Below are 56875 nucleotides of genomic sequence, written 5' to 3'. Positions count from 1 at the left end.
CGCGCACGGGGCGCAACCTAAGCAGCCGGAGGAAGCAGCAGGCAAGCGGGAGGGGTGGTGGATAAAGCTGTTCCCTTTAAAGCTGTATGAATCAGGCGAGCGGGAGGGGTGGTGGAGGATGCTGGGGGGGCCCTGCAAGCAAGTACCCGGCGTATAAGACGACCCCCGACTTTAACCCAGATTTTTCTGGGTTAAAAAGTCGTCTTATACGCCGGAAAATACGGTATATATCTATATATATATATTATGCTGGCACTGCTTTCTGGGGACAGTTAAGTAGTGATGGAGCGAAATGTTTCGGCAGGCATGGATTCGCGGCGAATTTCAGCATTTCGCCATTGGCGGATTGTTTCGCGAAACGGATGGAATTATTTGCAGCGAAAACATTTGTTGCAGGCGTCAAAAGAATAGTCACTCGTCAAAAGGATAGTCACGGGCGGCAAAAACATAGTCACGGGCGGCAAAAGAATAGTCATGCGGCAAAAGAATAGTCGTGGGCGACAAAAGAAAAGTTGCACATCGAAATAATAGCCGCGTGCATCAAAAGAATAGTTGCGGGTGACAAAAGAATTGTTGCGGACGTCAAAAGAATAGTTGTGCGACATTTTCACCGTTTCATAAATTTTAAGATTCACAAATTTTTCAGGGAAGCGAAACGGGACAGATTTGCTCATCACTACAGTTAAGAAGAAGTTGGCACTGCTTTTATTCTGCTGTGTGTTCTGGGGGCATTTTATACATATATACATAAATATATTAAGCTGGCACTACGTTTCTACTTGTAGGCACTCTAGGGACAGTAAACAAGAAAGTGGTACTGCATTTATTCTGCTATGTGTTCTGGTAGCATTAAATATGAAGTTGGCACTGCATGTGTACTGCTTTGTATTCTGGCGGCATTAAATTCGCTCTGTATTTATTTTGCTTTATGTTCTGGGGGCATTAAATAGGACAGTGGCGCTGCACTTCTACTGTTATGTTTTTGAGGGCATTAAGTGTGAATTTAGAACTTTAGGGTCAGATTTAATTTGACAAGAAAAGCTCATTGCCTAATTCAATTTCAGATTTTGCCAAAGCCAGATGCAATTCAATGAGAAAACCTTATTTCACATTTAATCACATGAAAATGCTATTGAATTCTATGGCAAAAACTGTGCTTAAATTAGAGGAAAAATAACATTCTCTAGAGATCTGGAGACATGAACTGGCATTTATTTTGCTTTGCATATTGGGGCCATTAATCGTGATGCTGGCACCTTGTTCATACTGCTTTCTTACCTTCTTGTGGCATTAAACCTGAAACCGATTCTGCATTTATTCTGTTATGTGTTCTGGGGGCATTTTATACATATATACATAAATATATTAAGCTGGCACTACGTTTCTACTTGTAGGCACTCTAGGGACAGCAAACAAGAAAGTGGTACTGCATTTATTCTGCTATGTGTTCTGGTAGCATTAAATATGAAGTTGGCACTGCATGTGTACTGCTTTGTATTCTGGCGGCATTAAATTCGCTCTGTATTTATTTTGCTTTATGTTCTGGGGGCATTAAATAGGACAGTGGCGCTGCACTTCTACTGTTATGTTTTTGAGGGCATTAAATGTGAATTTAGAACTTTAGGGTCAGATTTAATTTGACAAGAAAAGCTCATTGCCTAATTCAATTTCAGATTTTGCCAAAGCCAGATGCAATTCAATGAGAAAACCTTATTTCACATTTAATCACATGAAAATGCTAATGAATTCTATGGCAAAAACTGTGCTTAAATTAGAGGAAAAATACCATTCTCTAGAGATCTGGAGACATGCACTGGCATTTATTTTGCTTTGCATATTGGGGCCATTAATCGTGATGCTGGCACCTTGTTCATACTGCTTTCTTACCTTCTTGTGGCATTAAACCTGAAACCGATTCTGCATTTATTCTGTTATGTGTTCTGGGGGGTTGAAGCATGAAGGTTAGCACTGGATTTATATTGCTGTTTGGTTTGCAAACATTGGCTTTGACCTTCGGTCGGTTTAGTTCGGAAACGGACAAAAGAGTTGTGGCCTAATTCACTCTCAAAATCTGGACACGTTAAGCTGCATGAAAGATATAAGGAGTGTGTAGAGGATCAATAACTTTGTAAATGGCATCTAAGCAGGAACAGTTTTGTGTCTATTTTAGCACTTTGCACTTCAGTTTGCAAATGAGCCTTATTATTGCTTTTGTAATCATAAATTGAATCATTTTCACCCTTCTGTAAATTATAAGATTAGGGATGCACCCAATACAGGGTTCCGTTGGAGATTTGGATTTTTCAGCAGGATTCGGATTTGGCCGAATCCATGTTTCTGGCCAAACCGTTTCGGTACGGTATTTGACCAAATCTTTTGCAAAGGATTTGGGGTTCAGGTGGATCCTAAAATAGTGGATTTTGTGTATCTCCAAAGGAGATCACAGGAGCGTTCATGATCATACAAAGGCACAAGCCTCATGAGATTTTATGCAGTTAACGGAAGGGGTATATCATTTTGCAATAAGTAATGTGACCCAATTAACATCACTAAGCACCATATATATGAATATATTTTATATGCATACATGTATATATATTATGGCTATTGTGTATTATATTTGAATATTTCAACAGCTAGAAGTTTTTTTAAAAAATATCTTTGTGGTGTAATGTACTGCTATTATACAGGGCAAAAAGCAGAACTTATGTAGCAAAAGATAATCAGATAAGATTTAACAGAAAAAAGAAAGTTTCCCATGAGCAAGTGAATAAGTAATTGCCAATTTCATAATTTTTTTTTTTTTTTTACTAATTGTGGTGAGGTCTTTTCTTTTACTTTCCAGTCTGAAAACTGACTGAAGATGTTTATAGCAGCCAAAGCCAAAAACCATATCTATATATATATTAGGTCACTGTTCCATTCTGCTACTCTGTTTATCAGTCAATTTCATCTTAAAACATTTCTCTCAGTTCATGTCCTGGATTTCCCCATAGATTTCAAATTAGTTTTTATTAGATGAACCATGAGAAGGTTTTCTTGTGAAATTTATAGCCAGATTTTATTACACAATGGGGCAGATTTATCAATATGTGAGTTTAGAGTTTAATGCACAAAAACTCACCCATGTTCTATTCATTCCTATTGGCTTTTTAGTAGCGTATTTATCAATGGGTGAAAGTTAGAATTCTCCATTTGATAAATACACTTCTAAAAATCCCATAGAAATAAATAGAACATGGGGTAGTTTTTATGTATTAAACTCTATACTCACATTTTGATAAATATGCCCCAATAAGTACTTATCTTCTAAAAATTCCAAATTTCCCCCATAAACTTCAACTGAGTTTTCATGAGCTACATCATGAGGTTTTTCTCACTGAGTTGAATGTGACCATCTGCATAGTCCACATTTCTCAAATGATTCACTTTACTAGAAAGCCAACCCTGAGCCAAGTTTAATTTAATGCTGTTGACGTTAGGTTGAAAAAAGACATCTCCATCACGTTCAACCATAATGCAATCTATAACCTGCCTAACTGCTAGTTGATCCAGAGGAAGGCAAAAACCCCATCTGAAGCCTCTCTAATTTGCCGCAGAGGGGAAAAATTCCTTCCTGACTCCAACATGGCAATCGGAGCCGTCCCTGGATCAACTTGTACTGAGAGCTATCTCCCATACCCCTGTATTCCCTCACTTGTACTGAGAGCTATCCCCCCTACCCCTGTATTCCCTCACTTGTACTGAGAGCTATCCCCCCTACCCCTGTATTCCCTCACTTGTACTGAGAGCTATCTCCCATACCCCTGTATTCCCTCACTTGTACTGAGAGCTATCTCCCATAACCCTGTATTCCCTCACTTGTACTGAGAGCTATCTCCCCTACCCCTGTATTCCCTCACTTGTACTAAGAGCTATCTCCCATAACCCTGTATTCCCTCACTTGTACTGAGAGCTATCCCCCCTACCCCTGTATTCCTTCACTTGTACTGAGAGCTATCTCCCCTACCCCTGTATTCCCTCACTTGTACTGAGAGCTATCTCCCATACCCCTGTATTCCCTCACTTGTACTGAGAGCTATCTCCCCTACCCCTGTATTCCCTCACTTGTACTGAGAGCTATCTCCCCTACCCCTGTATTCCCTCACTTGTACTGAGAGCTATCCCCCCTACCCCTGTATTCCCTCACTTGTACTGAGAGCTATCCCCCCTACCCCTGTATTCCCTCACTTGTACTGAGAGCTATCTCCCCTACCCCTGTATTCCCTCACTTGTACTGAGAGCTATCTCCCCTACCCCTGTATTCCCTCACTTGTACTGAGAGCTATCTCCCATACCCCTGTATTCCCTCACTTGTACTGAGAGCTATCCCCCTACCCCTGTATTCCCTCACTTGTACTGAGAGCTATCCCCCCTACCCCTGTATTCCCTCACTTGTACTGAGAGCTATCTCCCATACCCCTGTATTCCCTCACTTGTACTGAGAGCTATCTCCCATAACCCTGTATTCCCTCACTTGTACTGAGAGCTATCTCCCCTACCCCTGTATTCCCTCACTTGTACTAAGAGCTATCTCCCATAACCCTGTATTCCCTCACTTGTACTGAGAGCTATCCCCCCTACCCCTGTATTCCTTCACTTGTACTGAGAGCTATCTCCCCTACCCCTGTATTCCCTCACTTGTACTGAGAGCTATCTCCCATACCCCTGTATTCCCTCACTTGTACTGAGAGCTATCTCCCCTACCCCTGTATTCCCTCACTTGTACTGAGAGCTATCTCCCCTACCCCTGTATTCCCTCACTTGTACTGAGAGCTATCCCCCCTACCCCTGTATTCCCTCACTTGTACTGAGAGCTATCCCCCCTACCCCTGTATTCCCTCACTTGTACTGAGAGCTATCTCCCCTACCCCTGTATTCCCTCACTTGTACTGAGAGCTATCTCCCCTACCCCTGTATTCCCTCACTTGTACTGAGAGCTATCTCCCATACCCCTGTATTCCCTCACTTGTACTGAGAGCTATCTCCCATACCCCTGTATTCCCTCACTTGTACTGAGAGCTATCTCCCATACCCCTGTATTCCCTCACTTGTACTGAGAGCTATCTCCCCTACCCCTGTATTCCCTCACTTGTACTGAGAGCTATCCCCCCTACCCCTGTATTCCCTCACTTGTACTGAGAGCTATCTCCCCTACCCCTGTATTCCCTCACTTGTACTGAGAGCTATCTCCCATACCCCTGTATTCCCTCACTTGTACTGAGAGCTATCTCCCATACCCCTGTATTCCCTCACTTGTACTGAGAGCTATCTCCCATACCCCTGTATTCCCTCACTTGTACTGAGAGCTATCTCCCCTACCCCTGTATTCCCTCACTTGTACTGAGAGCTATCCCCCCTACCCCTGTATTCCCTCACTTGTACTGAGAGCTATCTCCCATACCCCTGTATTCCCTCACTTGTACTGAAAGCTATCTCCCATAACCCTGTATTCCCTCACTTATGTATTCCCTCACAAGCACAAACACTTTCTCCTAATTCAATTCCAGATCATCCTTTAGACCTTGATAGACTTCTCACATGATACAGGAGATATGATTTTCCCATAGAACTGGTCCATAGTGGTAGCTTTTTCAAGTTTATATGAAGATAATGTATATTTAGTAGCTGCTAAAAACTCATTTACAATTTCAAAAGTCCTACATTATCAGAAAACAACAACCTTTTATACTGCCTCAAAAAGTAAACAGATTTTTTTTTTATTTTCCTGTATGTAGATCCTAAATGCTTGACATTAATTTTGACTTTTTCCATCCATAGGCTAACACACTGGCAAGTTTATTCAGCCGTTTGCTCGTAAATGCTCAAAACAATATGGGGGTTATGTAATAAAAGGCACTAAGTTTGCCCAGGAGGAGAAACCCAGAGCAACCAGTCAGCAGGTAGAATTTACTGGTCAGCTGTTTAAAAGCAAACATCTTATTGGTTGTTATATATACTGCTACTGGGCAAATGTAGTGCCTTCTATAACATATGAGGTAAGACGTTTTTTCAAGTGAAATCTAGACTAAGGGGCACATTTACTAATCCACGAACGTCCAAAAAGCGTCCAAATGCGTTTTTTCCGTAATGGTCGGTAATTTTGCGATTTTTTCGTCGCCAGCGCGTCTTTTTCCTGATGTGTCATGACTTTTTCGACGGCGCCGCGAAAAAATCAGATTGGTTTTTCCGCCGTTTACAATTGCTCAATACGAAAAAATTGTGACGGCGACGAAAAAGTCGCTCACAATACGATAAAGTCGTGACGGCGACGGAAAAATCTCGCAACATACGAAAAAAAACGCGATGGCAACAAAAAAAGTCGCAAAATTTTCTTTCCAATCCGATTTTTTTTTTTTTCCCATTCGGGATTCGGATTCGTGGATTAGTAAATGTGCCCCTAAGATTTATTTCTGGCACTGGACATTACTAATGTCAAGTGACCAATACTGTTTTGCAGTGCAACAATTGTCACGATCGCAACAATTTTCGAATTGGAATATAAAAACTGCCAGCTAAAAGATGTTCAGCTTAGAAGTAAAAGTCAATGTGATATGTATTATCAATATTCAACCTACTATAAAATTCCTGTTTTTGTTTTGTTTTTTTTAAACAAATCAAATGTTTGCATTTTTTTTTCAAAAATGATGAGTAGAATATTATTTCACTATGTCTGAGTTGTTTTTTTTCCCACATTTTTAAGCGGGTTTTGGAGATTCAAATAAGTGCACAATCAATATTTTTCACATTTGGAAAATTTCAATTGAAAATTTGAATTTTGATAAATCTGATGAAGTGGTAGAAAATTGCTTGCTTACATATATATATATATATATTCACATATGTCTGTTTTATTCCCTTGCCAAAACTGTTTGGTTTAAGCCCCCCCGTCAATTTTAATGTGTAGCGACTTAAGTGCCGCAGAGCATAAGGGATCACTGACAAAGGATACGTTGGCACTGGAGATGGCTGTAAAGCAACAATAAGCAACTCAGCTGAAACAGACTAAATGAACTCATAGGAATAACAGACAAAGGCAAATGCCAAACCATCGGCAGCCATGTTCAGAAGGAATCCAGAAAGTGCTGCTCTGACAACTCCCCGTTTGAAAATGGAGAGCCTGCTGCTCGAATGACTTTTCCATAGTAACCATACTTTTTATGCTGCATTTATTTTTGATTACTCGTTGCCTTTATAATATTGCACACATATAATATGACTTTATTTCATGTAAACTGTTTTGTATATCAGATAGACTATGAATGTAATAAACCACCGACTTGTGTCATACCCACCCTGGGTTACAACAATGTTTATAGGAGACTTTTTGTGTTGTTAGTCATAAACATGACTTTCATTTATATTTCATGTCTGCTTAGTGTTTTCTTTAATAAATGTCCAAGCTCTAAAGAAAGTCAGTCACTTTTAAAGGGACAGGGGCAGCGTTATCACATTTTCAACATTAGTTCAGTGAATGAGGCTAGTGCTGAACATTTGGCCTGTTGTTTAAATATAAAAAATGTGTATTTGTTTGAACTTTTTGCACCAAACAGGGCAAATTCTATAACTGAAAGCAAAATCCCATTCTTGCTTCTTGTTTGGACAAGACCAATCAAATCAAAACAAAACAGCAGTCCAATTCTATTTGAGCCACCCCAAATGCATCAGGACCCATTGGGTATGGATAAGGTCTATACCATGATTTGATTGAACATCAGATTTGTTCATGTATTTTATTCAGACAAGTTCCTTCTCTGTCAAGACCCTGAAGAATGCGGGACCCAATGGCTTCAAAATCCAGCACACATCTTCCTTGTTCCCATTAGTCTGGGAACACCATCAGAGCGTGCTACAGTGATGGTGAATGGTGTTAGATGGTGAAGGCAACCAAGTCCATTCAGTATCCTGATTTACAAGAGCCTTATCAGCTAGTACTGCCTGGGCCCCCTCTTACCTGTAATTTCATTTGCTCCAACACCATGAAATAAGGATTCAGACTGGTATTCGGCCTAATCTTTCGCAAAAGGATTTGGGGTTCACCCCAAAATAGTGGATTTGGTGCATCCCTAGTAATGAGTGACAAAAGTGAAACTGTGTATAAACAATTACAGGGGTAATGTTATAGAAGTTGCAACAACTGCTGGTGTCTGCCCAAAATACTGCAATGGCTGTTTATTCTTGCCCCCATCAAACATCCTACCCTCTCAGAAGGGTCTAGTAAGGTAAAAGGAGCAACGAATGCCGCTAGTCTATGAACCTATAGCAACCAATCAGCAAGTAACAATTACAGAGCAGGTGTTTGAAAATATCTGATCGGTTGCTATAGGTTACAAACCAGGGCAACTGTACCTTTTTTCCAGCCAAAGAAAACAACTGAACTGCTGGTCTCAATCAAACTACACACCCAGTGCCCATTTAATACATAATTTGCCTCTAGGACTACTATATAACCAACAGGGAGAGAAAAAGAACCAAAGGCCAACTTTCTATGGGCTAAATGAAGGGTAACCACACAGAAGTTATTTCAAGCTCCTGCAGTTAAGAATAACAAAAGGTGCTCAACATAAAACAACCATTTTAATATAAAAAAAATGATAATTTATATGCACAGTTCAACACTTAAATGTGAAAAATACAGATCAAACAGTTACTGCTGGTTCTGGAATATCTGCACAAATGTATAAGTTACTGGAGCAGGATCTGCTTGTGAATTATAACAGGGGCCATGGAGTAATGTGTGAATCTGGTTTATATACACCGTTACAGAAATAGCTTAGGAATCATTACAAATATATAAGTTTTGCCTAAATGGACTTCCCGTATTTTAGAGTTTCCGGTATAACAGTTTGCAGATAAGAGATCCTATATCTGTAGTGTTCCGATACATTACTAACCAACTGTTAATTAACTTATAATAAAAGTTACATTTTCTCTAGTTATCTCACCTTCTGTGATTTTGAACTCATAAAAGAGTGGAACTGTCAGGTTAAAGGGGTTGTTTATCTTTAGATGAACATTTAGTATGATGTAGATAGTAATATTCTAAGACGATTTGCAACTGGTCTTGATTTTTTATTTAGCATTTTGTTTAGTAGCTTTCCAGTTGGAAATTTCAGCAGCTATCTGGTTGCTAGGGTCCTACATACCCTAGCAACCTGGCAATGATTTGGAAAAAGAGCCTGGATTATGAAAAGGAGAGGGACTGAATAAAAAATAACAATAACTGTAAAATTGTAGCCTTACAGAGCAATCATTTATGGGCTACTGGGGTCAGTGACCCCCATCTGAAAGCATGAAGTATCAGAAGAAGAAGACAAATTTAAAAACTATAACAAATAAAAATGAAAACTGTCACTGTCAGACCCCATTTAAATGTAGAGTTTTAATCTACCAACCATGGTGCTGTACAGGAATTGAGCTAAAAGGCACTGTTTTAGCAATTAAACAATAATTTTCCCCCTCAAGAGCTGCCTAGAGTTTTGGATATCTTTCAAGGCACTTCCATAATGCATAAAACAAAAGGCAATATGGTTTTTCTGAGAACAAAGATCCCTGTCTTTAAAATTACTGAATAATCTATTTAATATATGTATATATTGAAATTAACATTGTTTAGTATTATTGCACTCACACCTATTACAGTATGCATTAAGCCTGACATCTATTGCTGTCCTAACCTTTAAAAGCAGAGATGGTGGAGGTTCTGTAGGTCTGTGCTTCTAAAATGTTATATTCATTATGAAACACTTGTTGGGAGTTGCTTAATATACCCCACAGGAGCACTGTAATAAATTATTGGAAATGGTAAATACAATTTCAGATTATGTATTTTGACCAGAGCTGGTATATAGACACAAGCAGGCTGTAACACAGCCCTGTACTTCCCTCCTGCCCTATGGCTGACAGTAAGGACACGGCTGCCTTGCATGTACCAGTGCTGCACTCTGCACCTAGCACCACATGCCAATCAAGCACTAGATGTAGAGTGCAACCAAACCCCAGACTCAAGTGTTTTTGTGCCCCTTGTGCCCGGAGTCATAAGCGTTAATTTTGTCACCTTTTTTCTCTTCATTCAAACCACTGCCCTGATTCTAGGGCATACAGTTTTCTTCTAGAGATATTATGATACTCCAAGGCACTTATTATAATATCCTTCACTACAGGAAACATTTGCCTACTGTATATATACATTGTATAACATGTACTTTTATGTATAAATGATTGTGTGCAGTGTTTACTGTCCATTTCAGTCAGCAGCAGCAGCTTCTATAAAATGTCGGGGTATTTTGTTGATCACTCTTTCCAATTAAATCCGTTATGCACACAAACAGAAGAGTAACCATAAAACGTGTATTAAAACCATGCACCCATCACAACTTCCAGGCGTTCCTCATCATCAGAATAAAGTAGGTGTCACTGTCAATAGATGCGCTAACTCCACTATAATAGTTCAGAAATTCATCTTTTGTCACCTGGAAAGAGAAAATAGCATTAATTACTATTCAGTATTACATCATGGGATATAAAACTTAATACAGCGTGTAAGGTGAAGATTGCAAACCGTTTACTGCAATCAGTATGTGATATTTAAGGTCCTATATCAACCAGACCAAATCAAATAATCTTGCATTATAGAAGCTGACCAGTTATGTAGTACTTGTGGTTGTCTAAGTCTTTTGTACAAGACAGTAATGGCACTAGTTCCATGGTTCCTAGGCCATTTATGAGAAGAGGCAGGATGGAGGCACTGACAACAACCACATGCAGCAGTATGTTTGGACTTTAAAGGTGAAGGAAAGGTAAAAACTAATAATATAAACATAGAACTGTTGCTCTGAGTCCTCAGTGTTACATTTAAAGTGCTAAAATCAGTGAAAAGATCTCTCAAAAAAATCCTTCAGGGCACGGCACGAGCCTGCTCTATTTGCTCCTCTCTCCCCCTGCCCTTTCTGTTGTAATCTGAGCTGAGAGATGTACAATGCCTGCACGCTGCTGCCTGGTAGTGAAGCCAAACCAAGCTAAAATGGCAGCTGCTATCTTAAACAGAGGGAGTTTCTAGAGCTTTCTGCAGAATAAATATAGTGTTCTATCTTGCACTATTGTGGCCAATCTATTGGCAATAAAATGCTGAGTAGTTTTCTCCTTTAATGAACTTTAATGACTCAATACATGCTCTCCACTTTATATGCACTTTCGGCTGCTTTTTCTTGATGTGTTTATTTCATATCTGTTGTATACAGCAATTGCAAAAACTGTGAAACTTACCTTGAAATTGGTCTTAAGTTTTATTATTATTCATTTTTTTGCATGTGGATTTGTTGTGAGAATGTCTTTTTTCATTCTGCTTCTACTTAACCTGCAATTTAAGTTATGGTCTGGTCTCCAGTCATCAATGGAAAAAATCAGAATGATGAATGACTGTGAGGCTAGATATTATTGGTATTATATTTAATTCCCTATTGGTTTCTTCCTCTTGATGCTGGTATTCCTAACACCGAATAATTGCTAGAGTCAATGGGACCCTATCAACCACATAATAGTCAAAATACTCTACTGGACTTAATTTTTTTTTTTTATTTTAACTGATAAAATAAGAAAACATTTATTAAAAATGTGCTTTAAAAATAAAGATATTTAGTCATTTTTAAAAATGTTTATTTTTTGCTCCATTAGGAATTTAAACTGGTATCATTGCAAAAAAATAGTGACAATTCTGGAAAGCTGCAGACTAACATTTTTTTAAAAACTGGAAAAATCAGTAACATCTTTCAAAAATTACGGAACGCCTGTCTCCTGTAGACTCCATTTTAATGAAATAATGTAGAATTTTATTCTGAATGAAATAATTCAGAATTTTTAGCCCTATTGGGTTTATTTCATGGTTAAATGATTCCCTTTTCTCTGTAATAATACAAAAGTACCTGTACTTGATCCTAACTAAGATATAATTACCCCTTATTGGGGGCAGAACAGCCCTATTGGGTTTATTTCATGGTTAAATGATTCCCTTTTCTCTGTAATAATAAAACAGTACCTGTACTTGATCCCAACTAAGATATAATTACCCCTTATTGGGGGCAGAACAGCCCTATTGGGTTTATTTCATGGTTAAATGATTCCCTTTTCTCTGTAATAATAAAACAGTACCTGTACTTGATCCCAACTAAGATATAATTACCCCTTATTGGGGGCAGAACAGCCCTATTGGGTTTATTTAATGGTTAAATGGTTCCCTTTTCTCTGTAATAATAAAACAGTACCTGTACTTGATCCCAACTAAGATATAATTATCCCTTATTGGGGGCAGAACAGTCCTGTTGGGTTTATTTCATGGTTAAATGATTCCCTTGTCTCTGTAATAATAAAACAGTACCTGTACTTGATCCCAACTAAGATATAATTACCCCTTATTGGGGGCAGAACAGCCCTATTGGGTTTATTTAATGGTTAAATGATTCCCTTTTCTCTATAATAATAAAACAGTTCCTGTACTTGATCCCAACATAGATATAATTAGCCCTTATTGGGGGCAGAACAATAAACCAATAAAATGCAGCCTCATAACAGCCTACTTTCTTGCACCCCAGCAAGCATATTTTTAATTCTCAGGTTAAGGAGAGGAAGAATAAAAAGGCACATCAACCAAACCAATAAAACCAGAAAAAATACATCTTTCTATGCTATATTATGGGGCAGATTTATCAAAATGTAAGGTCAGAAATCATCACAGAAAAATTCACCCACTTTCTATTTATTCCTATGGGAGTGTATTGATCAATGGCTGAAAGTTCATTTGATAAATATACTTCAAAAATTCAGAAATTGAAAGTGGGTTAACATTCCCTTTAACCACAAAAAAACTGATAATTTTTATGCTTAAAAAAAAAAAATCCCAGAACAGATTCATTCTCTTCAGTTCAAGCACTATAACACAAGCTGTAAAGGTCTGGAATAAAACAGTTAAAGCAATACAGGATTAGGGATGCACTGAGTCCAGGATTCGGTTCTGTATTCAGCCTTTTTGGCAGGATTAGGGATGCACGATCTTGCCGAACTGAATGTTAAGGGTTAAATGTCGCCGCGTGAACACGGAAGTAGAAAAATCTTAATTACCGTATGCTAATTAGGATTCGGTTCGGTATTCGGCCAAATCTCTTACAATGGATTCGGCTGAATCTGAAAAACTGGGTTCAGTGCATCCCTATACAGGATTTATTATTCTTTACCATTCCATTTACCAAAGACCCACCACCTTTAGAAGTGAAATTGGTGCAGTGTTAGTAAATATAATACATGCGTTAAAATATTATAATATATATGGGAACATAATAGAACACATTTAATCTCATAGACCAAGCACTAAAAATAAACCCTTAATTGTTGCGATGTGGAGCAGTTTTGGCTGGCAGATAGTTTGGGATATTGTGTGTCAAGGGTTGATATTGATAAGGGGGCCTCTTTTATTCAGTCTCAGCTACCAATGTATGTTACTGAGTTCACTGCCTTTACAGCGCTACTTATAACACCCAGACAGCACTGCTGTACCGAATATCTTCCAGAAGAAAGGAACTCTTATTTGAGCCTGCTAGGCTGGAATCCTTGATGTTTTGTCCTTATAAAGGTCCATGTGCACACAAGAGGTATTATAAATCTGAGCAGAGAAAAATCTGCTTGTTTAGCTAAACATTATAAGATCAGCTCATTTGGTGGAGCTGATTCCTGATATGGCCACAGTGAGGTGAGGTGGGCAACATCTGGCTGGTTGTTTGGGCCTCGAGCCAAAAATTGGATCATAATGTGGGCCGTCAAGATGAGTACTGCATAAATGTGTAGATGTGGTCCTCTATCCAATGTCAAAATCTGCCCAATTGATATTTGTCAGATTTTTGATCAGATATGTCAGGCTGTGTATAGCCACCTTAAGTCATCAAATACATAGATTTCTTCAAAATATGGTGTACTGAATCGGGGTGATATTATATTTCGGCTAAACATCAGACTAAATAGGGGCCCTGTGCTGCATTCCACAGTTGTACCGAGACAATAAGATTTCCCCAGGCCCAATTCATATATGAAGTTGCCCTAATCAGATCTTTAATGGGAAGGTTAATGTTTTGGGGCCATACACGGGACAATATGTTGCTGATTCATTTAAGAGAGGCAGAATTGACAGCTGATCTGCCTGTGTATGGTCATCATCCACTTGCAGATCCAAACATTTTTCTTTCTTGTAAAAATTAGGAGACTGATTTATAATGAATCAGTATATGTTTGCAAGTGGTGATGATGCACACTGCTTGAAAAAAGAAAACTGATCCATTGCCTATTTAACAATTCATTATTAATGTTGGAATGATTAGAATCGTTAATCTCCACATGGAAGTTGCATCTGGGATTAGTGATTCAGGTGGGCATTTATACTCAGCAAGGGTGCTGAGCTGCACTGATTACTGACACCCAATGAATGACATCTCAAAGCAGTTAAACACTCTGACAAATAAATTAGGTAACACCTGATTGCAAAAAAACTGCTGTTAAATTAAAAAGCTTTTGAAAACCTATGGTAGCAAAAACTTTTTGAAAAATTACAGGGGAGGAATTGAAAAGTCAAAGGAATTGAAATAGCAATTAAATAAAGATTAGTAACCTGTGTGAGTAAAATAGAGTCCAAATAAAAGTGTGTTGATGTTATATCCAATACAACAATTAAATAAGAGAAATACAGGCAGAAGTAATATGTGGTACAGCTTTGAAACATGAGCTATAACATTCTGTTAATATGTGAGAGTCAGAGAAATGTGTATTTTTTAAGTAAAAGTGCCTGTATTTCAAATATACGCTTAATTGTGTATTAGTGATATAACGAAAAGAAAAAAACCCAAAAAGCCGAGCTTTGTTTTTAATTGAAATCCATACACTTAGAGCTTCCAGGCATTTCTCATCATGGTGATGAAGTAGATATCAGTATCAATGGAAGCACTGACGCCTGCATAGTAGTTCATGAATTCGTCCGGTGTAACCTATTTTGGTGAAAAAATTGCAAGAGTAAATGTACAACGTGTTCTTGAAAATATCATGCAAAGAGAAAGCCCTGTCGTGTCACAGGGTCATAACAGTGGTTCCAGCTTGAATGTGTATTAGGAGCAATCAGACTAAGCAAATACATTGCATTACAGGATCAACGATGGAGCCCATAGTACGGACTAATCCTGGACTTGCACATGAACTCAAGGTGTGCATCTTCTTCTTTGCTGGAGCTCTTCCTAAAGTAACGTCCATGTTTCTACTACACTATGCATGAACAAATCCAACATTGCAGCCATGCTGAATGGTTACCCAGGAAAAGGCACAATCCAAATTAAAAATAGAGGTTACAGTGGCCAAATGTTCTGCAGGGAAAAGCCTATACTAAAAATCCATGATATCATTGACATCCTTTTTTTAGTTTTTCTTGCTATTTACTCTTAAAAGCATACATTTTATGTACAAGCAAACATGGAAGTATGTGTTCCTATATATATATATATATATTCATTACATTCAAGGGCAAGGTGCAAAACAATTCTATCATTTTGCAGTCATTTTGTACATTTTTCCCCTTGTACAAAGCCCAAATCTGTTCTTTTGAGAGGTTGCAGTTGCCTTTTCTGAAAGTGTGAGCTTAATTCACAGATCGTTGGTTCATAACACTGGTTGGATTACAATTCCGTGAGATTCCAACTGCTGCGGGCCCATAATTCTGAAATCATGTCTTTAATTGGGGCATACAGCACAACTACAACTTAACTTACTCGTATGATAATTTCATATTTGCAGTTCTTAAAAGTCTAACTGTTTGGGCCAGTTGAGAGGAAATGCCTCTTGATGATTATATGATAAATTCTATCATTTCTGTCACACTAACAAATTAAAGTGATCAGACCTGCATACATTTTTGCCATTCTGCTGGGCTGAACAGTGAGTAGCATTCAGGTTATACTTCCATGTTTAAGAACCACTCATAAAATCTATAAAAAAAATCATGCAAATTGAAAAAGTGCTTATTAGAGCAAGTTCTAATTTAGGCTATATGTTCCCTTTGAAATATATAGCTGTAAAGCGTATCACATACCTGTCCATCCTTGTCATACGGAGAGTCAAAGTTATCAAGGAAACTCCTAAAAACCTGATCTTCTGTCCACTCTCCATTTTGGTACTTTGGGTGGTGCTTTGCATTGTACACTCCTCTTAGATCCTCAATAGTCACAACGCCATCGCCTGATTTGTCCAGCTTCCGGAAGGCCTGCAGGATCATATCTTTCCTTGCATTCGACATGGGCGGCTGCAAAGAGTGGGTCACATGAGGAATATTTATAAATGGGTGTAAAAAAGATTTTCACCAGAAAGCAGAGTAAAAAGTAATGTAATATTAAGAGCATATTTATAAGACTCCATAATAAAATCAAGCATTATATAGTGTTAAAAGCATGATTTATAAAATTTATCTTCTTACACCAGACTTGAGCCATAATTTATGGCGTAATTTTTTAAACTGAAATTTTGAGTTGAGTTTGAGTTTGAGTTGAGCCAGGCAGCAAAGAATTTCTGGCATGTAAAGTCGTGTTAAAATGCTTAATGTTTAAAACTTGGTGATCAAACAACATTTTTGCACTTTTTTTTACATCAGAAAGTTACTCTTATCTACACACATCGTAGTGATGTGTAGATTCACCAGAGACCCGAAGGTTAACCTGCGGGTCTGGTGGGTTCCGATCACCAATGGGGTCTGTTTGCTTGGGTTCGGGTGGGTGCACCTCATCACCTTAGCTTGCATCACCCCTGCAGCCAGCTTTCCCTTGGCGATGTTAGGGCTGTGGCTCCTTCTCCTCAGTGATGTCAATGCCTTATAATCCCATTTTTTCATTCTGTGACTTTGTAAACACATTTCTGTGCCAAAATCAGAATATGTATAAGGCTAGGCCAACCTGTTCCCAATAGGGTTGACGATTTTGCCTGTGCATAAAACTGAGTGATGATGGTGAGATGGAGAGGTGGCCATGTCATGATGTCGGGGGCAAAGCAATGACACACTGAGCAGGAATTTTAGATTGGTGCTCCCAGCAGCAGGGGTTTTGGAGCCCCAACCTGTCCAATTCCTGCTTGTTATGTCATTGCTCTGCCCAAGGACATCAGGAATCCACCATCCTAAACATCTTCATGCTCAAGATAAAAGCAGGGTGTGTAGCTGAAAAGTAGACAGGCGGCAACCCTGGTAGCTGATCAGGACATTAAATATTTATATAGGCAAGCATTAAACATCCATATAACTAAGTACATGGGTAAGTAAACCTGACATTCATGGGGCTAGACCTTCAGCCAACCTTTAACCATTTCATATGGGCAAACTAACCTGTAAAACCAAGCACAGAATAATAAAAATACAAAGGATAACAGAACCACGAAAAGCAACAGGAGAAGGAGCCTGAGGCCACTCCTATGATGCCGCTCCCAGCAATTACCTTCCTGTGCTGGATGGGGTCGGTCTGGGGGGTTGGGCACATCACTAGTGCAAAGAGTGCAATTGTGCTCTCTGCACTAGAAGAAGCAAAAATGTGGCCCTTAAAATTTCCATGAGCGGCTTTTTGCCGCCCCTGGTAACTTGGGTGGTGCTGCTGCCTAAGACAAGTTTCCAACCCGCCTCAGGGCAGCAGCAACCCTGGCTGGGCACACTGTATATTCACCAAGGCAGAGATTCAAACTAGGGGTTATTTTCCTATTTTTCTAGACATGGCAGTTTAGGCTTGAAGGACTATTAGTTGTTTGTTTATGCAGACTTGTGTTAAATTTGCCACATATATTTTGTGGTGATCATCAATAAATGATGACAAGGAGAACTCAGTTCATTTTAATGAAATATTTCATTTGTGTACTTACTCGTAAGGTGACGAGGAATTCATCAAAATCTATTGTTCCGCTTCCATCTTTGTCAAATACAGAGAAAAGTTCTTGCGTTTCCGTTTTGTCCATCATCACGCCGTAATCACTCAGGCCCTTTGAAAACTCTTTAAAATCAAGGGTCTTGTTACCGTCGTCATCCATAATTCGAAACACTCTGCAGATATAATCATGAAAGTATTAGGGTTTAGGCACAATTTCTACTAAACTAAGGTGTGTACAACTACTACTTAGCCTTACATCTTTACATTCTAATCTGCTGCATCTACTGGGCAGCACCCAACTCATGAAAATTGGTTTGGTTAAATTTTTAAAACTCTGGGCAAAGCAAGAAAAAAAAAAAAAAAAAAAGTTTTTTTATAATAGAGGTAGGTCACCCTCTTAATGACCTTTTAGTACTATGTATATAAGTATATTCTGAGACAATGTGTGTGTCTTTTTTTTTTTTTTTGTGGTGGGAAGAGGAAGGACATTTTATAACATAGATACATTACTGTAATTGTGAACTAACACTTTAAGTTCCTGGGACCACTAAGTATATATATGTAACTTTTTTATGAAGCGCTACAAGGATATGCAGCACTGTACACACAGGGAGGACATGTATTATAATAAATACAATGAAAAAGTATAAATACACAGATTAATGTTATGAGACACAGTAGGAATGAGGTCCCTGCCCCATAGAGCTTACAGTCTAAGTGAGTGGTTAACATACAGTCACAAATTGGAGGGTAAAAGTGTATGTATACTCATCTCAAACTTATTGTAATTGTTCTGGGTAGGTTTTCATGCATACATTGGGATTTTTTAGGGCGAATCCATGTTCACCCAAACTGCAACACTTTCATCTACAGTCTCAAGTACCAGTTATAACCTAATTACCCCTCTGGGTTTTAGCACATCTATTTACTATAAGCTGTTGTCAATGAGATTCTGGTTTCCCAGGCAACTGTAAGGGTAAGGCCCGGGTGTATTTCCTTACAGAGAAGAGGCCCTACGAGTAAGCTTTTCCTGTGCATAGTAGTCTGGGTTGCAGTAAATATGTTTTCCCTGCTCTGTGGGCTTGTGTTTCCTGTCACTTTGGGTTTGGTGATTGAGATGTGCTGTTAGAATTCCTCCAGTTGCTAGGTAGGCTAGGCTAAAGTGTAACTAAAGACATAGGCTTGCAATGTTGTAAATTATGTTTTGTGCTTCTGTACCAGCCCAAGCCAACCACAGCCCTTTAACAGGGGGGATCTGTGCCCCCAAAGATGCCCCAGTAGCCCCCCATCTTCTTTTCTGCTGATTCCCTGCTCTGTGCTGCTGTCACTTATCTGAGCTCAGGGGCCCACTCACTATATACTGTATATATACAATATAAATGTCACAGTATAACCTGAGCTTAGCTTAGGGACCCACTCACAATATACTGTGTATATATACAATATAAATGTCACAGTATAACCCGAGCTTAGGGCCCCACTCACTATATACTGTATATATACAATATAAATGTCACAGTATAACCTGAGCTTAGGGGCCCACTCACTATATACTGTATATATACAATATAAATGTCACAGTATAACCTGAGCTTAGGGGCCCACTCACTATATACTGTGTATATATACAATATAAATGTCACAGTATAACTTGAGCTTAGGGACCCACTCACTATATACTGTATATATACACAATATAAATGTCACAGTATAACCCGAGCTTAGGGGCCCACTCACTATATACTGTATATATACAATATAAATGTCACAGTATAACCTGAGCTTAGGGGCCCACTCACTATATACTGTATATATACAATATAAATGTCACAGTATAACCTGAGCTTAGGGGCCCACTCACTATATACTGTATATATACAATATAAATGTCACAGTATAACCTGAGCTTAGGGGCCCACTCACTATATACCGTATATATACAATATAAATGTCACAATATAACCGGAGCTTAGGGACCCACTCACTATATACCGTATATATACAATATAAATGTCACAGTATAACTTGAGCTTAGGGGCCCACTCACTATATACTGTATATATACAATATAAATGTCACAATATAACTTGAGCTTAGGGGCCCACTCACTATATACTGTATATATACAATATAAATGTCACAGTATAACCTGAGCTTAGGGGCCCACTCACTATATACTGTATATATACACTATAAATGTCACAGTATAACCTGAGCTTAGGGGCCCACTCACTATATACTGTATATATACAATATAAATGTCACAGTATAACCCGAGCTTAGGGACCCACTCACTATATACTGTATATATACACAATATAAATGTCACAGTATAACCCGAGCTTAGGGGCCCACTCACTATATACTGTATATATACAATATAAATGTCACAGTATAACCCGAGCTTAGGGGCCCACTCACTATATACTGTATATATACAATATAAATGTCACAGTATAACCCGAGCTTAGGGGCCCACTCACTATATACTGTATATATACAATATAAATGTCACAGTATAACCTGAGCTTAGGGGCCCACTCACTATATACCGTATATATACAATATAAATGTCACAGTATAACCTGAGCTTAGGGGCCCACTCACTATATACTGTATATATACAATATAAATGTCACAATATAACCGGAGCTTAGGGACCCACTCACTATATACCGTATATATACAATATAAATGTCACAGTATAACCTGAGCTTAGGGGCCCACTCACTATATACTGTATATATACAATATAAATGTCACAGTATAACTTGAGCTTAGGGGCCCACTCACTATATACTGTATATATACAATATAAATGTCACAGTATAACCTGAGCTTAGGGGCCCACTCACTATATACTGTATATATACAATATAAATGTCACAGTATAACCTGAGCTTAGGGGCCCACTCACTATATACCGTATATATACAATATAAATGTCACAATATAACCGGAGCTTAGGGACCCACTCACTATATACCGTATATATACAATATAAATGTCACAGTATAACCTGAGCTTAGGGGCCCACTCACTATATACTGTATATATACAATATAAATGTCACAATATAACTTGAGCTTAGGGGCCCACTCACTATATACTGTGTATATACAATATAAATGTCACAGTATAACCTGAGCTTAGGGGCCCACTCACTATATACTGTATATATACAATATAAATGTCACAGTATAACTTGAGCTTAGGGGCCCACTCACTATATACTGTATATATACAATATAAATGTCACAGTATAACCTGAGCTTAGGGGCCCACTCACTATATACTGTATATATACACTATAAATGTCACAGTATAACCTGAGCTTAGGGGCCCACTCACTATATACTGTATATATACAATATAAATGTCACAGTATAACCTGAGCTTAGGGGCCCACTCACTATATACCGTATATATACAATATAAATGTCACAATATAACCGGAGCTTAGGGACCCACTCACTATATACCGTATATATACAATATAAATGTCACAGTATAACCTGAGCTTAGGGGCCCACTCACTATATACTGTATATATACAATATAAATGTCACAGTATAACCTGAGCTTAGGGACCCACTCACTATATACCGTATATATACAATATAAATGTCACAGTATAACCTGAGCTTAGGGACCCACTCACTATATACTGTATATATACAATATAAATGTCACAATATAACTTGAGCTTAGGGGCCCACTCACTATATACTGTATATATACAATATAAATGTCACAGTATAACCTGAGCTTAGGGGCCCACTCACTATATACTGTATATATACAATATAAATGTCACAATATAACTTGAGCTTAGGGGCCCACTCACTATATACTGTATATATACAATTAGTGCTGGGCGGTATACCGGTAAAAACCGATCACCGTTTTTTTTTTTTGAAACCGATATGAATTTTCGACATACCGGTGTGCTGAATACTTCCGGGTGCGCGCGTGACGTCAGCGCGCACGTGACGTCAGCGCGCACACTCTACAAAAGCGCCATCGCTAGGACGCATTCAGAGTCGGATACCAATGTGAGCTGTCGGGGGTGCCTGGCCAGTAATTATATTTTATGTGAAGGGGATGGGTGGGGGTGGGTGGGTTATACTTATGTGAAGGGGATGGGGTTGTGTTTGGGGGGGGTGGGATGGGGTGGGGGTTATATTTATGTGAAGGGGATGGGTGGGTGTTTGGGGTGGGGGTGGGTGGGTTATACTTATGTGAAGGGGATGGGGTTGTGTTTGGGGGGTGGGATGGGGTGGGGTGGGGGGTTATATTTATGTGAAGGGGATGGGGGGGTGTTTGGGGTGGGGTGGGAGGTGTGTGTGCGGATGGGGGGGTGTTTGGGGTGGGGGGGTGCGTGCGGGTGGGGGGGGTGCGTGCGGATGGGGGGGTGTTTGGGGTGGGGTGGGGGGCTGCGTGCGGATGGGGGGGTGTTTGGGGTGGCGGGGGGGGTGCGGGTGGCGGGTGTTTGGGGTGGTCACCTAATCATGCATGGGGAAAAAAAAATACCGTCAAATACCGTGATACCGATATAATTTTGAAAAATACCGTGATATAAATTTTTGGTCATACCGCCCAGCACTATATACAATATAAATGTCACAATATAACTTGAGCTTAGGGGCCCACTCACTATATACTGTATATATACACTATAAATGTCACAGTATAACCTGAGCTTAGGGGCCCACTCACTATATACTGTATATATACAATATAAATGTCACAGTATAACCTGAGCTTAGGGGCCCACTCACTATATACTGTATATATACACTATAAATGTGAATTCAACCCTTATCTGCGCTTAATTAATTTTAACTTCTAAGTATAAATAACGTGCAATTAACAAGAAACCACATAAATACCCAACAATAGTGACCATAAAAGTGACCTAAAGATGAATAGCTGCCTACCTCCGGACTAATCCCAAATGTAAACTATAAGATTATTGCAAAAAGGAGTTGGCGCTCAACAGGTTAAACCACCCAGTGTAAATATAAAAATCAGTTTATTTGAAATTTTTAATTCATTCAATTAAAAGTAATCAAACAGTGTTACACATAATTAGTCTTACATATTAAAAAGCGAAAAATAAAAATAAAAAATTACCTATACATGAACTAATAATATTAAATATAATACCAAGGTAAGAAAAGATTTATCACTTAATAGAGAAATGGAAATGGCATCATATACTTTCATAAAACAGTGGGGATTAAAAATTGATGTTATCAAAAAGACTCAATACCCAAAGTAAATTAGTAGAGATAAAGCACAATGTATATATAAAACGGATATATTAAATAACTCTATAGCAGGTTATTACATTATACACAGGAGGGAGAGGATTAGTGCACATATGCCCAGAAAATAGATGTGAAGTTCATTAATTGAGGCTTTACTAATAACTAATTGCCTACTTCTGCAATTTAATTAGGGCAAACTGGCTCCTATAGGGAGATGCCTCTCAGGCAAATCCCCTTAGTGCAATCGACTACTAAATGGGATTTAGATAGGAGAACGCTCGGTTAGCCAACCTAATATGTGGCGTGTAAAATTGCAAAAAAAAAACCACCAAGGGTTAAAACCGGTTCGCAGGCCGGCAATGCATAAAATCTACAACCAAATTATCACCGAGTAATAGATAGATCCCCCCACACTTGTAGTGTTAGATATATTACCCTCTGTCCCGGCCGGGAACTTACTATAGAGTTATTTAATATATCCGTTTTATATATACATTGTGCTTTATCTCTACTAATTTACTTTGGGTATTGAGTCTTTTTGATAACATCAATTTTTAATCCCCACTGTTTTATGAAAGTATATGATGCCATTTCCATTTCTCTATTAAGTGATAAATCTTTTCTTACCTTGGTATTATATTTAATATTATTAGTTCATGTATAGGTAATTTTTTATTTTTATTTTTCGCTTTTTAATATGTAAGACTAATTATGTGTAACACTGTTTGATAACTTTTAATTGAATGAATTAAAAATTTCAAATAAACTGATTTTTATATTTACACTGGGTGGTTTAACCTGTTGAGCGCCAACTCCTTTTTGCAATACACTATAAATGTCACAGTATAACCTGAGCTTAGGGGCCCACTCACTATATACCGTATATATACAATATAAATGTCACAGTATAACCTGAGCTTAGGGACCCACTCACTATAAATTGTATATACAGAATATAAATGTCACAATATAAGGCTGTAATTAACAGAGATGATTACTGCATGGCGGCTCTGAAACCAGCAATTAGCATCAGACTTTAATCATCAGCCCATTAGGATCATCTTATATGACAAACATAATTTTCTTTGCTTGATAATTTCTGACGACCCCAAAGCTCAGCTTCTCAACAGCTGCTCAGACCACACTGAGCATGTTGCAGACACTTCTAACAGAAGTGTCCAGTATGGTTACCCCCTGTGACAATTTTAAAGGACTGGATTATTACTACTATAGAGATGTTGAACCTTTAGGCTGGTTCAGTAAGTTCATAACATAAAATATGGCATGTCTAGCCATATTCATTTTTAGGGTTTAGTTCTCCTTTAATCACTATTCATTACTCATTCATTAAGACACTTACTCTGGTCTCCATATTCCTCACTGTATTCCTCCTACAGTGCTGACCCCCCTCCCCACTCCCACCTTCTGCCCAGAAGCAAACTTACCCGCTGCTACCAACTGCTCCAGCCCCTATGTTACAGCTACTTACCTCTCCTGGCCAACAGTCATGCCACACTTAGCAGATCTCACCTTTAACAGTTCTGATCTATGAATTTTCATAAGGCAAACTGTTACATGGCCAAAGGGCCACAATTATATCATACTCCCACCCCAAAACAGGCAAAATAGGAGAGTTAACCCGTTACTCACTCATCCATAATAAGAAGCCAGAGTACTACTGGGATAACAACACCAACAATTCCACATCTGTTTCCAAAGTTTTTTTTCATATCCTACCTGCCTAGTCCCTTTATGCCTGCTGATCCCCTAGAGAGACACTGGAGGCGCAGCTTCTCAACGGGATCTGTGCATGATGAGAGGTTCTTTTTGGCCTGTAAGGCCATGTCCCGGTCATGTCTTGCAGTTCCTGGCATCTATAACAGACAAGGAAAGAAAGGGAAATTCTAACATCCGTTCCTTGACCTGTATAAAATGACCCAGCCTGCAGCCTTGTGCCTTATATGGCCACAGAACCCCACTTCTAATATCCTTATCATTTACAGTAGGGGGTACATTATCCCTTATAATACATGAGTGATACTCAGAGTTCCCTGTATAACTCAGCCTGCAGCCTTGTGCCTTTATATGGGCACAGAACCCCTCCGTGACTTCTAATATCCTTATCATTTACAGTAGGGGGTACATTATCCCTTATAATACATGAGTGATACTCAGAGTTCCCTGTATAACTCAGCCTGCAGCCTTGTGCCTTTATGTGGTCCCAGAACCCCTCAGTGACTGCTAATATCCTTATCATTTACAGTAGGGGGTACATTATTCCCTGAGGGGGGTATAATGGCAGCGGTGGGGGCCCATAGGGGGTGCAGTAGCTTCAGTGGGCCCTTTCTATTGGTCAGGTTTGAAAATCCTGTTTAGTGAGAACCACATTCATACCTCCCAACATTTGAAAAATGCAAAGAGGGACAAAATTTGGCAGGTTACATAAACATAAACACAATGAAGGTGAAATTGCCCTTTAAAGGAACAGTAACACCAAAAAATGAAAGTGTATAAAAGTAACTAAAATATAATGTGCTGCTGCCCTGCACTGGTAAAAGTTGTGTGTTTACTTCAGAAAGTCTACTATAATTTATATAAATAAGCTGCTATGTAGCCATGGAGGCAGCCATTCAAAGGAGAAAAGGCACAGGCACATAGCAGATAACAAATAAAACACTATTGTATTCTACAGAACGTATCTGTTATCTGCTATGTAACCTGTGCCTTTTCTCCTTTTTTCCAGCTTGAATGGCTGCCCCCGTGGCTACACAGCTGCTTATTATATAAATTATAGTAGTGTTACTGTAGCAAACACACCAGTTTTACCAGTGCAGGGCAACAGTGCATTATATTTTTATTACTTTAAAGCTCTTTCATTTTTTGGTGTTACTGTTCCTTTAAGCTGTAAGTCTCAGTTCTCCAAAGAGTTTAGCTTATTAGTTACAATTGTATCTCAATGCAGGGGGTGAGTATTCTGGGCTCTGCCAAAAGCTACTTATCTAATTAAGTTTGAGAAACTTTGTATCTTTTTTGGCATTCAGTACAAAAGATCAAAGGGAAATGAGGGACTTTTCAATAAGAATCTGGGACTGGGGGCTAAGCTGTTAAATTTGGGACTGCCGCGCAAAAAGGGACAGTTGGGAGGTATGCACATTGCAGCACTGATGTCCTCTTTTTGGGGCTGTATTTCAGGCCAATGCCGAGATCGCCAATACAGTTTGAATACTTGCGTATGCGCTGATCTGGAACACGGGGGCTTTTTTTTAAATATATAGGCCCTCAGGGGTCACCCCCTAAAGCTTCCTCCTTTGGCACAGGCACTTGGGTGCCTACATAAATTACACCCCTGGCTCCAATCCCAGTGGGAACCCATTACAGTCCAATAATTGGCCCGGCACCAATTATTTAAAACCTTCAGATACCTGTACAACACATATATATTTTTTTTTTTTAACTTTATTAAATATTTTTAAATCTTATGATTTAAAGTCCAGGAAATTCTCATTTACTTCTTATCAAGAATACTAAAGAGCATTCATACAGTCTGTCATTGATTAAACCCTAGCAGCTGTGGAGCTAGGTGAGGTTGAGTTAAATATTATTTAATAATGTTCAAAATAACCTTTTTACCCATCTGATAAAGTGAAACTTTTTACTGATTTCCCGGGAAAGGAAATTTTATAGCTGTGGAGAAAAAATTAATTCATGGTTATTTTATGGTCAGGGAAGTAAATAAGGGTGTGGCTCTTCCCTATGAGAGAGATACAGGGAACGCATAGTAAAGATGAATAGGGTAAATTAGATTTAAAATGGCAGATTTGTGCAATCCCTTTCAGAAAAAGGTACCTCCTGTCCTAACATGGAGGCAAATTGGTCCGGAACAGCTTTCTTACCGAACTGAATCAGATTCAGTTCACTATTCAGCCAAATCTTTTCCGAAGGATTCGGGGTCTGTTTGCCAATAAATATGTTAGGAAGGAGAAATCATAAAAATTAGAAAATCCAGCCTGCGGTTGTTCCATTTGTTGTTGAACTTCCACCATACAACCATGGATTCAGATAGGAATTGCAACACCTAGAGAGCTTCATATATTTGTACTTATTTCATGAAAATATCCAACAATTGTTGCTTAATTAGTCCTGTTAACTTAGTTTTCTACATTTCCCAAACCCTCTGGGAGGAAACAGCCTTAGCCATACAGTGGGCAGGGACCAAACCCACGGGACAGAGGATCGGGCAAACAAAGCACATCTTTAGCAGGCGGGCAGGGGTATATAAATATTGACGGCTGGCTAGGTTGGCTTGGGTGCTGCCGGGTTAGGGACGTCTGCCTGTCATCTATTTGCCAATTCGCACATCGTTACTGCATGTTTATTGGTTACCCACTAGGGATGCACCGAATCCAGGATTTGGTTCGGGATTCAGCCTTTTTCAGCAGGATTCAGATTCACCCAAATCTATGGTCCTGGCTGAACCGAATCTGAATCCTTAGGGTGAAGACACACGGAGCTACTAGTAGCAGCTACTTGTCGTGGCTACTAAAATAGACAATGCTGATCATTTACTGATAACTGTCTCTATGTGTGTTTTAGCAGAAGCAATTCTCAGTATTGTCTATGGCAGGGGATTTTCTGATATTTAGTAGCCGTGAAAAAGTAGCTGCTACTAGTAGCTCTGTTTCTCTTCACCCTTAAAATCAAATTACTTTTTCTCACATAAACACGTAAGTTCAGGGTCGGACTGGGGGGGTGCAGGGCCCTCCGGGGCTCCTGCCCCAGGGGCCCTGCTAGTGCCCCCGCCAGCCGTGTCCCCTGCACCCCTAACCAGGGTCGGACTGGGCCGCCGGGAAATATCCCCAGTCCGACCTTTGCCGGCGCTCCCACTCCCCGACGCGTTCAATTAATACGCGCTCGGGGAGGACATCAGGCGGGGGCCCTGCGGGGGGGGGTTAGGGGGGCCCCTGGGGGACACGGCTGGGGCACCTGCACCCCCCAGTCCGACCCTGCACCTAACCGCCCCCCCCCCGCAGGGGCCCCAACCCTGCATGTAAATTTAACGCGCCAGTAAGGGTTGGGGCCCACTAGGATTTTTCCCTGTGTCCCGGCGGCCCAGTCCGACCCTTCGTAAGTTCAACATTTTTCACCATGGACCCAGCGCACGGTTCTTTTTAACCCCTTAGTTGCTTAACTTGCATTTGCAAATTATGGTTCGGTTCAGTATTCGGCCGAATCTTTCACAGAGGGTTCAGGGTTCGGCCGAATCCTAAAATAGTGGATTTGGTGCATCCCTAGTGTATGAGAGACCATAGCAACTACACAGGGAAACTATTGTAGTTTTAATATCAAAGGAATAATGTACCCTACTGTCACTGAACTCTTCTCTAATATCCCTATGAGAATAATCATTTACTCATATTTTACAACGGGTGAGTTTAAGTGGCACAAATCCCTAAGCATGGGTTATAAGTGATGACATCATGAAGAACTGATTATAAAACTCTCTCTAGAAACATTTTTCTCTCGATACATATATATTTATATAAATTCATAAATAACAGGAAATAAATAAATTCACTACCAAACACACTAATTATTAAAAAACATAAATTACTAAACGCAAGAAAGTCGCAATTCTTGTTATTTAACATCACCTCAAATGTCCGGAAAGCTCCTCTCAGCAACCTGTTCCACCTGCAACTATGGACGCAACTCTCATTCAACAGGCACCACTAGCCCGCCCCTCCGCCTGAGCATACCGCGCCTCATTGGATCAAGGAAGAGATTCTTGGACGTCAGTTGGCTGCCCGACCTGTCTATCAAAGAGGAAGGCGCCCCTCCTACAGCTGTGTTTTGAGATGGAAGTTACACACGCACAGGAGGGTTGTTATGGAAACAGCTTGGGGCGGAAGGAGAAATAGAGTCACACATGGAGCTGCCTGCTGGGGGAATTGCATTTAGGCTTCAGCTTCCGACTTTATGTGAATATTAACAATCATTAGGCTGGTAGTTTCATTTCAGTGTCAGAGAGGCAGCTTTGATAGGAGGAGTTTATTAAATGGGACATATGCCATACGTTTCCCTGTGCCCTGCTATTAACTAAAAAAAAGGTAAAACAACTATGATTGAAAAAAAGCAATCTTCTACTAAAAAACATTTATTTTCTGCTGGTAATTTACAATTTGGAGAAGGTCCATACAGTAAATAGTCAATTTCAGAATGATAGCTGTGACATTTTTCTCTATAACTCCCTGCACCTTATAAACTGTTTCAGAACAGCTGTTTTTCTTGCAACTCCCTGCACCTGATCATAAAGTGTTCCAGAAGAACAGCTGCAGCTTTGTATTCCCTGCAACTCCCTGCACCTGATCATATACTGTTCCAAAAGAACAGCTACAGCTTTGTATTCCTTGCAACTCCCTGCACCTGATCATATACTGTTCCAGAAGAACAGCTACAGCTTTGTATTCCCTGCAACTCCCTGCACCTGATCATATACTGTTCCAAAAGAACAGCTACAGCTTTGTATTCCTTGCAACTCCCTGCACCTGATCATAAAGTGTTCCAGAAGAACAGCTACAGCTTTGTATTCCCTGCAACTCCCTGCACCTGATCATATACTGTTCCAGAAGAACAGCTACAGCTTTGTATTCCCTGCAACTCCCTGCACCTGATCATATACTGTTCCAGAAGAACAGCTACAGCTTTGTATTCCCTGCAACTCCCTGCACCTGATCATATACTGTTCCAGAAGAACAGCTACAGCTTTGTATTCCCTGCAACTCCCTGCACCTGATCATATACTGTTCCAAAAGAACAGCTACAGCTTTGTATTCCCTGCAACTCCCTGCACCTGATCATATACTGTTCCAGAAGAACAGCTACAGCTTTGTATTCCCTGCAACTCTCTGCACCTGATCATATACTGTTCCAGAAGAACAGCTACAGCTTTGTATGCCTTGCAACTCCCTGCACCTGATCATATACTGTTCCAAAAGAACAGCTGCAGCTTTGTATTCCCTGCAACTCCCTGCACCTGATCATATACTGTTCCAGAAGAACAGCTACAGCTTTGTATTCCCTGCAACTCTCTGCACCTGATCATATACTGTTCCAGAAGAACAGCTACAGCTTTGTATTCCCTGCAACTCCCTGCACCTGATCATATACTGTTCCAGAAGAACAGCTACAGCTTTGTATTCCCTGCAACTCTCTGCACCTGATCATATACTGTTCCAGAAGAACAGCTGCAGCTTTGTATTCCCTGCAACTCTCTGCAACTGATCATATACTGTTCCAGAAGAACAGCTACAGCTTTGTATTCCCTGCAACTCTCTGCACCTGATTATAAACTGTTCCAGAAGAACAGCTACAGCTTTGTATTCCCTGCAACTCCCTGCACCTGATCATATACTGTTCCAGAAGAACAGCTGCAGCTTTGTATTCCCTGCAACTCCCTGCACCTGATCATAAACTGTTCCAGAAGAACAGCTGCAGCTTTGTATTCCCTGCAACTCCCTGCACCTGATCATAAACTGTTCCAGAAGAACAGCTACAGCTTTGTATTCCCTGCAACTCCCTGCACCTGATCATAAACTGTTCCAGAAGAACAGCTACAGCTTTGTATTCCCTGCAACTCTCTGCACCTGATTATAAACTGTTCCAGAAGAACAGCTACAGCTTTGTATTCCCTGCAACTCCCTGCACCTGATCATATACTGTTCCAGAAGAACAGCTGCAGCTTTGTATTCCCTGCAACTCCCTGCACCTGATCATAAACTGTTCCAAAAGAACAGCTGCAGCTTTGTATTCCCTGCAACTCTCTGCACCTGATCATATACTGTTCCAGAAGAACAGCTGCAGCTTTGTATTCCCTGCAACTCCCTGCACCTGATCATAAACTGTTCCAGAAGAACAGCTGCAGCTTTGTATTCCCTGCAACTCTCTACACCTGATCATATACTGTTCCAGAACAGTTCTTTATAGGGAGAGTTCATCTTATATTTCAAAAGGGGATAGTGAACATATTCTGTCAGAGCATGATGGAAAGGCTTCTTGAGGGGCCATCCTGGTCAAATTGGTTGACCTGGATGTTAGAGGGTATAAATCAAGAATGGATTGTTTGGGCCACATGATCAGAAAGAGTTGTCAAACCATTGGTTTGTAATTGTTATAAAACTATTTAATATTTTCAAAGCCCTTGTCCTCTCCACTGGTATAACTAATTTTTAACTGAACAATATCTACACCACAAGCTGACTCGGATAAAAGTTTACCAATTGTTACCAACAGTTGGAATGGCAGATTATTTATATGTGAGACAGAGATACTGTATATTGGGTATACTGGCCTAGTCTATAAAAGTTTTATTTGCTGCCAAGATAAAGCATTAACCCTAATCTGAGTACAGGTGAGCTTAAAAACAGAAACACATATGGGACCCCCTGGTTAGGAAGAAGAATCATTAGTGGACAAGGGGATAAATGGGACCGATCTAGGTTTGTATTAGAGTTTTATGGATATTTTATTGTTCAAAACATAACTGTTATGCACGGTTACATAATTGTGCAGACGTTATTGTTGATGTAAGCTGTATGCAATCTTTCTGTTAATATAAAAACATAAAGCTAAAACTTTTTTTTAATTAAATGCCGTTAATTTTGTTTTACCTTTCTGACAGAACAAAGCCTTTGGATGAATAGCCTCAGTACCTTCACAGTAATGTAACAGGCCCCAATTAAACACACACACACAAATAAAATGACGTCCAGAAGATACTGCTGATACAGGGGTTGCTGGTAGGAGTATGGAATAAGGTGATTGGCTCCTCCCACTGTTACAATGTGCTCCACCCATCGCACTATTTGCTGCTCCTTGGGAAAAGGCTGTGACCTCTGTATCAGGCTGAAGTGCATTGCTGAGTTCTTGTAGCTGTAGGTATAAATACAATGCATTGTGACAAATCTACTGCATAAACTTCATAAGCATCTAAGAAAACTAGGGATGCACCAAATCCATGATTCAGTTCGAGATTCGGCCAAGATTCGGCCTTTTGCAGCAGGATTCCAAATCCACACTCCTGGCCAAACCAAATCCTTAAAATCATGTGACATAAACACAGCAATTGAGATTTTTTCATAGCACGCCGTGCGCGTGGTTCTCTTTAACCCTTCCGTATCCTAATTTACATATGCAGATTGCGTTTCGATTCGGTATTCAGTAGAATTTTTCATGAAGGTTTGCTGAACCCTAAAATAGTGGATTTGGTGCATCCCTACAGAAAACACAGCATTTAATTTAATATATTGCTATGATAGTATAAAGGATAGTCACTTTTGCATATTAATCTATCTAACTATGAATTAACAACTCATTAGTTAAAATCTGACATTGACAAGTACAAATATTTATTGTCAGCCACTGCAACCCCGCCTTTGAGGTCCAGGATTTGGTTGCAGCCCCTTATAACCTAATAACAAGTAACAGATTTGTTAAACATTGGGAATGCCAGCTTACTATAGTTCCAAGAATACCTAGGACCTCAGATAAACATTCTACTTAAATCACCCCAATTACTGGCCTTCAGACTCTGCTTTAAGGATTACCTAGTAGAGCAAATAATCATTTACCTTAATTATTACCTAAGTAGCCTTCAGGGTTGACCAATATCTACTGATTTGGGGTGCCATTCCCAAAGTTTGTGAATGTCTGGTGTAGATGTGTGTTGGGAAGATATGTTGGGGTAAAGTAATGTTGCAGCAGAAGGCACTAAATTAAAGGTTTTTGTCAGTAGAAGAGAGTAAAATGAGAAAATGTTACTCTTATGGCACTGGTGTAAGTGCTGAGGAACGGTTGGAAAAGGTAACAAGGACGGCAATGAACTTGCTCTACAATGTTCATGGGGCCAGTGAATTTTTTTTTTCCTAAAGTAGCACCAGTCTGGGAAAAAACCTTATAGGCTGAATTCACTAGAGGTTGCCCTACATATTGGCACACCCAGTGAATTTGGCTCTCCTTGTCTTTTAATGGCTGGAACAATGCACCAGTAGTGATAAGGAACAGAGCTGAGTAACACTACGGTAAATACATTATAACATACTGTAGGTTAGAGACAAGTCAAATACCTTTTATCTTCTATTACATGCCTAATAGCATTTGCCAGTTTCTCAGCTTTCAGTTGATCTGATGGAATAAATGTTCCCAAATGTTTTGCTTTTATCCGTACTGCATTGTCAAACTGATCAAAAAAAAGGGGTATTGCCACCATAGGTACCCCGTGATAGATAGCTTCCTGCACGCTGTTTACCCCTCCATGAGTGACCAGAAGACGAGCCTTGGGGTGTCCTGTCATGAAACATAGAAAACGAAAAAGAATGTGTAAACAATACAGTGTTTAGCTTTATCACTTGTTAAATATAAAATAACCATTCCCTTTATGGGGCTGCAGTGTGTAACAACTAAGTTCGACCAAACTTCCTGACTTAGGGTGATCACAGGGGCAGATATAATGGTTCCAGCAGTAATGCGACACTGCTAGTGACATGGCATGGCTTGTGGTTAGTTTTTTTATCCCATCATAGCTGTATAAAACTAAGCAACAACCATTATAGTAGTGAGATCACAAACATCACAAACCCTCTTAGACCAGTCATGACGGTGTGTAGAATTGTACCTGCTTTGGAATATAATACAAAAGAAATGGAATTTTGTACCCAGGAGATCATTCTGAGGAATCCAATTCATTATTTTCACATTTGGGGCCAACTGTAGTTCTTTCGGCCACTCTGATATTCGGTATCTCCAGATGACTTTTTGCGGGATTTTTGCAAAACCGTCGTTCATTTCCTTCACAAACTCAGTGAGTGGATTGGATGGTATCATGGAGCCAAATGTCACAAGGATAAATCCATGCTCTCCTGACTGAGAGATAAAGTGTTCCAATTCCTGTAAAACACACAAACTTGACTTGCAGACATTTATTTAACAAGAAATTAAGATATGTCATTTTCTTCTGTGGAATTACCTAATACCTGGTATTTCCCCCATTTGGCAGATATAGCCTCATGAGAAGTTCTTATAACCAAGCTCTGACATTGACTGGGAGAGATGTTTTCCCACTTAGATTGTTCTATGGGGCAGGGACCTCCTTCCTATTGTCTAAGCAGTTAATCATTAATGTAATTGTACATTATATTTTATTGTATTTTTATTGTAATGACCCCTGTTTGGTCTATTATGTATTATTCGGCTGTATAGTGCTGTGTACATACAGTAATTACTGATATATCAATACAAATATACATAAATACATATTCCCCCATGCAAGATTTTTTCAGCCTATTTCAAATCTCCCCACCGCATTTCTGTGGTATTTAAATCCAGGCTTTGGGTTGACCATTTTACAACCACCAATTCATTTAGATATTTAGCCATTCCTTGGTGGATTTACTGGAATGTTTAGGGTCATTGCATGCACCATTTAGTTCACATACAGAGCACTGGGGACAGGACACACTAAAGTTTTCTGCGCGTCTTGTCCCCAGAGCTCCGTACGTGAGCACCAAGTTTAGACATGGCTGGACAGCATGCACCCCTAAATTTGTGCTGCCCAAGGCCCGGGCCTTTGTGGCCTTGCCACAAATCCTGGCCTGGGTGGTGGACTCCAAAGGCCCTGATGCAGCAAAGCAGCCCCAAACTATAACATTTTCAGCACCATCCTTTACAGCTAATATCAGATCCTTTTGGTGAAATATTAATGTTTGCCTTATCTATCCACAGCACACTGTTTCAGAAGTCCTGGTCTTTGCCCAAGTGGTTCTGGGCAAATGTTAGTCTTGCCCTATAGGGATGTAGCGAACATCGCCAAAAATGTTCGCGAACCCGTTTGCGGACTTTCGCCAAAACTCGCGAATATTCGCGAACTTTGTGAACCCCATAGACTTCAATGGGAAGGCGAACTTTAAAACCTAGAAAAGCCATTTCTGGCCAGAAAAATGATTTTAAAGTTGTTTAAAGGGTGCCACGACCTGGACAGTGGCATGCAGGAGGGGGATCAAGGGCAAAAATTTCTCTGAAAAATACTTTGTAAAAAAAACGCAAAAAAATAACGCCAAAAAAAACCGCAAGCTATTCCTATGTATACGCAAAGGCAAAAACCGAGGCAAAAAAACGCGGCGCAAAAAAAAAACGTGGAGAACCCAAAATGGCGAACATCGCCAAAAGTTCGCGAATTTGTGGACTTGCGAACACCCGATGTTCGCGCGAATTAGTTCGCCGGCGAACAGTTCGCTACATCTCTATTGCCCTAATGGTCTTTCTGGACAGCAAAAGAATCCTTCATGGCTCACCTCCCATGTAGATCTAATCTGTAATGGTAAACTCATGTACCTTGACATCCATAGCAGTGAGAGATACTTGTAGATTCTTCTACTTCTTTATCCATCTTGCATTTTGGTTTTGGGTTCCACTCGGTAGGGTAGCCTGGCCTGGGCAATATGGCAGTTGTTTAAAATCATCTTCTCTTGCAGATAACCATCAGGGGAGTGGAATGCTTGATGTCCAATAGTTTGGCAAACTTTTGTAAATCCCTTTCTGGGCTCTATAACCTTTGTATTATATTTGATTCCCAACCAGTGGCTCAGGTGCAACATGTTGCTCACCAACCCCTTGGATGTTGCTCTCAGTGCCCCCAAACCAAGTTTTGGTTGAATAAAAACAAGATTTCCTACCAAATAAAGCCCCCTGTAAGCTGATAGTGTGCATAGAGGCACCTAATAGCCAATCACAGCCCTTATTTGGCACCTCCATGAACGTTTATGGTGCTTGTGTTGCTCCCCAAGTCTTTTTATATTTGACTGTGGCTCAGGAGTAAGAAAGGTTGGGGATCCCTGATCTAGACATTTAATACCACATGCTTCCCCAATAAAAAAGTGTCTCTATCAAAAATGATATCTTCAAGATTTTTTCTAATTCGAAAAAACTTGAAAATCTTGACTGTGTATTTTCTTAAAAAAAGTGAACAACTTGAATGCAGTAAAAACATATCATACCCATCAATTTTAATAAATACTAATTTTTTTAAGCAAAAAAATGAAAAGGAACTGCTTACAGTTGCTTAACTTCTGTGTAATAACTAAATAGGAATATCGCAACAAGAAAAGAGCACTCACCTGTGAGACAGGCTTTGCTGGTTTTGCCAATACACCTCCAATATACAGAACATTTGGAAAAAAAGCATGGGGAAATTCAATGGTAAAGTCTGTATTATACATCCACAGTGCTGCTTTCTTGTAGAGTTCCGCAAAGGATGGTCTAGAACCTACTGGGAAATGCTCTTCAATAACATCATCAAATAATGAGTGAATTTTGTACTCCAATACAGCTGAGTCAATGTAAAAAAAAACATTTTTTACCCTTTCAAAAAAGTTCATGTGGTCACTTAATTGGGACTGATACGCTGGCATAATGGACAGCAGGTTCGGTATTCCTGAATGCCAAGGACTCTTTACTGCAAAGGGGTGAGTAGCAATGAAGGGGATTCCTAACTTCTCAGAAGCCAAAAAGGAGCAGGGATTGAAAGAATCTATCACCGCAATATCATACTTTTCCTCCTTTAATAAGTTCAAGATGGACGTCTGGTTAAATATCATCTTGCACTGGCGTGACAGATGGGTAAAGAGACCCAAATAAGAAGAAAGTTCATCACTGGAAAAATAATATAAAAAACTGTGCTGATAATTCTTTGAAAAAACATCTAGGGCATTCTGTATATGTATATATATATATATATATATATATATATATATATATATATATATATATATATATAAACCATTCTGACAGATAATCCTGAGATCCTGGTGGTTCAAAGATTATCTGTCTTGACCTAAATTATTTGTCATATGGCAGAGAGGAAGTGAAGAGGATATTCAGCTCCCCTTTACTTTCTGCTTTTCCACTTATTCTATTCTAAGTCAGTGATCTCCAACCAGTGGCTTGTGAGCACTACCCCTTTCAATGTTTCTTTCCAGTGGCCTCTAACTAGGTACTACAAGCAAAGCCTCCAAGCTACCAGTCCATATGGGGCTACCTCTATCACAGCCAATCACAGCCCTTATTTGGCATCCCCAAAGGACTTTTCATGCTTTTGTGGCTCGCCAACACTTTTTCCATCTGAGTGTGGTTCACAAGTAAAATTGGTTGGAGATCCCTGCTAAAAGTGGATAGAACAGTGTTAGCTCAAGGACACTTTAGCCTTGTATCACTTCCAGGGAGTGTCACGGCCACCAAACAAGTGGATCTGGGCCTGATTTGGCCACCCATATGTTGGGATCATACAGTGGAGCCTTCAGTGGCCCACTGAATGAGGACTGCATCAACATACTGATGTGCTCCTCATCTACTGGATATTCAAACCTGTCTGTTTGATAATTGGCCAATACAGGACATACAGATTTGTTGGTGGGTCCCATATATGAACTGATAAGCTAAGCTTGGCATGTGTATGACCAACTTTGGTGTTACTATTAGGCACCAATGCACTATCACTGACCTCCATTAGGCCATGAGTAAAACTAGGTTTGTGCTTAAAGTTTGTGCCTGGCACACCCCACTCAGTATCAATGTACAACACAGTGGAGGAAGCCACCTAATGGTGTCTATATATGAATATATTAGGAAATGGCCTCCATTATTTTGCAGAAAATGACACATAACCCAAATAGGGGGTAAGGATGAGGCAACCTTGCACCCACCAATAATGTTCTCCGGACCTCATGCAGTATTTTTAATGTGGTGTAAGGTGCAGAGCACAGCAAGGCCCCTAATGCAAGTCCTTTTTGAATGAGCAATAAATGTCATGAATTGCACCCCTTAGTACTCCCCCTTAGGGGGAGCATCCTGAATTCATGTTTATCTATTTGACTCACCTGCCCTTAAAGTTGTATTTGCTGTCTCTGAAAAATTCACCATATTCTTTAAGATAATTTTCATCCAGGGACCAGGTGACCAGTCTGTAAGGGCTCTCCTGCATCTGGTAATCTGAAAGATAAACATCAGTGACCAACAGTGCACGGGTCATACGCATATGTACCTTTAGAACTAAATACCATCCTATTATTCACAGGGACAATGCTATGCTATGGCTGGCATTCTAGTTCTACCTGTATATGTAAGTCCCAGAATGTGTGCCCAGAGGTGCTGGGAATGGTGTAATAATGTATAAACAGAGTGAAACTGCCTTGGGGTTCAGAAAAGTAAGGGTACCCTGTGCGGCCCTACCTGAGATGCTGATAACAGGGTCCTATAGAGATTCTGCTATTGTGCCCAGTTCTACAACATTTAGTGCACCAATAGGGAAATGATTTCTCTTATACCAGAATAAATATGTTACCCCAGACTTCCGTTTCCATTCACCAATAAGAGTTTTCATGTCTGATGAATATGCCGCCCCCACTGATACATTTGCTCGGGGAGGGGTGTTCCAGAGACATAAGTACTGTATTAGCAAGAAATCATTCATGGTAATGCTGAAATACACTTTCCTGGTAGCAATCCATCTGCAATCTGCCGGAACATTGTTACTTCATTGCCGTGGTTGTGTAGAATACGGGAGATTCCATCCATCCAGAGATAATGGCTTCCGCCTGAAAGCATCAGCGGCTTTAGTTTTTTTTTTTTATGCGAAAACAGTTGGATTAAGTGGCTGGCATTGCTCTAAACTGTCTGAACCTTTTGTTCTTCTTTATTCATCCTCTTGTTTTAAATGTTTTTATTTGGTTCCATGGGGTTCTACAGGGTTTAGTGCTGGGCATAGCCCTTTTCTGTCCTTTTATTAATAATATTCAAAGCACTTTCTTACTAAAGTAGTGCAAGATTTTGTCCCTGTCTGCCATATCTCTTTATGTACAATACAACATTTCCCTCCAGAATTCTTAATGACTCACCTAAAAAGGTTACTGTCAAGATTTTGGCTCCTTGAAGCAGGACAAAGTGTTGCACCAACAAGCCAAGGGTCAGGCTCTTCCTTCCTGCAGCCATTCTTCCAGGGAACTGAACCAAGTGCCAACGTGCTTATATCTCCTTCTTTTGCGTGGTACAGGGTTTAACATGGGGAGAAGCAAAAATAATCAACAGCAACTCCTCTCCTCCCAACTTACTAACTAAACCAGAACCTGTTGAACATAACTCAGCTACACTGGGTTATTCCCCGGTGTCCCGCCGGCCCAGTCCAACCTTGTGCACTTTTGGTCTTACCAAGACAAATCCGGCGCTGTAACCAGTTCAAAGTCAAAATCACATAAACAACTGCAGCTATGAACTTAAGGGCTTACACAGCAAGTGCAAAGAGTTAGGTAGAAACTTCACATTCAATCATCTTTTTTTACCCACAATGCTACATTATTTCCCAGAATTCCAGCTTAACTGCAGGCATACCAAATTATTGGCATGATACCATTAGCATGCAGTAGATTGGGTGCAAGTTAGTTCAGTTCTGTTTTGTATTAGATCTATTTTGTGACCTTTGGTCATTCTCATTGTACAGGTATGAATGCACATCATCAGTCATGATCACCTAATACATAGCAGTTTAATAGATTTATTTTAGGCTTTTGTTTTCCGAGTCATAAAAATATTTCAGTTTATTGCATTCAGTACTTTTGGTCACTAGATGACAGCAAAGTGCAAGGAATCCCCGGAAGGTTTCTATCACGAGGTGGTGTTAGCAAAAACAAAAGGTATTTCTGATACACGGGGTCACCACCAAGGTCCCTTACATACCACCAACCCCTGGACCCACATGGAATAAACACCAAATTAGTAGCAATAAAACATATTAAGGGTTGTGATAGAATACCTTAACATTAAATTAGTATAAGTATAAATACTTTTATGATATGTAGATTACAGAGCAAGGGATCACCAGATTAAAACAGTTAAGGGGACACCCCATTAGTCTGTAATGGTAGGTGAGTCAGGAAAAAGAGAGACAATAAGGACAATAAGGGTGAAGACACACGGAGCTACTAGTAGCAGCTACTTGTTGTGGCTACTAAAAAAGACATTGCCGATCATTTTCTGATAACTGTCTCTACGCATGTTTTAGCAGAGGCAATTCTCTGTATTGTCTATGGCAGGGGATTTTCTGGCATTTAGTAGCTGCTACTAAGTAGCTCAGTGTGTCTTCACCCTAAGGTATTAAAAGTGCCACCAGTAATCTCTTTAGAGTGCGTCCTCTCACCTCCTTGCACTAATTCCATATATTATCCTGCTAATCCATCACACACCTAATTGATCTCACCAATAATTCCTCAAAGTCAGACCAGTTCTGTGTCCTCGGTGACCGGTTATTTTTCCCAAGTGTCACTCTCCTCTGCATTGGGGAGGCGGAGAGATGACTGGGGGTGGGGTGATGATGCTTAGGGGCGGCATGATGACATCAGGAGGGCAGATGAGGTAACAGATGAGGATTGCTCCAATTCTTGGATCAAACTGAGTTTTCTCAGGGTTTCAGAACTTCAGGCAGAATTGAACCAGACAGACTGTCCAGTCCAAAACCCTGCATCAGCGTCAGGGGCTCTGTAGCCGTGTCCTCTCACAGTCTTTGGAAATCCAAGATGGACACTGATTCAGATTTGGCTTGTTTTCCAAAGTGAAATGCAAATGGCTACCACAAGTTTCGGATTTAAGCTTGTGAAAAGTATTTCAGATATTCACACACTGTAACGGCTCGATTTGTGTGTGCGCTGCAAAATGTTCTACCCACCTGGGATTTATTAAGCTGCAATCTGTTTACATTATAAGGAAATGGACTCTGAGCATTTCCTTTTATAACCTATTGTCAGTGTCTATTAAATTTAAAGAGAAAGTATGACAATTTCAATATATATCAATATAGGTATAAAAACCCCACCACTTCCTATAAAACAGCCCACACCAACCCCCTCTGCAGTAAACATATTGATATATCAAAAGGAATACTGAAAAAAGGGACCAAAAATTCTGTGGTACACACCCCATAAAAAATGTCTACTTTACATCTACATATATATCACATCAAGCTAAAAAATATACTTTTATGAATAATTCATATTCCTAAATTGTTTAAATCTTTAATAAAAAAAAAACTTTGGTTCATGCTCCTTATATAAAAGCAGCTTCTCTATTCCTTCCTTACTCATTTGGAATACTCATACAAATATGTGGTATCTTCTTTATTCTTTTCCCTTTTACTTAATCTTTCCTAAGTGTTCCTTTATCCTAACTTGTACTGCCTGTAGTTCTCATTTGCTTTTAAAGTTATAAGGCTAAGAACCCACGAAGCGGTCCAGTCGCCTCTCGATAGATCTCTGCTGTCGCCGGCGAGTAACCGGTCCAAAAGTCGCCAGTCCAAAGCCCTTTGCACCACTTTGTTTTCTGAAGTCATGTGAAGTTGCCTGCAGGAGGAAACTACGTGTGACTTTGGAATACCAAAGCGATGTGATGGCCTTTCCACCGGTCATTCCTATTGTTGCCAGTGAAAAAGGCAAGTGGAGTGGTTAGTAGCAGAGATCTACCACGGGTGACTAAACCTCCCCGTGGGTTCTCAGCCTTAATGAGTAAAAGGGTGTTCCTATCCAGCACTGTCCAAGTTCTCCTATTTGTATCCTTTCTCCACAAATCTGCTGTTCACCACAAAGGCTTGCTAATCAAAATCCTTAATATCAGTGAAGCTTCTTCCCATTGGAAAATATAAATTAACAAGTGTAAAAAGTGACCAATCTTCCTTAAATTTTTCTTATAAATAAATATTGAAACACATTTGCCAAAGAGTAAATCATCAATATGATATTCCTATTATTGTCAAGAAAATGAATGTATAACTCTAATGCCTCCTTTGTGCCTTCCCAAATCATAACAATATCATTGCTTTCAAAATGATACATGAGGGCAGTACAACCTATATATTATCCTAATCCCAGAGGTCAATAGGCAGGCCCGCAGAGCTAGGGGCAAGAATAGTGCCCATGGGAGTACCGTGGGTCTGTCTAAAATATTCTCCCTCAAATAAAAATTAATTCTGCTCTAAAATGAAAGAAATAGCTCCCAAAATAAATTATCTATGTGCAAAAAAAAATAAAGTTTGAGTTTAGCTACAACCAAAACATGATTTATACAGGTACATAAAGAGGTGACCAAACTAATCTTGTTGCACCACTTAGCAGAGTTAAGGGAAACAGCAGTATTAATATTAACTCCAGAGACAATGGCCCTGCCATGGGAGTTTATCAGATCCTTATAGGCCTTTGGGATATGGTAAAAGATGGGAATTATAGGGTAGGCATTAAAGGGGACCTGTCACCCTAAGAAATAATTTTAAATTCTTTTCTATTGTGTTAGTTAAGCAAAATAAACTTCACTTACACTATATAAAAGTAATATAAATCTTGTTTCCTTCAGTCCTGGAATTACACAATCACATCAAATAGGCAGCTGCCATTTTGTAGACACTGTTATTAAGACAAGCTTTGTATCACCCCACAATCTTGTGTATATGCCAGAATGGGGGACCAGATGCCCAGGCCCATGCACTGGCTACACAATTAGATGGTTAGGAGGAAGGGGGAAAGTGAGAGCTGAATTGAAAGTTAATGTATTTGTCTGCCCTGCCTCTATGCCTAAGGGGCAGGCAATATATGATTGACAGCTGGGATTTTTAAATGCCTTTATAATGGGGTTGGATGTGTTAATATAGAAATTAATTTGGGTTTCTTGTTTAATTTATTTTAGGACTTTTATTATACAGATTTTTATGTCTGGGTGACAGGTCCATTTTAAAGGAGAAGGAAAGGCAAAGTCACTTGGGGGTGCCAAAATGTTAAGCACCCCCAAGTGACTTTAACCGCTTACCTTGTACCCCGGGCTGGTGCCCCTGTTCGGAGAAAATAGCACCAGCCCGGGGTACCTGGAGCGCAGCACTTCCTCCTTCCGCCTTCAGCTTCCTAAACTGCCGGTGGCCGGGCATGCACAGTAGAGCGAAAAAGCCGACTTAAATGTTTAAGTTCGGCTTTTCACTCTACTGCGCATGCGCGCGCAGCGAAGCCGGAAGGAGGAAGTGCTCGCTGCTACCCCGGGCTGGTGCTGTTTTCTCCTGACAGCGGCACCAGCCCGGGGTAAAAGGTAGGCGGTTAAAGTCACTTGGGGGTGCCTAACATTTTGACTTTACCTTTCTTTTTCCTTTAAATACAAATGTATCCCTTTGGATACATGCAAATTTAACGGTATAAGTCGCCAAGAATGAATTGTTTGGGCCACATGACCAGGAAGAGTTGTCAAACCGTTGGCTTGTATTGGTTATAAAACTCTTTAATAAATCCTCAGTCCTCTTCACCATCCCATGTTATAACTAATTTTTAACTGAAAAATGGCTACACCACAAGTTTACCAACTAAGCTGGAATGGCAGCTTATTTATATGCAAGGCAGAGATATATTGGGTATACTGGCCCAGTCTATAAAAGTTTTACTTCCTGCCAATGAACCAAGATAAAGCAGTAACCCTAATCTGAGTACAGGTGAGGTTAAAAGGGCTCAAAGTGAGCTTGAAAACAGAAACACATATGGGACCCCCTGGTTAAGAAGAAGAATCATTATTGGACAAGGGGATAAATGGAACCGATCTAGGTTTGTATTAGCTCTTAATAAACAAACAATGAGTAACAGACAATGCAGTGGTAGAGTTTTATGGATATTGCATTGTTAAAAACATGTTATGCACGGTTACATAATTGTGCAGAGGTTATTTTTATTGTTGTCAATTTGTTGACACAAGCTGTATGTTACTATAAAAATGAGCCTTTAATTTTGTTTTACCTTTCTGACAGAACAAAGCCTTTGGATGAATAGCCTCAGTACCTTCACAGTAAGGTAACAGGCCCCAATGAAACACACACACACAAATAAAATGACGTCCAGAAGATACTGCTGATACAGGGGTTGCTGGTAGGAGTATGGAATAAGGTGATTGGTTCCTCCCACTGTTACAATGTGCTCCACCCATCGCACTATTTGCTGCTCCTTGGGAAAAGTCTGTGACCTCTGTATCAGGCTGAAGTGCATTGCTGAGTTCTTGTAGCTGTAGGTATATATACAATGCTTTGTGACAAATCTACTGCATACATTTATACAGCATCTAAGAAAAACGCAGCATTTAACCTTTAAATAGGATAAGAATGAGGCACCGATATCTAATTCAATATATTGTGATGGGTAATATGTGAGAAAGGAAAATCACTTTTGCACATTAATCTATGTAAAGATGAATTACTGACTCATTAGTTAAAATCCAACATAGACAAGTACAAATTATTTATTGTGGGCCACTGGCTTCATCCCCCCCTTTGAGGTCCAGCATTTGGTCACAGCCTTTATAACCTAATAACAAGTAACAGATTTGTTAAACATTGGGAATGCCAGCTTACTATAGTTACAAGAATACCTAGGACATCAGATAAGCATTCTACTTAAATCACCCCATTACTGGCCTTCCGACTCTGCTTAAGGCAGATGTCCCACAGAGTGCGTTAGTTGCCGTGATAGATATTTGCTGTTGCAGGCTACTAACCACTCTGAAATGCCTCCCACCAGCAACAATAAGTGGCAGTTAAAAGGCTTTCAGATCGCTTCAGTTTTCTGATGTTGTGCAAAGTTTCCTTCTGCAGGCAGCTTAGTGCGACTGTTTGGCACCCCCAGTGATTGTAATCGCTTACCTGAAACCCCTGGAGTTTCTGCAGGTTGAGCGATCCTCTTCATTCTTCTACTTTTGATGAGATCCCGGGGGCCCGCCCATGCGCAGTTGAGCGAAGAGACGGCTTTTTTGTTAAAGTTCAACTTTTCACTCAACTGTGCATGCGTAAAGACCAAAGGGGATTGCTTTGTTGTATACAGACCAGCCAGTGCAGTTTTCTCCTAACAGAAGCACCGGCCAAGGGTAAGCTATTATAGTCCATGGGGGGTGCCTAACATTTTGGCCCCCAATGAATGTAACTTTACTTCTCCTTTACGGATTACCTAGTAGAGCAAATAAGCTTTTACCATAAGTATTACCAGTGACCTACGGGGTTGACCCATATCTACTGATTTGCCATTCCCAGTTTAAGAGTAAATTTATCAATATCTGGTGTAGATGTTTGTTGGGAGGATATGTTGGGGTAAAATAATGTTGCAGCAGAAGGCACTAAATGAATGGTTTTTGAGTAAAATGAGAAAATGTTACTCTTATGGCACAGGTGTAAGTGCTGAGGAACACTTGGAAAAGGTAACAAGGACGGCAATGTGACCCTGCTCTACAATGTTCCTGGGGCCAGTGAATTTTCTTTTCCTAAAGTAGCACCAGTCTTGGAAAAAAACCTTATAGGCTGAATTCACTAGGTTACCCTACATATTGGCACACCCAGTGAATTTGGGTTTCCTTGTCTATTAATGGCTGTTTTTAATATATAGTTATTGTGCAGACTGTAGGAGCAGTGCCAGCATTGTGTCACTGTATGCTGCCTGTGTGTGCCATACACACAGGCAGCATAGGGCAAGCAGAGTATGGCACACACAGGCAGGGTAGGGAAGGCAGAGTATGGCACACACAGGCAGAGTAGGGCAGGCAGAGTATGGCACACACAGGCCAAGTTTGGCACAAACCAGCCAAGAATGGCACACACAGTGAAAGTATGGCACGCAGGCAGGGTAGGGCAGGCAGAGTATGGCACACACAGGCAGGGTAGGGAAGGCAGAGTATGGCACACACAGGCAGGGTAGGGCAGGCAGCGTATGGCACACACAGGCCAAGTATGGCACAAACCAGCCAAGAATGGCACACACAGTGAAAGTATGGCACGCAGGCAGGGTAGGGCAGGCAGAGTATGGCACACACAGGCAGGGTAGGGAAGGCAGAGTATGGCACACACAGGCAGGGTAGGGAAGGCAGAGTATGGCACACACAAAGGCAGGGTAGGGCAGGCAGAGTATGGCACACACAGGCAGGGTAGGGAAGGCAGAGTATGGCACACACAAAGGCAGGGTAGGGCAGGCAGAGTATGGCACACAGGCAGGGTAGGGTAGGCAGAGTATGACAGGTTTTTGCTGTACTTCAACCATTAATATAGGTATGGTCATGTGATAACATGGGTGTGGTTTCAAGTGGGTGCGGTTTCAAAAAGGGGAGTGGTCAAAACTGGCTTCCATTATCGGCACTCCACCACGTAGGTCGGAAAAATTCCGGCCCTCGGTACAATAGAAGTTGGACAGCACTGCACTAGAGGTTACCCTACATATTGGCACACCCAGTGAATTTGGGTTTCCTTGTCTATTAATGGCTGGGACAATGCACCAGTAGTGATAAGGAACAGAGCTGAGTAACACTATGGTAAATAATATAATACTGCAGTAATTATAATATACTGTAGATTAGAGACAAATACCTTTTATCTTCTATTACATGCCTAATAGCATTTGCCAGTTTCTCAGCTTTCAGTTGATCTGATGAAATAAATGTTCCCAAATGTTTTGCCTTTATCCGTACTGCATTGTCAAACTGATCATAAAAAAGGGGTATTGCCACCATAGGTACCCCGTCATAGATAGCTTCCTGCACGCTGTTTATCCCTGCATGAGTGACCAGAAGACGAGCCTTGGGGTGTCCTGTCATGAAACATAGAGAACAAAAGAATGTGTAAGCAATACAGTGTTTATCACTTGTTAAATATAAAATAACCATTCCCTTTATGGGGCTGCAGTGTGTAACAACTAAGTTCGACCAAACATCACAGGAGTGGATATAATGGTTCCAGCAGTAATGCGACACTGCTAGTGACATGGCATGGCTTGTGGTTAGTTTTTTTATCCCATCATAGCTGTATAAAACTAAACAACAACTATTATAGTAGTGAGATCACATACATCAAAACTCTCTTAGACCAGTCATGACGGTGTGTAGAATTGTACCTGTTTTGGAACATAATACAAAAGAAATTGAATTTTTTACCCAGGAGATCATTCTGAGAAATCCAATTCATTATTTTCACATTTGGGGCCAACTGTAGTTCTTTCGGCCACTCTGTTATTCGGTATCTCCAGATGACTTTTTGCGGGATTTTTGCAAAACCCTCGTTCATTTCCTTCACAAACTCAGTGAGTGGATTGGATGGTATCATGGAGCCAAATGTCACAAGGATAAACCCATGCTCTCCTGACTGAGAGATAAAGTGCTCCAATTCCTGTAAAACACACAAACTTGATTTTGCAGTCATTTAAGAAATGACATTAAGAATGAAATTAAGATATGTCATTTTCTTCTGTGGAAATACCTAATACCTGGTATATCCCCCAATTTGGCAGATATAGCCTCATGAGAAGTTCTTGTAACCGAGCTCTGACATTGACTGGGAGAGATGTTTACATGTTTTACACTTAGAATGTTCTACAGGGCAGGGACCTCCTTCCTATTGTCTCTTTAAGCAGTTAATCATTAATGTAACTGTACATTGTATTCAATTGTATTTTTATTGTAATGATCCCTGTTTTGTCTATTATGTATTGTTCTGCTGTATAGTGCCGTGTAAATAAGTATTGTTATATCAATAAAAATATACATAAATACATATGCCTCCGTGTAAGATTTTTTCAGCTGGACGATGTATGAGGAGTTTCCTCATATACAGCGTATTTCAAATTACCCCATAGCAATTCTGTGGGATTTAGATCTAGACTTTGGGTTGACCATTTTACAACCACTGATTCATTTAAACATTTAGCCATTCCTTGGTGGATTTACTGTAATGTTTAGGGTCACTGTCATGTTATAAGGTTAACTTTTGGTTGAGCTTTACTCCCTGCTACAATGAAGAATTCATGTGGTGGTGGACTCCAAAGGCCCTGATGCACCAAAGGAGCTCCAAACTATAACTTTTTCAGCACCATCCTTTACAGCTAATATCAGATCCTTTTGATGAAATATTAATGTTTGCCTCACCTATCCACAGCACACTGTTTCAGAAGTCCTGGTCTTTGCCCAAGTGGTTCTGGGCAAATGTTAGTCTTGCCCTAATCTTCATTCTGAACAGCAAAAGAATTCTTCATGGCTCACCTCCCATGTAGAGCTAATCTGTAATGGCAAACTCATGCACCTTGACATCCATAGCAGTGAGAGCTACTTGTAGATCCTGTGACGAAATTACTAGGACTTCTTTATCCATCTTAAATTTTGGTTTTGGGCTCCACTTGGTAGGGCAGCCTGGCCTGGGCTATTTGGCAGTTTGAAATCATCTTCTCTTGCAGATAACCATCAGGGGAGTGGAATGATTGATGTCCAATAGTTTGGCAATCTTTTATAAATCCCTTTCTGGGCTCTATAACCTTTGTATTATATTTCTCAGAGAGTTTTTTAATCTAGACATGCTTCCCCAATAAAGAAGTGGCTCTATCAAAAATGATATCTTCAAGATTTTTTCTAATTCAACAAAAAACTGGCACCGGGTACTTTTATTATTTAAAAAATGTGAACAACTTGAATACAGTAAAAACACATACACATCAATTTTAAAAATGAAAATGAACTGCTCATCGCTGCTTAATGTCTGTGTAAAAACTGACTAGGAATATTGAACAAGAAAAGAGCACTCACCTGTGAGACAGGCTTTGCTGGTTTTGCCAATACACCTCCAATGTACAGAACATTTGGAAAAAAAGCATGGGGAAATTCAATGGTAAAGTCTGTATTATACATCCAGAGTGCTGTTTTCTTGTAGAGTTCCACAAAGGTTGGTCTGGAACCTACTGGGAAATGCTCTTCAATAACATCATCAAATAATGAGTGAATTTTGCAGTCAAATACAGCTGAGTCAATGTAAAAAAAAACATTTTTTACCCGTTCAAAGAAGTTCATGTGGTCAGTTAGTTGGGACTGATACGCTGGCATAATGGACAGCAGGTTCGGTATTCCTGAATGCCAAGCATTTTTTAGTGCAAAGGGGTGAGTAGCAATGAAGGGGATTCCTAACTTCTCAGAAACCAGAAAGGAGCAGGGATTGCAAGAATCTATCACCGCAATGTCATACTTCTCCTCCTTTAATAAGTTCAAGATGGACGTCTGGTTAAATATCATCTTGCACTGGCGTGACAGATGGGTAAAGAGACCCAAATGAGAAGAAACTTCATCACTGGAAAAATAATAAAAAAAACTGTGCTGGTAATTCTTTCAATAAACATTTAAGCTATTCTGTATATATAATAAACCATTGTGACAGATGATTCTTAGATCGTGGTGGTTTAAAGATAATGGGGCCGATTCACGAAAGGGTGATACCGCTTATCACATGCTTTTTTGCGTTAAAAAGCACGTGATAATTAAGTACCGATTCATCAAATTCATTTCGCATGCGTTAAGATGCATATCGCATGCACTAAGACGCATATCGCAAAAAATGCACTATAGCAAAGCGTTATTTCTATCGCATTAGTGAATAGAAATAGTAGTAACACATGATTCACAAACACATATGAAGCGTTAAACGCAATATCGCATTAGTCTCTGCGAATATTAACACCTACTTGGGGCAGGCGGTACTTAAAGAAAATTGTGGTTCATGAGCTTTTGTCAACACCACATGGAGTTTGCAGACGTATTTTTTCTGTGTTGGCCCTAGAGTGATGCAGCCGCCAGTTTTCAGAGAAATGGGCATTTTCAGAACAGTAGTTTTCAGAAAGTAATGGTTACGTGCGTAATAGCGTGCGCTAATATCGCATGAGGTGAAATATATTGCGCGTGGCGGGAAATAACTCAAGAAAATCGCTCATCGCAAGATAAATTACGCAAAGAACATTGCTTCTTAATTATGACGCCTGTCCTTTTAGTGAAGCGATTGTTAAGTCCCAAAAAATAAGTGATACAATTTTTAACGCATTCTATATTAGTCTGGAGAGTCAGCTCCTCTTTATTTACTGCTACTCCAGTCATTACAAGTCACTGTAAGTAACTGATCTAAAACCAGTGGCCTGTGGCACTACCCCTTGATGTTTCTTTCCAGTGGCCTCTAACTAGGTGCCCATTTTAAAATCTCTGACTTGGAGACAAGTTTTGGAAGCACAGAGTTACAGTTTTACTCCAAGCAGAGCCTCCTGCAGGCTGCCAGTCCACATGGGGTTACCAAATAGCCAATCGCAGCCGTTAATTTGGCACCCCCCTTTTCATGCTTTTGTGGCTCACCAAAATGTTTAAATTTGTGTGGCTCAATAGTAAAAATGGCTGGGGATCCCTGCTATAAGGGGATAGAATGGTGTTAGCTCAAGGACACTTTAGCCCCTTGTAACACTTCCATGGAGTGTTATGGTCACCAAACAAATGGAACTGATAATGGGCCTGATAATTGGACTCCCATAAGCTGGAACCTTTGGTGGCCCATTCAATGAGGACTGCATCAACTTACTGAAGTGCTCCTCAGCTGCTGAATTTTCAAACCCGTCTGTATGATAAGTGGCCAATATTTAGCCAGATATGGGGCAAACAGGTTCATCGGTTGGTTCCATACATGAACTGATAAGCTGAGCTTTGTCTGGAGGGACCAGGTCAGCAGCTTTCATCGGCTTGTGTATGGCCAGCTTTGGTGTTACTATCAGGCACCAATGCACCAATCATTCCTATGCAATCATTGACCTCCATTAGGCCATGAGTAAAACCAGGTCTGTGCTTAAAGTTTGTGCTTGGCACACCCCACTCAGTATCAGTGTACATCTTGTTGATACAATACAATTCCACCATTGGAACCCGTGAAATAACATAGTTGCAAAAAAGGACAATTGTAGGTAAAACTTAACACAGTGGAGGAAGACACCTAAAGTTGTCTGTATATGAATGTATTAGGAAATGGCCTCCATTATATTGCAGAAAATGATACATAACCCAATGGCGGGGGGGGGGGAAGGAAGGCAGCCTTGCACCCATCAATAATGTTCTCCGGACCTGATGCAGGATTTTTAATGTGGTGTAAGGTGCAGAGCACAGCAAGGCTGCTAATGCAAGTCCTTATTGAATGAGCAATAAATGTCATGATCTGCACCCCTTAGTACCCTAGTACTTAAATCAGGAGCATTTGTAAAAAATGGATGTTTCTCTATTTGACTCACCTGCCCTTTAAGTTGTATTTGCTGTTTCTGAAAAATTCACCATATTCTTTAAGATAATTTTCATCCAGGGACCAGGTGACCAGTCTGTAAGGGCTCTCCTGCATCTGGTAATCTGAAAGATAAACATCAGTGACCAACAGTGCACGTGTCATACACATATGTATCTTTAGAACTAAATACAATCCTATTATTCACAGGTGGCTTTTATGGCAAAGAGGGACAATGCAGTGCTATGGCTGGCATTCTAGTTCTACCTGTATATGTAAGTCCCAGAATGTGTGCTCAGAGGTGCTGGGAATGGTGTAATAATGTATAAACAGAGTTGGGGTTCAGAAAAGTAAGGGTACCCTGTAGCTGAGATGCTGATAACAGGGTCCTATAGAGATTCTGCTATTGTGCCCAGTAGCTTCTCTTTACGCCACCCCAGTTCTACATTTAGTGCACCAATAGGGAAATGATTTCTCTTATACCAGAATAAATATGTTACCCCAGACTTCCGTTTCCATTCCCCAATAAGAGTTTCCATGTCTGATGAATATGCAGCCCCCACTGATACATTTGCTCGGGGAGGGGTGTTCCAGAGACAATATAAGTACTGTATTAGCAAGAAATCATTCATGGCAATGGTTAAATATACTTTCCTGGTAGCAATCCATCTGCAATCTGCCGGAACATTGTTACTTCATTGCCGTGGTTGTGTAGAATACGAGAGATTCCGTCCATCCAGAGATAATGGCTTCAGCCTGAAAGCATCAGCAGTTTTATTTTTTTTTAATCCAAAAACAGTTGGATTAAGTGGCTGGCATTACTCTAAGCTGTCTGAACCTTTTGTTCTTCTTTATTCATCCTCTTGTTTTAAATGTTTTTATTTGTTTCCAATGAGTTCTACAGGGTTTAGTGCTGGGCATAGCCCTTTTCAGTCCCTTTATTAAAGGGTATGTAAAGTCGCTGATGAAAAAAAATGCCTCTCTCTGTCATTATAAAGATGATTTTGTCCCTGTCTGCCATATCTCTTTATGTACAATACAACATTTCCCTCCAGAATTCTTAATGACTTACCAAAAAAGTTTACTGTCAAGATTTTGGCTCCTTGAAGCAGGACAAAGTGTTGCACCAACAAGCCAAGGGTCAGGCTCTTCCTTCCTGCAGCCATTCTTCCAGGGAACTGAACCAAGTGCCAGCGTGCTTATATCTCCTTCTTTTGCGTGGTACAGGGTTTATTTAACATGGGGAGAAAAAAATAAACAACAGCAACACCTCTACTCCCAACTTACTAACTGAACTAGAACCTGATGAACATTCCCTGGTGTCCCGCCGGTCCAGTCCAACCTTGTGCACTTTTGGTCCTACCACTGACAAGCACAAACCTTTTTGCTATTGTGAATGACAGGCACAACTTGCAACTGCTGTGTAAGGGGAGGCACATAGCCAGCAGACAGCGTTTCCCTGTGTTGCATATTGTGGACACAAACAGACGTTCCTAAGGTACAAAACTTCACATTCAGTCCGCAGTTTTTTTACCCAGAATGCTGCATTATTTCCCAGAATTCCAGCTTGACTTCAGACATCCCCAATTATTGGCATGATATGATTAGCATGCAGTTGATTGGGTGCAAGTCATTTCTGTTTTGTATTGGATCTGTGTGTGTAGAACACAAGGCGCAAATCAAGGTCAGAGTCAGATTTCTGCAGCTACAAATCTGCTCTGCTCTCCTACAACACCAACCTCTGCCAAGCTAAACAAACTTCACTGCACTTATTAACTCCCTCTCTAAAAAACCTGCACAACTCTTCTCTACCTTTAACTCTCTGCTGTCCCCTCCTCCACCCCCTCCGTGTGCTTCAGTCACTGCTCAAGCTATTGCCGAGCACTTTTAAAATAAAATTGACACCATCCAAAGTGACATTGCACAACTTAATCCCCATAACCATTCCCCTCCCTCCCTACATGCTACCCAGTCTCTTCTTGGCTCCTTCTCCCCAGTGACTGAAGAGGAAGTCTCAAAACTGTTGGCTTCCTCTCACCTTACTACCTGCCCGCTTGATCTCATTCCTACCAAACTTTTACGCAATGCCAACCCCTATCTTATCAAATCCTTAACTCATCTATTCAATCTCTCGCTCTCTACTGGAATCTTTCCCTCCCAACTGAAACATGCACTTGTAACCCCTATTCTGAAAAAACCCTCCCTTGATCCCTCCAATCCTACTAACCTCCGACCTATCTCTCTGCTCCCATTCATCTCCAAACTGCTTGAGCGCCTAGTATACAACCGACTGACGCTATTCCTCTCTGACAATAACCTCCTGGATCCCCTACAATCTGGTTTTAGACAACAACACTCCACCGAAACTGCTCTAACCCGACAAACAAATGACCTCCTTTCGGCTAAAGCCAAAAAACTCGCTACTAATAATAATAAAAAAACAACAAAACACAAATACAAGAGTATTGTAGAAATGATACCTATATTGGCTAACAATAAAAATACATCGCAAGCTTTCGGAGCTCTAAGGCCCCTTCATCAGGCAGAAGGGGCCTTAGAGCTCCGAAAGCTTGCGATGTATTTTTATTGTTAGCCAATATAGGTATCATTTCTACAATACTCTTGTATTTGTGTTTTGTTGTTTTTTTATTATTATTATTGACACTGGCTAACACGGTACTACAGTTTTTGTTTTGTGATTACTCGCTACTAATACTTCTCGATCTCTCTGCTGCTTTTGACACTGTGGATCACCCTCTTCTCCTCCAGACTCTCCGCTCTCTTGGCCTTCGTGACACTGCCTTATCCTGGTTTTCATCTTATCTCTCAGATCGATCCTTCAGTGTCTCTTACAATAGTGAATCGTCTTCTCCCTTGCCTCTTTCTGTCGGGGTTCCTCAAGGCTCTGTCCTGGGCCCCTTACTATTTTCTCTCTATACCTCCTCACTTGGCAAATTAATCAATTCTTTTGGCTTTCAGTACCACCTCTATGCTGACGATACTCAGATCTATCTTTCCTCTCCTGATCTCAACCCAGAGCTTCTAACTCGCGTCTCTTCCTGCCTGTCCACTATCTCCACTTGGATGTCCCAACGTTACCTTAAACTAAACCTCTCTAAAACTGAACTGGTTCTATTTCCCCCATCCAACGCCCACATTGTTCCCGAGGTATCTATAACGGTTAACAATTCTACCATCACCCCATCCTCCCAGGCCCGGTGCCTTGGGGTTATCCTTGATGCTGCCCTGTCCTTCACTCCTTATATCCAATCACTTATCAAATCATGTCACTTTCACCTAAGAAATATCTCCAAAATCCGATCATTTATCACCCAAGATGCTGCCAAAATTCTTATTCACTCTCTTATAATATCTCGCCTGGACTACTGTAAATCCCTATTAATTGGCCTTCCCCTCCAAAACTGTCCCCTCTCCAGTCCATAATGAATACTGCCACCAGGCTCATTCACCTCTCCAACCGCTCCTCCTCTGCCGTGCCACTCTGCCAATCTCTACACTGGCTTCCCCTACCATCCAGGATAAAATTCAAACTAATGACCCTCACATTTAAAGCAGTTCATAACTCTGCCCCACCCTACATCTCTGAACTTATCTCTAGGTACCATCCAACCCGCTTGTTACGCTCCTCTACTGACCTGCTCCTCAACTCTTCTCTCATTCCCTCCTCACACGCTCGCATTCAAGACTTTGCAAGGGCTGCCCCCCATCTCTGGAATTCGCTCCCACAAACTGTCAGACTTTCTCCCAATCTCTCTGCCTTTAAGAGATCTCTAAAAACACATTTATTCAGAGAAGCTTACCCTAATCTAGTTTAGCAACACCCTGTGCCACACCTCTCACAACTCTGGTCATGCCCATTCCCACACCTTGTGTCTCAACCCTTTCTCCTTGTAGATTGTAAGCTCTTTTGGGCAGGGCCCTCTTCACCTCTTGTATCGGTTATTGATTGCTTTATATGTTACTCTGTATGTCCAATGTATGTAACCCACTTATTGTACAGCGCTGCGGAATATTTTGGCGCTTTATAAATAAATGTTAATGTAATGTAATGTAACTCACTCCAACTTTCATTACAGATTATCAGACTGTGCAGACTCTGGTAAATGCAGGGGGGGCTTCTGTAAGATGCCATAGTCATTATATTGGCACAGGGGAGGGACAGTTTGGCATCTATAATTTAAAAGAGCACTGTGCACTGTGTATAGATAGGCTCATTCATAGCTCCTTAAGGCACACTAGTTTTCCCTTCAGTGCCCATAGGAGGGGCAATATGAGGCAAGGCCAATTAAGACTCCAGGCCAGCACATAAGTTACAGAAGAAACCCAAGCAGCATTATAGCATATGTACTTACCCTGCTCTGGCCTCTCCTCTTCAATAACCAACCTGCACTCAGAGACCAGACAAGAGGCAGACACCCGAGCTTTTATACATGCACTGCTGCTACCTGCAAACACTTGGCCCCACCCTAAACAGCCAATCAACACTCATACATTATGTGCTGGTGTAGTAAGCCCATAGCAGCCAATCAGAGTTTTGCTTTCATAAGTCTACAGCTAAATAATCACGTCATTTTTAATTGGCTTCCCTCCTGCTTACCTGAGTGCATTGACTGTAAGTTGTACATATATACATATATAGACATGGCAGGCACATATGGCTATAGAAACACCTCGCCTATTTATATAGGCACAGACTACCTTTATTGATACAGACACATCAGGGACCCCAAGAGGAGGAGTTTTGTTTGGAGAGACTACCAATAAATTGGTAAATTTAATCACAGGGAAAACAAACTTTTGATTCTTTTGTTACAAAATGAAAGTATTCATGCTATATCAATATACATATGTTAAGTTTCCCTGCAGTTTGGTTGATGTTTGCTGTGTGTTGCCCTGGCAACGAGGCCTAGCTAAGCCAGTGGGAGGGCCCAGGCCTGAATCCTGTCAGACATTTTGTTGCTGTGAAGGGGAACATTAGATTATAAGAAGGGGCAGGAGATATAGGGAGACATCACAAGGAGTTTGGATTCTCTGTTTCAGTACATTCTGCTGACAGAACAACAGGCCTCTGAGATGAACCGACACCTATGAGAGGGTGAATATTAGCTCTGATATTAGAATTTCCACTCCTATAGATCCAAGCTCTCTGGGGTTTGGCTTACCACCTGGACTGTATGTATTTTTCCAGCCTGGACAGTAAAAAGGTGCTTGATGCCAATATTATTAATAGGGAAACAAACATAAAACTATAGGAAGGCCGGCATTTTTTCCCCAGAAAAGTTAGCAGCTCTCCCTGTGGCTACCCGGTATGTGCCCTGCTATATGCAGTATATCCGCTAATAAGCCATGCAAGGTAAATATACACTATTATCCCCCACATGTAATAAAAGGCACTAAGTTTGCCCAGGTGCAGTAACCAATAGCAACCAATAAGATGTTTGCTTTTAAACAGGTGACCAGTAAATTCTACTTGCTGTTTGGTTGCTATGGGT

The 56875-nt window shown here is 40.3% G+C and overlaps 3 protein-coding genes across 9 annotated transcripts; all 3 read right to left on the bottom strand.

Moving 5' to 3' along the window:
• Nucleotides 1-8597: 8597 nt before the first annotated feature.
• capsl (calcyphosine like) lies at nt 8598-29301 on the bottom strand. Of its 3 annotated transcripts, XM_012962427.3 has the most exons (6): nt 28882-29295; nt 24968-25104; nt 17953-18130; nt 16151-16360; nt 14956-15059; nt 8598-10511 (listed from the first exon to the last, which is right to left on the bottom strand). In XM_012962427.3, the coding sequence occupies exons 2-5, from the start codon at nt 25102-25104 to the stop codon at nt 14958-14960; spliced, it is 627 nt and encodes a 208-aa protein (XP_012817881.1). In that variant the 5' UTR covers nt 28882-29295; the 3' UTR covers nt 8598-10511; nt 14956-14957. The 3 variants fall into 3 exon arrangements, with proteins under 3 accessions (XP_012817881.1, XP_012817884.1, NP_001016524.1); XM_012962430.3 differs by lacking the exon at nt 14956-15059 and having other exon boundaries at nt 28882-29301; NM_001016524.3 differs by lacking the exon at nt 28882-29295 and having other exon boundaries at nt 10376-10511; nt 24968-25092.
• A 1847-nt stretch (nt 29302-31148) lies between these two features.
• LOC100497037 (UDP-glucuronosyltransferase 3A1) lies at nt 31149-46763 on the bottom strand. Of its 5 annotated transcripts, none has more exons than XM_031894658.1 (8): nt 46677-46763; nt 39172-39310; nt 38770-38871; nt 38155-38266; nt 36397-36931; nt 33940-34171; nt 33352-33571; nt 31149-32158 (listed from the first exon to the last, which is right to left on the bottom strand). In XM_031894658.1, exons 2-8 carry the CDS (start codon nt 39263-39265, stop codon nt 31882-31884), a joined length of 1572 nt encoding a protein of 523 aa, XP_031750518.1. In that variant the 5' UTR covers nt 39266-39310; nt 46677-46763; the 3' UTR covers nt 31149-31881. The 5 variants fall into 5 exon arrangements, with proteins under 5 accessions (XP_031750518.1, XP_004910480.1, XP_004910479.1 ...); XM_004910423.4 differs by lacking the exon at nt 46677-46763 and adding an exon at nt 40467-40981; XM_004910422.4 differs by lacking the exon at nt 46677-46763 and adding an exon at nt 40513-40981.
• On the bottom strand, nt 43920-53052 carry LOC100497193 (UDP-glucuronosyltransferase 3A1). The gene is given in 7 exon segments (XM_031894674.1): nt 43920-44338; nt 46677-46896; nt 47240-47471; nt 48878-49412; nt 51376-51487; nt 52017-52118; nt 52435-53052. Coding segments are annotated over 7 exon segments (1572 nt in total). The 5' UTR covers nt 52529-53052; the 3' UTR covers nt 43920-44061.
• Between the last annotated feature and the right edge of the window lie 3823 nt (nt 53053-56875).

The sequence above is a fragment of the Xenopus tropicalis genome, chromosome 1, assembly GCF_000004195.4.
Source record: "Xenopus tropicalis strain Nigerian chromosome 1, UCB_Xtro_10.0, whole genome shotgun sequence".
Classification (NCBI taxonomy): domain Eukaryota; kingdom Metazoa; phylum Chordata; class Amphibia; order Anura; family Pipidae; genus Xenopus; species Xenopus tropicalis.
The sequence above is the reverse complement of the archived record's forward strand: the minus strand, read 5'-3'. Positions and strand labels throughout refer to the sequence as shown.

Coding starts and splice junctions, on each gene's coding strand:
- capsl (XM_012962430.3), bottom strand. CDS start 25,104: ATGCCAGGAACTGCAAGACATGACCGGGACATGGCCTTACAGGCCAAA. Junction 18,131..24,967: donor GGCATAAAGGGACTAGGCAG/GTAGGATATGAA, acceptor TTATATCTGCAG/AGTGTTTCGAATTATGGATG. Junction 10,512..16,150: donor CGTATGACAAGGATGGACAG/GTATGTGATACG, acceptor TTCTCTTTCCAG/GTGACAAAAGATGAATTTCT.
- LOC100497037 (XM_031894658.1), bottom strand. CDS start 39,265: ATGGCTGCAGGAAGGAAGAGCCTGACCCTTGGCTTGTTGGTGCAACAC. Junction 36,932..38,154: donor AAATACAACTTTAAGGGCAG/GTGAGTCAAATA, acceptor TTATTTTTCCAG/TGATGAACTTTCTTCTTATT. Junction 32,159..33,351: donor CATGTAATAGAAGATAAAAG/GTATTTGACTTG, acceptor TTATACCTACAG/CTACAAGAACTCAGCAATGC.